At 43.5% G+C, this 72,089-nt stretch overlaps 1 protein-coding gene across 1 annotated transcript; it reads left to right on the top strand.

The window, feature by feature from the left end:
* Positions 1–29,388: 29,388 nt before the first annotated feature.
* On the top strand, positions 29,389–54,054 carry LOC138287215 (hyaluronidase-4-like). Its single transcript, XM_069227574.1, has 3 exons — positions 29,389–30,371; positions 52,139–52,228; positions 53,653–54,054. Exons 1-3 carry the CDS (start codon positions 29,409–29,411, stop codon positions 54,052–54,054), a joined length of 1,455 nt encoding a protein of 484 aa, XP_069083675.1. The 5' UTR covers positions 29,389–29,408.
* Positions 54,055–72,089: the final 18,035 nt, after the last annotated feature.

Below are 72,089 nucleotides of genomic sequence, written 5' to 3'. Positions count from 1 at the left end.
GAGTCTGGGTGCTGCAGGGAAATGTAGGCAAGAGGTGCCGAAGTGCAGTCCCATCATCTACCACCATAATTTATTGAAATATAAACATATCACTGGTGCCGCCACATGAATTGCATGGGCTGTGATGCATAAAAGTTAGGATCTGCAAACACCGTCTTGCAGGCTACAAGAGGCCAATTCATCAACCGTTGTCCATACACTCAAGATAGCCAGGCATCACTCCGGGACTGTGGTATGGGGATGTCCTCTCAGCTCATCTTCTCACATGTCAGCTGACACAAACCCGCTCTCTTTGAGCACACACAGACACACTACCACAGGGTTCCAGCCAATAAAGCACAACAACTCTTGTTCGCTGAAAAACCTTGCCCATGTACAGTGCCTGCAGCACCTAGTAGTCAAACTGTGCTTTAACAGCCATAGACATAGTACAGCTATACTAACGATTGCGATTATGATATAAACTTGACAGAATGCACGTGTAGTCAGTGGATCTCTTAGTGCTGAAGTTGAATGTTTTGAGTGGCAGCAAAAAGAAAGTTTTGGCAGCTGTTGATCAAACACTAGGGGGCATATTTATACTCTGTTTGCGCCGGAATTGCGTCGTTTTTTTTTACGCAAATCCGACGCAAAGCTAACTCCATATTTATACTTTGGCGTTAGACCTGTCTAGCGCCAAAGATCTTGGAGTTTGTGTCATTTTTTAGCGTGGACACCTACCTCGCGTTAATGATATGCAAGGTAGGCGTTTCCGTCTAAAAAATGACTCCAAGGCATGTGCGCCTTATTTAAACTCCCGTGCAAAATTGCGCACGGGAGTGGGCGGGTCAAAAAAAATGACATCCAGCCGCTTTTGCGTCATTTCTTAACGCCTGGTCAGGGCAGGCGTTAAGGGACCTGTGGGCTCGGAAGGAGCCCAGAGGTGCCCTCCCATGCCCCCAGGGACACCCCCTGCCACCCTTGCCCACCCCAGGAGGACGCCCAAGTTTGGAGGGACCCATCCCAGGGAACTTAAGGTAAGTTCAGGTAAGTATTTTTTTAAAAATTTTATTGTGGCATAGGGGGGCCTGATTTGTGCCCCCCTACATGCCACTATGCCCAATGACCATGCCCAGGGGACAGAAGTCCCCTGGGCATGGCCATTGGGCAAGGGGGCATGACTCCTGTCTTTGCTAAGACAGGAGTCATGTCAATGGAGGGTGGGAGTAAAAAAAAATGGCGCAACTCGGGTTGAGGCAGATTTTTTGCCTCAGACCGACTTGCCCCATTTTTTGTCGCCCAAGCTCCATTTTCCCCTACGCCGGCGCTGCCTGGTGTGGGTCATTTTTTTTGACGCACACCAGTCAGCTCTGCCAGCTAACGTCATTCCATAAATAAGGCGCCCGCATGGCGCTTTGGAATGGTGTTAGCCGGCGTTAACATTTTTGACGCACAACTGCGTTGGCACAGTTGTGCGTCAAAAAATATAAATATGGCCCTAGTAGTTTTGAGTGTTCTTCTGAAGCACAAATGGCCTTCCATTGACCTTTAAGCAGCAGATAGTTGATTGCAAAGAGAGATAGCCTGAGCGGCCATGGCACAACCATCAAGGTGGACTCTGTGGATCGGGATACAACCTGAGGTTTTTAAAAGAGAAATAAAAAGACTGAACCAGACCCTCTCAGCTCTAGGTGAATGGTGTGGTTCTGCACTACTTGAAGTTGGAATACTAAAGTGGTTTTAATACCCTGATACAGGTTATTTCCGTAGTTCAGTCATGATCCAATGAAAGCAATTATAACAACTTTCTTTCTCTCAAAGGAAGAATCGGGCTAAGTTTCTCATGTAGCACACAGAAGAAGAACCCCCCAATGATACTTGAAGGACCATTTGGTAAAAACATCTTGTCGCCTAGTCTTTTTACTGAGCAGACGAGCTGGGGCATGGACCAGAATCAGCCGGCAAAAGAGTGGACTGCTTGGATGTGTTGAGACAGTCACTTTCCTGAAAGGAGCAACAGGTGAGAGTAGCCCCAGGAAACGAATGGCCTTCTGGAACTTTGATTGGATCAGCTAAGTTGATATTGTCTCTTAGAGTATATCATTTTTAAATAAATATGGCAATTAGTTCATCGCAAAACTGAGAACATGAGTTATCATTAACAGATTTTTTGTGGCTGGCCCTGAAAATATTCATTTTTTTCCTTCTAAGCTGTAGACATTTTGGCAGAGCAGAATGAGTGCTTTGTTTCCGTAATGGTATGTTTGTAATTAGGCAGTGTTTTTGTTATGTCTCGCCTAGTAAACAGCGTATGCGCTGTCTGTTGCAAAGGAATTGTTACCTTGCAGTGGGTTTGGAGTCCGCCCATTGCTTACCTTTGATTGGCTTTATAGTCCCTCTCATTTGCTAGCTTTTTATTCATTAGAGTGTGTGGGCTTTACTTTCTCTTCTGGTGTTTGTCTCTCCCCTTGAGCATGGACTCATTACTGATTCTGTATGCTGCTCCTTTTTTGCGCCCAGTGGTTTTCTTTTAGTTTACGCACTCCACAACAATGCTTGTGTTTCCCCGGTGTCTCTCTAGTGTCCTTCTCCTCTCTGTGCTTCTTTCACTTGCCTGTGTGGTACTCCCCCACTGCCTTCCAAGATGCGCTCAACTTCATGCACTCTCCTCACCCATGTTGCTTTCTCGCCCATGTACATCTCTCCAGCTCCACATTTCTGTCTCATTTGCCCATTTGATTTTTTCACCTGCCACCCCAGTGCTCTACGTTGCATACACACTGGTCGCCTTGCTCCCCTGCACCCTCTTCGATGCTTCCACCCTCTCACACGCTTTGTGTCACTTTTGGCCCCCTTGTTGCTTCAGCTCCCACCGACCCCTTTGTATGGCTGCACCCCCATGCCTGTGTTGCCCCTGTGTTGCCTCTGTATCCCCCGCCCATATTGTTTCCTCCACCTGTTTTCCAAAAAAAACATGCTGTAATATTTTTTTTTCTCCTTTTAGTATTCTTGCTACAATACTTTTCTGGGACAATATTTATACTTCGAGATTATGGTCTGGGTTCTCCAGGAGGCCCAATAGGGTTTAAAGTCTCTTGGACAAACCCTCCAACCGCTGAGGGAAGTGAGCCAATCACAGAGCCTTAAATCTGTGACATACAGCAGAGCAGACACCCCACAACCTTTCCTCCATCCACTCTGTTGGATCGGCAGGATACACGTGCCTTCACCCGGGCAGACAACAAGGGTGCCATGTTGAGAAAGTAGGTGTCCTGTAACCAGGGAATTCAAATCAAACTTCACGGTGCATTTCATTGCTTCTTTTCAAAGCAAAAGGCTATTTTCAGCGTTATTTTCAACTGTTGCGCTCCTCTGTCAATCATTGTCTTAATTTACACTTGACTGCAGCCTAACAGCACTACAAGCGCACACTAGACGGTTCTAAGTGAGATATAATCAGTTATAGCAACCCTTCTATGAGCACTGCGTGCCACAGTTCCCAAGTGCGCCTTTCAGCGGGAACAGCATCTCCTTTAATGTTTCCGTGTGTTATTTTGTGTCCCATGTTCCGATGTCCCAATGGGTAGATTATGCAGCCGTTTACACTTCACTGCAGCCTAACGACTTTGCAGGTGCGCGTGACAGTTTCCAGTGATGCGATAACATCAATAATGGGTGCTCATACAAATTACACCGGTTCCCGGGATTTTACTTACTTCGTCTTCAAGCAGCCTCCAGAACATAAATAACCTCACTTTTTCAATTTTCCGAATGTCGCGTTATTATTCCTGTTCTATTAAAGTTTCCTATTACCTATTAAGGGTATTTAAAATGTCTGTATACTGTGTACATATTTGCAAGCCCCCGGGGGAGGAGGTAGTTATTTCACTTCATATGAGGTCGTCCTCAGAAGTTGATGTGCAGCTCCATATATGCTATCATTGTCATGTGTGCCAGCCCACCTGATTTACAATAGGCTCACGATTTTCTTGCCAAAAAATATTTAGCTTCCTTGCTTCTAAATTTTCCTTCAATTCAAAAAAAGTTATTTAAATAATTGTTCTTTATTATTGTTATTGTATGAACATAAATCTAATCAAACGCATAGCACACTTACAGAGTCACATTCCAATGGCATTGTTGTGAAAAGTTGAAGTGTACACAAGTCAAACATTCTAAACACTTAATGAAGTCGTAGGTGGGTATATTTCTAACTACGTAGAAACTAAAGCAATTAGTAAAAAACGAAAAAAAACACCCCTCTCTCAGACCAACACGTGTATTCTCTCGTAGTGTTCCTCTTGGTAAGTGATAACTTATATGGCTAGCTCCAGAAGTGATCTGTCGGTGACTTAGCTGTCATCGCTGCTTTTTACCCATATGATTAGATCTGGTTTATCCATACATGGTGGGGTATGTCAGTATAACATTTCTGTAGCCCTTGTATTGTGGTCATCTGTTTAAGCGAAATCACTAAGGGTTAATGGACTGACTGCATCTCACAGCTACTTCCCTTAGGGGCCGTTCGTCAGTTTTAGCAAATGGAACTTCTAGTTCATGGCAACATTTATTTTAGTTATCACTAAACCAAACTTGCAGATCTGTCTGCTGCTTTTCTTTCTGTGCATCAGACCCAATAAGCACAGCCTAAGAGTAAGTTCTAAACAATTCCCCATAGAGTCCCTGACATGGCCAGTACAAACCCCCATTATTTCGTAATGTGACACCCTATGGGTGAAGTCAACAGTTTCTGCTCGACATCTGGGGAAGTTATCAAGAACTCCAGGGTATAATTTAGCTAGTCTGGATGGGGAGAGAAATGTCAGGTGTGTGAACTTAAATCTAGTATTTCTAGAAACTGTCACGATTCACCCTGAGCTTACCGTCGGTGTTGGAGAGAGGTGGTGAGCGGCCCCAGTTCCTGCAAGTCCTGCTCTGGCCAAGGTAGGGGCGACCCCTTCCGGTAGCCACGGTGCTGATTGACAATAGTAATCCACTACAGTCCATGCCCTCCAGAAGGAGTCCCAGAGGAAAAACCCCAAAAGGGTAAAAAACCTCCAACAGGAACTCCCTGAAACAGATGGAGGACACAAGGAATTAGAACTTAAGATCCTGGAATTCTGGAGACTGAAGACAGATCAAGAACGACTGGCGTCACAAAAGGAAACCAGCCGGAGCGTGACTACCACCGTAGGAGTGTTGCAACGCAATGAGAAGAAAGATAGATTCCCCTTATATACCCCTACACAGGAAGTGAGAAACAGGAAGTAGTGATACCACCATCTTGGTTTGGGAAAAGGCCATAACTGAAAATAGAAAACATGCTCCTGAGTAAAGGGAAACAATGCATGCAGGGAAGAGAGGAAGTGCACAGCATGCTGGGAAGGACAAAGGCATGCTTTATAAACTAGTCATGTGTAGGCAGGCAGATCTTGTGCGTGTGACAGGTAAGGGGATTTATGGAGGGAGGCCCCGGGCATCCTAAAGTGTGACTGATCTTGTGCGCTGAGCGCGGCGAAGACCGCGACCCGATTCTGGGTCTCCGGCCCTGCCGCGCTTGAAAAGCAGCTCACGGCCGGAGAAAAGGGCTGCAGTGGGTGCCGCGACCCTTGACCCGAGCCGCGGCTTCCCCTGTGGCCCGCCCGCGGGCCGCCGCATTCTCCCCAGGTTGCGCCGCAGCGGGTCGTGCTCGCGGCCGCGGCGCAACAGTAGGTCCCCCCCCCCGAGGCCCCAGGCTTGTGAGGAAAAAGACAGAAGAAACAACGGACCAAAAGAGGGGTATGAACCGAAAGTGCATCTTCCTAGGAGCACTCACTCATAGGGTAGCCCTTCCAATGAATAAGGTATTGGAGACGACCATGGAAAACCCGAGAGTCACAGATCTCCTGGACCTCGTATTTGGGCACATTATCAATCAACAGAGGAGGAGGACAGGTGAATTGTCTGTGAAAAGGGTCAAGAATGTAAGGTTTGAGTTGTGAGACATGGAACACAGGATGTATTTTCCAAGTCTGAGGCAGGCGAAGACGCACAGACACAGGGTTGATCTTCTGGAGAATCAGGAATGGACCATAATAACAAGGTTTACATTTATTCTTGGTAAGTCGGAGAGGCAAGAATTTAGAGGAAAGCCAGACCTTATCGTGGACCTGATAACGCAGGGCCTCATAACGCCTCTTATCAGCCATCCTTTTCATGCGTGTCTTCGTGGCTACAAGATTTGAATGGATGACACGTTGGATACCCCGTAGTTGCCGGACATATGAGGAAATGGCAGGAAGATTGGAAGTATCTTTCAGAGGAGTAGGAAAGGCCCTTGGATGGAGACCATAAGAACCATAGAAAGAGGAGACTTTCGAGGCACTGTGTACTGAGTTATTGTAGGAGAATTCTGCAAGTGGTAAATACGTAGACCAATTACTCTGCGTAGCATTGCAGAAGCTGCGTAAATATTGTTCGAGGCCTTGATTCAGCCGTTCTGTCTGTCCATTAGTTTGAGGATGGAACCCTGATGGTAAGGCCACCTCTATTCCTAGGGTCTTACAGAATTGTTTCCAAAACCGGGAGATATATTGAGTACCCCGATCTGAGATAATGACCTGTGGTAGTCCATGGAGCCGAAAGATCTCCTGAATGAAGATTTGGCTTAGTTCCTTAGCCGTAGGTAGCTTTCTTAATGCCGTGAAATGTGCCATCTTTGTGAAGGAATCAATAGTTACCATTATCACTCGATTTCCAACTGAAGAGGGCAAAGAGCACATAAAATCAGTGGAGATAGTGTGCCATGGACCTGGAGGAACAGATAATGGACGAAGTAATCCTACTGGTTTAGTACGGGGTGTCTTGGCTTGTGCACATATGGGACAGGACGACACATAGTCCTCCGTATCAGCCTTGATAGTGGGCCACCAGAAAGAGCAAAGCAGGAGCTCTTGGGTAGCTTTCATTTCGCAATGACCTGCAATGGGGGAGTCGTGGCACATACGCAGGGCTTCTGTCTGGACTATCTTAGTAGGTAGGAACAGGGCTTTGTTGTGGTAATAGTATCCTTGATCCATATGAAGCTGCGGGCGTAAATTGTTCATCTCTGTAGTTTCCAGGTTGGAATATTCAGATTTGACCTTGTCTAGGAATGTCTGTACTAAGCCAATGATCTTGTTGTTTTCAAATAGGTTTTGTACTGGAGAATCGCTACACTCAGGGTAACGCCGGGACAAGGCATCGGGCAAGATATTCTGAGAACCCGGGATGTATGTAATGTAAAAATCATATTGACTAAAAAAGAAAGCCCATCGAGCTTGCCGGCTATTTTGGCACTGAAAGTTTCTCAAGCATTGTATATTTGGGTGATCTGTCCGTGCCTCAAAGGGTTCTTTCGAGCCCATCAGGAAGTGTCTCCATTCCGTGCATGCTGTCTTCATTCCGAGTAATTCTCGTTCTAACACCGAATAGTTCCGTTCGGAATCGGATAATATGTGTGAAAGATAGAATACAGGATGCTCTAACCCATCATCATCTTGTTTCTGTAGCAAGGCAGCCCCTATGGCTCTTTCTGAGGTGTCTGCGACAACGATGAACTGTTTGGTGGTGTCTGGGTGACGTAGAATGGGAGCTTGAATGAAGGCCTTTTTTAATTCTTGAAAAGCCAACTCAGCGTCTTGTGTCCAACAAAAACCTTTCCTTAGATTGTCTTTCTTAAGGGTTTGTGTAATATAACTGGTTCTCTGGGCAAAGTCCGCTATAAATTGTCGATAGAAATTGGCCAATCCCAAAAAACACTGAGTTTCTTTGATGGAAGAGGGGGACGGCCAATCCAGAATAGCTTGAATCTTATCTGAATCCATGGCAACACTTACTTGGTTAATGCAATATCCCAGGTATTTCACCTCAGTTTGGTCAAATTCGCATTTTTCTGGCTTGCAGAATAGATGATGTTGTCTGAGTCTATCTAAGACTTGGAGTACATGTTTAGTGTGTTGTTCTGGGTGGACAGAGAATATTAAAATGTCGTCCAGATAAACAACCACCGTTTGATGTAGAAGATCAGAGAAAATAGCGTCCATGAATCTTTGAAAGATGGAGGGGGCATTGGTTAGTCCAAAAGGCATTACTCGGTATTCATAATGACCGAAAGGTGTTCTGAAGGCGATCTTCCATTCATCCCCTTCCTTTATCCTTAAAAGATGGTATGCTCCTCTAAGATCTAACTTGGTGAATCTCTTTGCCCCTCTGACGGCTTCTAAGATGTCCTTAATAAGAGGTAGAGGGTATCGATCCTTAGTAGTAATCTTATTTAATCCTCTAAAGTCTATACAGGGACGCAAGTCTTTCGTCTTCTTTGGTACGAAGAAGAGAGGAGCCGCTGCAGGTGAGGAGGAAGGGGCAATCAAACCACTCTGTACGTTCTCCTCTAGGTATTCCTGGAGGATCTTTTACTCAGGTTCTGTTGGAGAGTACATTCGCCCAAAAGGAACCACGGCATCTGGTTCCAAAGGAATGGCGCAATCGTATTCTCTATGGGGTGGCAGTTCAGGTCTTTCTGGTTTCTGGAATACTTCGGCATATTCTAGATAATGTCTGGGTACTCCTTGTAGAACGTTATTAGAACATCCCACCTTAGGGGGTGCTAGTAAGAGACTCTTTGGGGACCAATAATTTCCTGCTAAGTAACAGTGGTGTTGGCAGAAGTGAGAGGTTAGAGAAATGGTTGTTGTTTCCCAGTTAATGTAAGGGTTATGCCGAGTTAGCCATGGAATCCCCAGGATCATAACGTGATGTGGCGAGCAGATCAAATCAAAAGAAATGTTTTCTTGATGTTTCCCGAATTGTAGACATAGGGTAGGAGTGGTATACTGTACAGGTCCCGAGGCCAAGAGTGAACCATCCACCGTGTGGACTTGTTCTGGCACTTCCTTAGGTATTTGCAAAATCTTTCTTTCCCTGCCCCATGTTTCGTGCAGGTAGATACCACTGGCTCCACAGTCCAGCAAGACCAGTGCCCTTTCTTCACGGCCATCTGTTAAGTGGAGGATAACAGGTAAGAAGAAAAGAGCAGTTCCTTCCTCCCTTGAGGAACAAATGGAAGGTATTTCGAAATATCCCGTCCTCACCCTTCTCACTGAGGACGGGAATTGGCGTTTCCCAAGGGCTTGGATGGACGGATGGGACACGTGCAAATTAGATGACCAGCAGCACCACAATAAAGGCAAAGTCCTTTCCTTCGTCTGTTTTCCCGCTCACTAGATGATAATGGCCCTCGTGCCATGTCGATTTGCATAGGCTCTTCATCGGTAGCACCCTTAAATTCAGAACGAGTCTCCTCGGAACGATGAGGAAGGGTGCGGGACGTCATCGAGTTTGATGGTATACGACTCTTCTTTTTCTCCATCCTTTGCTCATTTAACCGATAATCTATTGTCAGGGTCTGATCCATTAAACCCTTAAGTTTCTCTACTCTGGCAGAGTGTACTAGTTCGTCCTTAATGTCCTCTCTGAGACCCCTGCGAAACAGGGTCACCAAAGTACGCTCCACCCAGGAAGTCTCAGCTGCCAACTGTCTGAAACGAGTGATGTATTGTAAGACGTCCTGATTTCCTTGTTGAATATCGCAGAGAGCTTCCTCTGCTGAAGACTCCAGTCCAGGACGCTCAAACATCTGCTTAAAGGCAGTGACAAAGCTGGAATAATTAGACAGGCTAGGGTCGTTGCTTGTCACCAAAGGGGTTGCCCATGCCAAGGCTGGTCCAGATAGGGCGCTGATCAAATACCCAACCTTGGTCTTGTCTTGCATGAACTGTGAAGGACAGAATGCGAAGTAGACCGTCAAGGCATCCAGGAACTCTCGTAATTTGTTAGGATCCCCAGAGAAGCGAGGCGTAGTTGCGGAGACCGTAGGAACATCGGTGGTTCTAGAGGCAAAGGCTTGTCGGAAGACTGTGTTTTCGTACGTAGCTGTTGGAGTTCTTGAGCCTGTTGTTGTATAGTCAGGAGCAGGGTTTGGCTTGTTGGTTCTGTACTCATCACAGGATTCTCCATGGTTCCGGACGGCGACTGGAGTTTTGGGCGTTGCAATCTGTCACGATTTACCCTGAGCTTACCGTCGAGGTTGGAGAGAGGTGGTGAGCGGCCCCGGTTCCTGCAAGTCCTGCTCTGGCCGAGGTAGGGGCGACCCCTTCCAGTAGCCACAGTGCTGTTTGACAATAGTAAGCCACTACAGTCTGTGCCCTCCAGAAGGAGTCCCAGAGGAAAAACCCCAAAAGGGTAAAAAAACCTCCAACAGGAACTCCCTAAAACAGATGGAGGACACAAGGAATTAGAACTTAAGATCCTGGAATTCTGGAGACTGAAGACAGATCAAGAACGACTGGCGTCACAAAAGGAAACCAGCCGGAGCGTGACTTCCACCGTAGGAGTGTTGCAACGCAATGGAAAGAAAGATAGATTGCCCTTATATACCCCTAGACAGGAAGTGAGAAACAGGAAGTAGTGATACCACCATCTTGGTTTGGGAAAAGGCCATAACTGAAAATAGAAAACATGCTCCTGAGTAAAGTGAAACAATGCATGCAGGGAAGAGAAGAAGTGCACAGCATGCTGGGAAGGAGAAAGGCATGCTTTATAAACTAGTCATGTGTAGGCAGGCAGATCTCGTGCGTGTGACAGGTAAGGGGATTTATGAAGGGAGGCCCCGGGCATCCTAAAGTGTGACTGATCTTGTGCGCTGAGCGCGGCGAGGACCGCGACCCGATTCTGGGTCTCCGGCCCTGCCGCGCTTGAAAAGCAGCTCGCGGCCGGAGAAAAGGGCCGCGGCGGGTGCCGCGACCCTTGACCCGAGCCGCAAGCTTCCCCCGCGGCCCGCCCGCAGGCCGCCGCGTTCTCCCCAGGTTGCACCGCAGCGGCTCGTGCGCGCGGCGGCAGCGCAATAGAAATCTTTTGGGTGTGCTCCATGGCCTGGGGACAATCACTTTTGCAAAGGGTGTAACAATTAGGGTGTCTCATTTCGTCTTAGTCGGTGTAAGACCGCATGAAATGTGGGTGATAGTGAACAGTAAAGTGTTGGGACATCTTGTATATGCATACCATGTGTCTAAAGTATTTTTAGGTTCTTGGATTGATGGGGCTCTTAAGAATCTTCCACCTAGGTGAGTGCCGCTTCTCTTTTCAGCAAGTTATAGGCCAGGATCTGTCTTGTATTGATATACTAATTCTTCCTAAGTGAGTAAGTGAGTCGAGTGTGTGAAACAAGCCGTTTGCATATAGGTCTCCGACCTTGGTATTTGAGCATCTGTCCATAGTCTCTTAGCTGAGCCAGTAAGCAAAGTCCGGTCGAGGAGTAATAAGGGCTTTTCCAGAGGATATTGAGCTGTTTTAGCTTGATTACTAAGAAACTGGTGTCAAAAAGGTAGAACCATCTGTATGGATCTACATACTTCAGCCATGTCAACTCATGTCACCCTCACAGAGCGTGATCTCAATGCACTAACGATCCTGAGTGTCTCCCATCCATTTGGAATTTTGTTTCAGGTGGGCTGCTAGGTAATATGCCTCATAACTAGGAGCTCACACATTTCCTCTAAAGGTACCCACATCTTGTTTAAAACAATTGTTTCCTTATGTTGCACCATATGAGACTTAAGAGTATAAAATCTAGTTCTATCTAAAAATGTCCTTTTTATTATGATCGGTAAGGTGACAAAGTAGTGCAGCAACCAGGTGAAGATAACTATTTTGAAAATACCCTATGCACTGGGGACAAAAGTAGTCTGCAACAGAAGGTCTAATCCCAGTTACTGCCTTTCTGAGATTGTCACCAAGGAGCCTGCCATTATCATGGTAAATATATATCCCCCATACTGAAATGTTTCTGTTCCCTATCTGAGAGGGGTGTTCATCAGCCTCAGATAATCTCTAACTTCCACAGGTCTCAGGGAGAACAGACATGAATTTTACAGGTTCCTCCGGTGACAATATATTACCCTGAAGTATGATAAGATCATCATGATATTGGACATAGTAGCATTTGGGTTGCATAGATATAAAAGAGTATTATCTTCATTCACCTAGACCTTGTGTGTCCCTCAACAATTTGATTCCCCATTCCTCTCCCAGAGCACCCAATTTACTTGCCAAAGTTTGCGCTGCAATAAAAAACAACAACGGGGAAAGGGGACAACCTTGCTAGGCCCCCTTCCTATAGGCCATTGTTCAGAAGCAATGCAGCCTGTGTGGACTCAGGCCACTGGGTTGTTGTACAGGAGGCGGATCCATTTGGTGATACGGCTACTGAATTCCATCCTAACATTTTAAATATGGGCAAATAAGCATATCAAAAGCTTTTTATTTATGAAGTAAGGTGAGTGCCCAAAAGTAGCTTATTTGCCTCAAGAACCACTGCTTCAGTGTGTTTATTACAGGTGTCATAGAGTGCTGAGTATAAATGCGGATGTGGGTACCCTTAGTCATGACATGGAAGAGACACCTATGGTTACTGGGGGTGTTTTGGCCAAGTATGAACCCGCACGTCTCTGGGTGTATTTGGTACCTAATCAGAGGAAGAAGTCTATTGCCACTTATTTTGGTCTTCAGTGCGGCCAATGGTCTGTATGATCAGACATCCAGTGGGTTGCTTCCAGTATTTTTTGTGGAGGAGGAAAAAGTTCCAATGTCATCCAACTGTCTGTGCATATCAAAAAGTTTGTGGTCAACACTGTTATATATGTACTGTTAAATTCTGGATGTAGCGCATCAGACCTTGACCACTACCTACTAGCAAGCTGATCTTTTACAACTTTTATGTCTGTCAGAGTCAGCGTCCAGTTTTTTAATTTGTTCCTGCTTCAACTGCAACAGAGGCTTATCAGTCATGTATGGTGTGTGTTCATTAGCGGTGCCATAGAGCACTGAGTATAAATGTCTGTAGTATTATATAAAGACATTGGTAATGTCTCCCTGGTGGTTCACTGAGTCTCTGGCCTGCGAGTGACTAGCTCAGGTATCTGTCTGTTTCTGTCTTCAGCAGCCAGGCAAAAAGGTGGCCCACCTTATCGCTGTCGGTGTACTGCCAAGCAATGTATTGTCCGTAGTCTACTACCTGCAGTCAGTCTACCAAGGAGTTGCCTTGTTGATCGCTGCCTACCCTCTCCTCAAGAAGTCAGAAAGTGTCTTCTATTTCCTTACTTTGCCTAATAAGTGTTATCCCAAAAGTGGTTTTAACTGCAATACCATTAATCACTAATTTGAAAGCATCCCATTTGGATGATGGGGCTTCTGCTGCACCTTCCTTTTCTCTAAAGTAGTGTTATATGTGTTGCCCAATGGTCGCCTCATATGCGGCATCTGTGAAGACATCTGTCAATAACCTCCTTGTCGGTGATACTGGTGGCGTATAGCCCTTATTCATGGGCATTAGCAAGGGGGTATAGCCTCATTCATTATGAAAGGAAATTCTGTATTGTGGCTTTTAATAAAATTCCTGAACTACCTAGAAACATAGCCAGGCTCATGTGTATGTCATGGACCCGACAGCAGGACAAAAACTCCTGATCACATCAGCCTCCATATATATCTCTGAGTTGCCACTGCTGTATCTATAGTGCAGATTTAAGTGCAGTGACCCTACATTGTGTGTCCATAAGTGTAGCGATTGATCTGTCTTTCTCAAAGTCTATTACCAAGTTGTAATTACTGTGAAATATACGTGGAGGGTCACAGAGCCTCAGGAGGGTCATAGTTAATGAGTTAAAGAACTGAATTTGGTTCACTTTAAGGGTATAAATATTACCAAAATTCAGTGTTTCCCCTTTCAGATTCCCTTCTAATATAGTGCATTGTCCTTCCTTATTGGTGGGTAAGTTCCTAATATTGTAGTGGGCGCCTGGAGATATCCAGATTAATGTATTTATGGAATATGCTGAATGTTCAGTGCCCATGGTTTGCCCATGCCACTTTTTAAGATGCTTGTCGATTTCTGTGTCTGTGAGATGCATTTCCTGCAGGCAGGCAAAGTTCCTTCACTTCAACTGCATCCTATGGAGTGTCTGAGCCCTCTCACATACAATGTTAGGTATCAATATTTGTTAGGCGTTTAGTGTTGAAGTTGTGAATAATGTAGCCAGCTTTATTAATGCACTGTGTATTAGACTAGGGTTTCACCAGGGGTTGTGTGGATGTTGCATGGCTGGGTCCATGGCATGAGGTAGTGATATTTCTGTTTAGTCTGATTAACAAACACCCCCATCTCTTGATCAAGGTAAACAAACCCCTTTGTCACTGCAACAGTCAACTTTAAAAGCAACTATAAAAGTCTCCATTATAATCTTTTGCTTTTCACAGATTCATTGAGGGGTGGTGTTTGCGGGTGGGCCAAATGGCACGCAGATGCATACATTTAATGCAAAAATGTTGGGCCCCTTCCATTCTATTTTACCTGTTCTAGTCCTTTCAGACTTACTGTGATATCTTGTTGACACAGAGGTCATATTTGCATGCGTGTGCCAGATCATGCTATCTCATCAGCAATCATTAGAGTGATCTTGGGAACCTGCAGCAGCGCTGCCTTTTCACTGTCTGTTGGAGTCAGCTGGGAACCCCTGAGGCCCATTATGCCCCATGCCTTAGAAATGTGATTTTAATTTTTTTTGGTCACTACCATCTTTGTGTGTACCAGATCCTTGGCCTACTGCATTAATGTCATTGTCTTCTAGGCACAGTCAAGTGTCCTCTGGGTTTGTAAAGACATGAGTGCTGTTTTCTTTTGCAACTCTGAGTTTCACTAGGAACATCAATGAATAGCTGAGACCCCATTGCCACAGTTTTTGTTTATTCTCCTGGAAGGAGCTCTTCTGATGCTGCACAGCTGCAGTATGGTCTGGGGAGATATGTACTTGATTCCCGTTATTTGCCTAGGGCTCGTGACAGTAAGCTACGTATTGGATCAGGTCACAATTCCTGAAATTCAGCAACCATGTAGCATTGGTCTGAGAGCATTGGCGCTCACCCAGATACCCCGTAAGGCCATTCCACTGTGAAGAGTTTAGACAAATTCCTGTCATAAATGTTGATTATCAGCCATTCCGCCAAGAATAATTCTGAAAATTGTCCCTCTGCTATATTCCCACAGTCCTACGAACTGGATATTATTACGCCTTTAGTGGCCCTCTAGATCATCTGCTCTGATTTGGAGATTCCTCACACTGTGTTTAACCCAAGTTGTGTATCACTTGGGCTTGGAATTCCATCACAGTGGGCCTCATTATCACTAGCTTGAATTTATTCTCATTTACTCTCAGAGTATGGTCACCTCAAAGATGGTCCACAACTTGGTTTCGATTATTCTGTGCATCTCTTTTATCACCTGCTCCTGGAGTGCTACACCAGTGTATTCTTTGGGTTTGTCATTGTTGCTACAGTCTCCTTTTTGGGTGGATATTTACTCACCTTCCAGTGACCCGAAGGGGAGAGCCACACCTTGCCTACTTGTTTATAAATGGAAACTTGTAGGAAATTGGGTTACTGGTTGAGGGGGATGAAACCCAACTCCAGCAGCAACCACAATTTTTGTCAGGATGAAACACAAGAAAACCCCAAATTAACCTGTTCTTAACCCTCTGGTAGCTTAGCAGAAAACAGTCAGGCTTAACTCAGAGGCAAAGTGGAAAGTATTTATGTAGCACTTCAAAGAGTAATAAAGTGAAAATACAACACAAGAAAAATCCCATACTAATTTAGACAAATGGAGTAAATTTTAATAAACTATTTAAGACTAAAACAATAAAAATCCAGTCAGTAGAACCAGAGATATCCGGTTTTAAATATTTAAGTTTAAACACTGCTTAGGAGCACAAGCACCAACTGTGGTTATCTGGTTGCACGGGACCGGGACATGGTCACACATTCTGGCTAACAGGGATGGATTGCAGGCTGAATACAGGGACCAAGTTAGGTCTCCTGAACAAAGTACCTTAAATCCTAGTTGGAGAGCATTGTGAGATCCCACATTGAAAATGTGTGGTGCAGCGGCGGTTCTGAGGTCTGCATAGGTGCGCAGAGATGTGTAATGCTGCATCGATTCTACACAAGAGATCACAACTAAGCTGGCAGGGCAGCTTCAGGCCCACTTCCAAGGGTCTAGGACTGGGGTAGCACCACTTGGGGAGCAAGGCTCACAGCAGACATAATCCAAGTGCTTGAAGCCTCTTCTGTCCCTGGGACTCTGATCAGGAGGCCAGCCAACTAGCCCTTGGAGTCGATCTGGTGGTCCTAGGTTGCAGATGCCAATTCAGTCCTTCTTACTCAGGAAGCAGGGCAGTAGGGTGGCAGAGCAGCACAGCAGTCCTTCCGAGTATTTTATAGGTCTAGAGGTGTACGTAAGAGTTGGGTCTGTGGGTCCAATATTTATACTTGGTGGCAGCTTTAGAGAAGGAGAAGGTTTCCATCCCTTTCCTGGTGTGGTCTCTCAGTCACTCACTGCTTCTCAGTGCAAGGGAACCAACAAGCAGCTCTTACCATGAGCCACTGCTCACTTTTGAATTGTCCCACACCAGAGTCGAGAGGCCCACAGTCGGATTCTGGCACAGATGCAGAGGTTATCTGTTGAGTGCTGTTCACACTCCAGCTGGGTAATGCTTTAGTTCACCATCTCATCTTCCCACCCAGGATCTCTTTGATTCCACAGTCCAATAGCCTGCGACAACAATAAGGTGATGGTTGGAATGCTGGAATTATTCTCAAATCAAATCAGTACTGACCTTGCTGCTCATGGGAACAGTCATGGGAACAGTCCTCCCAGAATGCCAAACAAGACCCCCCCAAAAGAGACCACAAGCAACCCAAATTGGTTTCGACTTACTTAGGTCTCATCAGTGAGGTACAACTTGAGTACTATGGCACAGTGAGCACAGAACCCATGTCTGGACATACACGTCGCACTTGGGAAGAAAACAGCAGCAACAACAAGGTCCTGGATGGAATAGATGAATTAATTTCAGCCACTAGCAATCACTCTGCCTGCATTCCAGTCTGTCGTTTTTTCACTGACCATGCCACTCTAGACAAAGGACCTCTTTATTCAAATCAGTATCAACCCTTCTCCTCACGGGAACAGTCTGTCCTGAACTACCAAGATGTCCTTCCAGAAGGAGATCACAAGTTACCCCTGACTGGTTTCAACCTACTTACAACTCATCAGTGAGGCACAGCTGGAGTCCTATGCCACAGTGAGTATGGTAGTCATGTCTCGGAATACCCTTTTGCACTTATGGTGTAAACTGAAACTACAAGAAGGTGTTCTCCTGGCACCACCTTGGGTTTGCTTTTCTGATCAGCAGGCCCAGGAAGTATCTGTCAATATCTGCCAAACTCATCCGTTCAGTTTTCCTTTGCCGGTGTGGGAGAAGAGCAATGGTGAGCTTCAGAAAAATGCTGTTTCCTCAGTACTTGTCTAGACTTTAGAAGGAATAGGACCTTGTTGCCTGGAGAGACAGATTAGTGAGCCTTATGTCAAGGTGCCCCATTCCAATACAAGTTGATCAGGAAATTAAAATATCCTGATTTTTTCTCTAAATCTTAGTTGGCATATTTGAATAATACAGATAATTTCCCCGAAAGTGTTATAATTATATGAAATCTTCACAAAACATTGAAATCCCCCTATAACATGGGAGATGATGATTGATTAATTATTATACATTTTATAGAACGTGAAAATACCTGTAGGTGTCCTAGTGCTTATACCTGTAAGACACCATGCAAAGAAATTATTAGAAAAGATAGGTTGTCAGAAATGTACAGAATCTAAGCAGAATTGTTTTCGAATTAATCAACAGAGGAAAGCTATTTCAGGCCTGACCAGTAATCACAAAGACGTCCTCCAAGGCGAGATGTGTGATACCTGGGAATAGAGACCATGTACGAAGTCGAAGAACAAAGTAATCCAGGAGGGTGAGGTGATACCTGGAGAACATTTGAGACATATAGTTCTTGCGAGTAGCTCTGTGAAATAAGCAAAGCAACTTAAAAATACATCTCTTGTAAACAGCCAAAGCAGGTTTTTTAAATGTGTTGCAATACTGGGGTTTTTACGAATCTCCAAAACAAGTCTCGCGCCTTATTCTGGATGAGTTGTAACTTAAGCGTCAAATATAATGGAAGGCCCACAAACAGAGTGTTACAATAGTCCAATATGCTTATAATTAGATTGAATAAAAAATTGGCTTCAGTCTCTGGGGATGAGCAGCAATATTTTTCTTAAAATGTTGAAAAAGCAGGTTGCTGTAAGTTTAAGAATGTGGCAACCAACAGACAAATATAAGCCAAAAATAACGCTGAGATTGCAAACATTAGAGAAGTAGAGGTGAAATGTCCCCAGAGATTGATGCCACCAGGATGGAGACCAGCAAGAAAGGTTGCCAAATACCAAGATCAAAGTTGTTTTAGACTTGTGTCTTAGTGAATTGTCATCGATCGAGTTCACAATCACTACAAAACAACATTTAAAATGATCTTGGAGAGATTAAGACCACCTTCTAGATGTCGAACTATCTGCATGTCATCAGTGTAGGCATAGCATTAAAAGCCAAAAGAGGAGATCTAGTCGGCTGAGGGGCCTACATACAGGTTGAAAAAGTGGGGCTAACAGTAGACCCTTCCGGCACTCCATAACTTAGCGCTTTAAAAGGTAAGTGGAAGGGTGCAAGTGGAACAGCCTGTGACCTGGAGCTCAGGAAGGAACTGAACTAGGAACAAACATTGCCCTGAAGCCCTGCCAGGTGGAGCCAGTTGAAAAGGATATTGTGAGAGACTGTATCAAAAGCCGCAGACAAACCAAAGAGCGTGAGGGCCACAGAGCCCCCAGAATCCAGGACCATTCTAATGTTGATGCTGGTGGCAATCAGCAAGATATCAGCACTCCTGGCCGGCCTGAAGGAGTTGAGTAAGGAATTATTTCAATATTCTTTTTAAAATTCAATATTATTTTCAACATGATAGGACAGCAGAAAATTAACCCAGCTGAACTCAGCACTGCAGTATCTTGCTGATTCTGGGGGAGAAGGGAGATACAACTGTAATTTGCAAACCTCCAGGAATCAATGTAAGTTCTTCAAATGTGAAACGACTAATGCAGTTTTGTAAAAAGTCAGGATCTAGCTCAACATTAAGGACTTATTGCAGATAGATGTGATTATATGCAGCTTTTAGGGGTTCCTTCAGAAAGTAACTTATTTTTCCTGTTGATCATTATTTCTCTCAAGAAAAAAACCTCCAGCTAATTGTCCACCCTGAGACGTTAGAGAATGCAAAACAGCAAGAGCAAACTTGCCTTTTTCAGGCAGACGTTTTAAATGTTGAAAACATTTTTTGATACTGCTTCATGCCTCTGGAATAAAGGTTGTTGTGCAACCAGCCTTTCTACGGGATCTTCTGCTGTGTGCATGTGCTCGGACAACATGGGCCCTTTGTGAAACATCAGACCTTTGCACGAAGCTGAAATTCAAGCAATATTTTCTTCGTTATTTTCAATATTTTACCAAAATGGTCCCAAAGTAGTTTATGTGAGCAGGAGAAGCTTCAAGTCCTTCTGCAACCCCCTCTGTCTACTCCTTTCATCAATAAACTATGTCCTCCGTCACTACAGTAGCACTGGATGAAAAGTGTCTTTCTCATATGCCTCTTCGCTTGGAGGATGCAGAACGTGCAACGTAAGTTCAGGTTAGTAGAACTCAAGGACAAACGTGCATTTAAGGCATAACATTTTTAGGAACTGAAAATAGCTTCTTTGGTCTAGTGAGATACCTAGGTTGCAGAAAAATGAAGAGAATTAATAATCATTTCAGGGGGAGGGGGTTTTGCAAGATTTGCCACTTTGGTGTTGGGGTCATAAGGAAATATTACCACGTGACCAACAACAATATGGCTGATTCACAAAAGTATTTATAAGTATGTAAAGCAATGCTACAGAAGCACTAGTGCTCTTATCTACCTCTGTGAATTGACCCCAAAACAGCAAACCCTCTACTACTAAATGCCCAAAGTGGTAAATGTAGATTTATGTAGCGCAGCTTATCACTTGTACGGGTCTCAAGGCACTGTCCATGGGCACGGGGAGATTAAGTGATTTGTCTATAATCATAGGACGTTTCATTGACGCGCAAACCTGTATCTCCGAATTCCGAGGCAATCGCTCTGACCGCTGAGCTACAACCTCTCCCTGCAAAGCGGTCCCCTTCTTTTCTGTTTGTTATAATTGTATATGAATATTCCCATTTTAATCACATTTCAGATGTTTGGGGCAAATTCAAAATGGCGTATATCAGTACCATAAGAGTACTACTTGAAGTCCTCCAGAATGCCTTTACGATTAGGCCTAATGTTCCCTGAGAAGAGGCTAACCAGGGTCAAATGGGTCATACTACTGCAAAAAACAAAACACCGGAGGCGTTACATTACAGTGACAAAGCAAACAGTGAAAGGATCTGTGAATAAAAAATCATATTAGTGTAACTGTAACCACCAAGGAGTCAAAGAGAGAGGGGATCAAAGTAGCTGTAAGCAGTTGGTACAAAAAGTGCAGTTTTCAGGATTGTTGTACTTTTATGCAGAAGCAAACACAAGTGAACAAAAGCCGTAACCACCTAGTGTGAAACAGAAATCAGAAGTCTCTGGTTAGCATGGCCTTCAGCTGTGATGTCTTGGTACATGCTTAGTTCTCACAACAGGGTTGTTGGAGTGATGCAGCCTCAAGCAGAACAAAGCAGCCAGGGTATTCGGGGATAGCAATGTCACCAGCAGTGCGTCCTCTGCAGTGGCCTGTTCCAAAGTCTACTTGACCCTTCTCACGCTCTTACCAGGTAGACAATGTCACACTGATTGCACTTATTCTCTGGGGAACATAGAGAGATCAGGGCAAACTCTAATCACCATATTTAGCAATCTATGATTGGTCTGGATCCGGCTCAGATGATTAGTCTTGGTGACCGGACTGAGGCCTTGCGGTTCCAAATAGAGCCCTAGGTTGGTGGTGCTCTGCTTGGGAGCTAGTACAATGGGGCTCGCCCATTGACTCTGTGACTACCCTGACCCTTTCAGGCCCAGTATCCTTGCCACCTCTTCCTTGATCTGGTCTAGGACCAATCAACTCAAATTCCCCTTCACAAGAAGAAGTAACTTCATGCATAAAGGCCAGTGTTAGACCTGCTGTTTGCAGGAGCAGGCTTGAAAAATGTCTCACTGTGATTGACAAAGGTTCCTATGGAAATACTTTGAGGTATACTTTAAACTTTGACTGAAACTATAAATAGTCACCACATAATGAGCAACATCATCTTAGTATCAAACATTACTTAAAGCGCTTATAGCCTAAAATGGGCATTTGATTATGTAAGTTATTTTATATGTCTACTTAATCCATAAGTATTGCTCGAAATACAGAAAAAGAAAATACTACAGAGCACATGAAAGGTGACAGATGAGATGGATTAGAGTGATAAATGGAAATTATTAGGGGGACAATGGCTGTATAATACATTTACATCAAGGACAGTTGTATAATGACACATAATTCCGTAGCACAAGACACACACACATATATATATATATATATATATATATATATATATATATATATAAATATATATATATATATAAACACTGCTCATATCCAGAGATCAAAGATGTTACGGACACCTCCTCAATGCAAAGTGTAGTTTATTCACCCAATTAGTCCAACCAACGCGTTTTAGCCATAGCCTTAATCACAGTAGTTCACCATGAAATTGACATGGTATATACAAATAAGTGACACCAACATAGAAAACGGACTGCAGTGAGGAAATACTAGTAATACTCAAAACAGTTGCCATCTTAACAGTGCAGTATCTTCTAATAGCCTGTTCACCACTAGAATGACTGACAGTTGAAACATTGTACAAAATCAATTATTGTTAGCTCAGTAGGCTGGTAACGATGATAGCACCAATAAAAAAGTAGGCGACATTAAAGGGTTCTTTTGCTGCAGGCACCTGAAAGCATGCACCAACAAAGCTAATTGCAAAAGCCTCAGTGTACCGACCACCAGTAGGACACATCTTATTACAGGGAACTACATCTGTAACACTACATGCAGTGCTTATTGCCTGATCTGTCCATGCAATAAACGGTATATTGGCAGTACCATTCATAAACGTACTATCAGATACAATGACCCTCAGTATCCAGATACTTTTTTGAATTGCACTTTGGCAATGAAAATGTATTGAAATTTGTTGTCATTGATGACATCACCCTGGATATAAGCGGGGGTGACAGAGAAAACAGATTGCAGGTATTAGATTCACGTTATGTTGTAGACTTTTGAAACATTAGTGCCAGGAGGCCTTAATTTGAGTGAGAAAATGGCAGTACATCTATATTAGTCTGCAACTGTTTTTTGTTTACTGCCTTTCTTTTTTTTCTTCTGTGACTTCTAACTTTGTATCTGTACAGTGAAGTATATGTCTATCTTTATGCATTTGACTTGTATATATAAGATTTTAATCATTGGTTGTTTTGTTTTTGTTACATAGGGAGTTGCTGCACATTTAGGGTTTGGAGCACAGCTATGTCCTGCACTCTGTCACCGTTTGTAGTATGGCTGCTAGCCCACATGGGCAGGACCTCGAAGTAATGCCACGAATCACGCCTGTCATATTTTTGACTAATCACACACAGCTGCTTGACCCACACCTGCGGATGCCATATGTAGTACAGACAATTGCCCAGTTGGGCGAGATCAACTGGATTGCCTCTATGGTCAAATTGCATAGTTGAGACTAGCCCCTACTGTGACTGTGTTATTTACTTGGGACACATATTGGAGTGAGCACTTCTGTTTTTCAATTTAAATGTACAGTTAATGAGCAGGTACAGATAGACACTCACTATTTATTTTATCTACTATAGAATTGTGCATTTTATTTTCACCCAGCGAGATGCTCATCTTACTTTACACATTTGTAGTAGGGTCACTTAGGTGTCTAAATGCCGGCATGCGCTGCCTACACACCAGAGGTTTAGGGCAGCTTTGGGACAGTGCACATGGACGGCCGCCCACAGCAGCCACAATGCACTGGCATGAGGAATGTCACAGCAACACACTACCATGCTATTAGTGCTTTGCAAGTAAGTCACTCGGGGCATATCGAAGAGTATGTACTGACACGTACCTGGCCGGGTACTTGTAATATAGGCTACTCACGGGTTTATTTGATAAGATCTATTTGAACAGTCTGTGATGATTTCTTCGGTGAAGCAGCATGTGCAATAAACAGTGCTAGTAATTTCTGGGGTGCGGTTGGTTGTTACCAGCCTACAGTGTTAACAATAATTGATTTTGTACAATGTTGCAACTGTCAGCCATTCTAGTGGTGAGCGTGCTATTAGAAGATACTATACTGTTAATATGGTGACTGTTTTGAGTATTGCTAGTATTCCCTCAGTGCAGTCCATTTTCAATGTTGGCATCACTTATTTGTATATACAAATTCAATTTAATGGGTGAACTACCGTGATCAAGGCTGGCCGAAACACGTTGGTTTAACTAATTGGGTGAATAAACTACACTTTGCATTGAGGCGGTGTCCATCACATCTTTGTTCGCTGGATGTGAGCAGTGTTATATGTGGGTTTCCGGGACCAGATACGGACCGCCGCATTAGGTGCCCTAAAACTCCACAGCTTGTTGGACATCATATATATATTGTGAGTGTTTGTGTATATATATATGTGTGTATATATATATATATATATATATAAATATATATACACTCACACAATCCATAAAAAGACATAATCCATGTGTAGGTTACACTGTTTGACAAATCCAGGTTCTGAGGTATATAGCGCAACCCCATTGCTAACGTTGAAAATGTCTCAGCACTCCATTTTCTTTGCTGAGCAGGAGGCAGATCTGGGGAGAGATTTACTCCCTGAAGTGAGCCATGTTGATGTCCCGCTATAGTAAGTCAGAGAATAGCCCACCATCATCCTTGTCTTTGTCTCCGGCTCTGTGAATTGCTGCCATTTCCACATGATGTTGGCATGGCTTCAGTCTGTTGATATGATGCACCCACTGTGATTCACAATCGGCTCCCTGGAAAGCAAATTATTGAATTTACTAACTTTTTGAGAACAGTGAAGGGTTCAATTCATTTGTACTCAAGAGTCTTAGAACGTATAGCTTTCTTTATCAGGACATGAGATTCTTTTGGTAGTCAGTCAGTGTCACGTTCTTGCCATACGATTCCTACAGCAGTGCTTTGCTTGTCAGAAGGGTACTTTTTACTTTGTGCATCTTACACCAAAGTCAAGCACACATGCGTTGTTAATCACAGATTTCCTTCCCAAACCTCCTTCACCAAAGTAGGCAGACCCCGCAATAGATGACTGTACAAATGTTCATAGGGGCTAAAGTCCACTCCCCTGGATGGCACTTTCTAATATGGAAAAAGTAAGCATGTCAGGTGGATGTTCATTTCCTCCTTAGGAGTAGCTCCAATGCACCCACCATGTTTTGAGACTTTTGTTAAATCTCATAATATGTTTATTGATGTGGGGATGGGTGAGGTGGAACATTTATAGATTGCATCGGCATCATCTCACATAGCTTCATGTAGTTTGATATAAAGTTTGTGTCATGGTCAGAAACCTCTTCTATATGGGAAACTACCTGTGAATAGATGCCAACCAAGCCTTGGCTACGACAGGAGCTTTGTGGGACAAATGCATTCATAAGTTCTAATGCACCTGGGTGACTACCAGCCTCTTTCTGGTGGTCGCAGGTTCTATATCTGAGGGCTATAGAGTAGCCATACTCATACACAAGTGAGAAGCAACCAGTGACCAGCCCTTGGACTGCTTTTCCAGTATAAGGCACTCTGAATGAACCTTTGGAAGCTTACTTAGTTGGGTCATCAACATTAAACAACCTTTGAAACTTTTTCAGTCTCGGATTGTCTACTCCCTGTTCTGCTGCTGATTGCATTGCCTTCTGCACTGGAGAAATAGACAGCTCATACTATGGCACAGAGGCTTCTTCTATACCCAGACCTTCCTCAAATGTGTCTGTGTCTCTGAATGGTAGTATTCTCTGAGAGATTTCGATTTCCCTCAAGCTTGTGTGTGGCCTGTGCTCTAGTTAGCATGGCCTTTGTCGGACCACAACTTCTAAGTCATTCCCAGCAGGAAATCCATACAGAAGCCAACTAGGACTTGCTTTGTCTCGCCACCTATCTTCAGTTCAGCATTGGTCACCTGGAAGTCTGCGTCATCTTGGTGACCAAGAACCTGAAACATTCTCCACTTATGGACCCCTGCAACAAAATACTCCAGTAAAAATCTTGAATGGGTCTACTGCATGTTCAGCAACCATAGTTCGACTGGAACCGCTGTCTAACAAACCACTCACCTTGGTGTCTTGTACTTAAGTAGGTTAAAGGTAATCTTTTATGAGGCATTTGAGGTCTGATAGCTTGCTTCCCCTCCTAGACATCCACAGACACTAACACAACTTCTAAGGGGCAACTGGAGCTTCTCTCATACAAACTGAAAAGTAGATTAGATACTTCTTGTGTTAGGGCTAACCTTATTATACTTGATGAGTACTTTTGCCCCATCATTGAAAGAGATATGCCTGGATTTAGTCAAAGCAGCCTCTCCATTTTCATCCCCATCCTTGTGAACCCTCTTGAAAAAGCTAGTCCCTTTTGGCATTTTACCTTCTGGAGTAAACTGGGATTTACTGTAGCCATTTTCTGAAGTTTGGGATTGTTGCAAAATAATCTCATCACTTGACTGCCTTGCTGTTTCTGTCTTGCCTCATTCATGACCCACTAGTCAATGCTATGGGAGTCAGCAAAATATGTTTCAACTGTACTGGGTTAATACCCAACTCTTGCTATTAAAGCAGCATATTAAACAGCCCCTTGTGTTGCACCTTCTTCCTAGTCGCCAACCATCCCAGAAGTATATGAATGCCATGTATTCGTTTCTAGGCATTCACAATCAGTACTTTCTCTGCACTTTTAAATATTTTGTTATAAGGTGCAGGGGACAGTCCAAATCTTCAAATGATTGCAGTCTATTGTCTTTAACTTTTCTCTTGGACGTCCCTTGACTTTTGTGTTGCTGCATGCATCCCCTGTCAACCTTTACTAAAGCTTAACTGAAGTTTGTTTCAGACCTCTACCCCTGTCATAAATGGGCAGAAGCTTAAATAAGGATCAAAAAGGAATGTCCCTCAATGGCCTGATCTGTAACAAGATCTATCAGGCCCTGGCAGTAATAACCTTGAGTAATAACCCCAGGCTTCAATAAAAATAAATAGCCCCAGCTTTGGGAACGTTAATACACTCATCAGGTACTAATGACTATTAATGGGCCTTCACTATGAATATTAATGGATTGTCTAAGGAATTAATAAGCAGAAATGGCTATAACTACCCTTCACATATCCATTCATTAATGATCACTAATATTAACAGGCTTTAAAGACCATCTATGGCTCCTCGCAGTGCCTATCCATAAGCCAAGTCAGTAAGAAATCTCATTGTTCCCAGATAGTGATAAGCATAAATGAACCCAGGAGAAAGAGAGATTTAAAGTCCTCATGCAATAATGAGCATTATTGTTCTAATGTGCTAGTCAGCATTCGCAGTGAATATCCATGAGCCCGGTTATTATGGAAATTGAGTGTCCCCAGGCATTATTAAGCACTAATCAATTTTAATGGGCCCTCCTGGCAATGAGTATTAGTGTTCCCAAGCCCTAATGCCCTTTAATGTCCACAGGCTTTAATAAGGGTTAGTGGACTTAGAAATAAAGAGTATCATTATGCTTAGGCATTGAGAAGCATTTATATTAGCCCCAGGCAATAATGAATGTCAAGATCCGAAGACAAGAATGGTATTTGTAGTTTTTAAATGAAGAGAAAATATGTTTTGGTTTTTTTTAATCTCTGTCGGTGTTTGTAAGTAATGGGTAAAAACAATTCAATCTCTGTTGGAAGTACTAAACTACTCCAAGTTTTTAATTGTGGCTTAGTTCGGCACCTCTTAAAATGTTTGTTTTTTTAAAGCTCAAAACAACAGTATTTTTTAGTTCCTCCCAGGGTTTGCCACTACCCTGATAGGCCAACAAAAGTTGTTTTGTCCTTTATTTTAAAACTATTAATACTCCTTGTGGAGCAGACACCATGCAGAACAGTATATCCAATTTCCCTTTCTGATTTAAGCATCAAGATGTAAAGCTCACATTTTTCTATATTTCCTAACTTTGCCAAAATGCCATGAGTGTTAGTGGTGCTTCTCACTGCCCATCTTGCTAAAGGAGGTTTTGCTTGTGCTGTGCTTGTGAAATATACTGTATTTAATATAATTGTTAAGAGGAGCTTACATCCTTCCGGTATTCCTTGTTTTTCATTGGTTGCTGTGCTTGCCACTTACTTTTTCTCCATTTCTATTGGCTGTAGCATATTTCCTGTACTTACCAATGAGTGTGTTTGCTCTTATCAATTTTCCATTGACCAAGTACTGTTTCCGTCCAGTTTTGTGGAACTATTTTTTATGTGTGTAGATGCTGTAGGAAAAATCTCAGTCGGAATGTTTTTCCATAAAATTTGTATTGAAGTGAAACTTTGCAACAGCGAAATCTTCAGAACTTCTTGAAGTTGTGGCGTTTTGCTGTTCATGTTGAACTTGGCGTTCGAAATTCTAATTTTACACAACCCTGATTTTGAGATCAGTGGCAGAAGTCCAATGCGAGGAGACGAGCAGCTACAGCCATCTTTACAGAGTTCAGCACCGCCTTTCACAATTGGGACTTGTTACTGTGTCCCTTTCTCAAAGTTCCAAGTCACCCCCAATCCGGGCTTCCCCACCGCAGGGCCTCCATCTTTGCCCACGTCTCCTCACCTCCATTTCACACGCGACCTCAACATTGGTCCATTATCAGCAGGGCCTCTAAACCGAAGCTTTGCTCACTCACTCACCCGCTTTGCGTCTGGGGCACTCATCTCCTCCGGCTCTCTCTAAGCTCTGCTCTCCATCACTCAATGTCTCCCCATATCCCTTGCCATTATCTTTATCATGCTCATTTACCCTTCTCTATTTTATCATTTCTCCCTGTCCCTACCTCTCTCTGTCTCACTGAGCTCCACGCGGTCCTTCGTGCTTCCTCGACCTCTCCGTCCCCTCTCCAGCTCACTGCTCTGTCTTCTGTTTCACGCTGTAACGCTACTCCTCTCTATGGTTCATTCCCACCATTCCACTCACTCGGTGGATATCTCACCTTCCTCGCTCCCTCCTCTGCCTCTTCCCACCTCCCTTCGTAGATCTCTCTTCCACTTCCACCTAACCCTCTTCTCTTAGTCTCCCTCTCTCCCTCACTCTGCACATCTCCAGCCTCTTGTAGCCTCTCTCTCTCCCCTCTCTAACTTACGTGCCCAGTGCCCCATCCATTGCACAAACCCACATATGCACTCCTACATCTCCTCGCGTCCTCTCCCCTTTTTCTGTCCTCTATCACCTTCCCTCCTCCTTATCTCCCTTTGTGGATGCCCTCCCACTCCTTCACCTGTTATCTGTCTTCCTACTCCAATGTAGTTTTTCCTTCCCCTCCTCCCTCTGTTTTACCCTCTCTCCATCTCTGTACCTCCTCCCTCTCCTCCTCCTTTGTCTGCTTTTCCTTTCGTCCTCTACCTCCTTTCTCCCCCACTTCTCTTTTCTTTTCCCTCCAACTCTCTTCCTCCTCCATCCTACCACTCCACACCCTGGTGACGTTCGTGAACATTGGGGGAATGCAGCCAATTGAAATGCTCCTTTGCCTTGTTCACATTTAACTGGTGTTTTCAGACATTAACGAATATTTACAGAACCTCTGCGTGCACAATAGCAGCGTTTCTCTTTGCTTACTCGTTTAAAATGGCTAAATGGAAAAACACCAACAGAACGAAATGCAGGAAATGAATCCAAAATCACACGACTGACCTGTTTTGTGTACTTTCATAAAGTGTTTTTAATTTGGTGTTGCTTGTTTTGGTGCCTAACGTTACACGAATTTCTATGAAGAAAGCCGAAATTGGTAAAGTAGGACAGTATTAACAATGCAAAAATGATCTTTCCCACGGAGTAGTTTGTCAACCAAACCAATAGAGAAGTGAGGATTGCATGTAAAAAAGACAATGTATACAAAAGGCCTTCTCCAATGGCAGAAACAGATTTTAGATTAGTCACTAGGGATGATGTCACGGTATCTCATGACAATCAATAGCTGCTTGGTAAAAGTTAACAGCCAGGATGGAAAAAGTAGGTTAGCTTAGAATAAAATGGAACCAAAATGTAATTCAAGTTGCATTAATTTTTTTTTACAGGGTCACCTCCCTTTCTTTAATAGTTGCAGACACTATGGATGTGGAACTCAAAAACCAGCTACTAGTGTTCCTGTTATACACAGCCTCTGTGAGTCAGCTTTCGACATGGTCAGTGATTTTCCTGGTTTTGAATGTCTCCTTGGCCCTGAAACCAGCACAACCACCAATTATCCACAGGAGGCCATTCATAGTTGCTTGGAATGCACCCACAGACTTCTGTTCTACCAAGTATAACATAGTGATCAATTTGAGCATGTTCCACCTGACAGGAAGCCCCTTGGCTAGTGCGCGAGGGCAAAATGTGACCATATTCTATTTCAACAGATTGGGTTATTATCCGTCGTATACATCAGAGGACATTCCAGTTAATGGTGGCCTACCTCAGAACGCAAGCCTAAAATCACACCTGGAGAAAGCCAATGCAGACATTCATTATTATATTCCTTCAGATGATTTCAGGGGACTTGCTGTTATAGATTGGGAGCATTGGAGACCTCAGTGGGAAAGAAACTGGAAGATCAAAAATGTCTATAGAGAGATGTCCAGGAAACTTGTTTCTGAAATGCTTGGGAATGTATCAGCGAAGGAAATTGACAGAGTTGCAAAAACTGTTTTCGAGCAAAGAGCAAAAGCTTTTATGCAGGAGACCCTACATTTAGGAACTAAAACTCGGCCCAATGGTCTGTGGGGATTTTACTTGTATCCAGATTGCCACAATTACAATTTTCATGAACAGAACTATTCAGGTTCCTGTCCAAAACAAGAAATGCTGAGAAACAATGATCTTTCCTGGCTTTGGGAGAGCAGCACAGCCTTGTATCCTTCAATTGTCCTTCTTAAATCTCACCAAAGCAGTGGAAACGTACGACCATTCTCCCAGTTTCGAGTAAAGGAATCTATGCGAATAGCTTCGATGACTTCTCATGAATATTCTCTGCCTGTATTTATCTACACTAGGCTAGGCTACAGAGAAGAACCCTTGACATTTCTTTCAGAGGTAGGTTTTATTCTTTCCTATGAATGTTTTAAAAAAACTACCTCTGAATCAATTGAGTTTCACAAGAACATTGAGAATTGCCTTCCAGTGTCTTTATTTCTCTTGTTCGAGATCAATATTTGCTGATACTGAATGTTTTATTGAGAATAAGTGGGAATAATGCAAGAACCTATAAAGCATTTTTTTTGTGGATGGGCTGTTGATTTTACCAATGGAGAATGAATGACCTCCAAAATTACACTGTATAGCGTAAGATCAAATATGTTTCCACCAACAAGATGTCACTAAGCTTTTGCCTCTTTCAGCCTGAGCAGTATGCTTGGACCTCCTTGCAGGCTGCTATGGCCAGTTTCCTAGGAAATGGTTGGTGGACAGCCCATCAGATCGCTGAGTAGGTTATTATATTGCAAGATCCTAAACCACTGAAGCTTCCTAAACAGTCTACAAACTGGTAGTGACTTGGGGCTAGATGTACCAAAACTTGGGTTTGTGACTCGCAAATTGCGAGCCTGAGCGACTCGCAATTTGCGAGTCGCAAACCCATATGCAGGATGGTGTCCTAGACACCATCTGCGAATTGCAAGGGGGTCGCAAAGACCCAACTCATTAATATTAATGAGGTGGGTCGAAATTTGCGACGCCCTTGCGATTCGCTGCACTCACAGGTTTGGTGGCCTGCTGGAGACAGCAGACCACCATGTCTGTGACTGCTTTTTAATAAAGCATTTTTTTGTATTGCAGCCCGTTTTCCTTAAAGCAAAACGAGTTGCAATATACTCGAGAAAATGAAACTTTTTTGTTTCATTTTTTCAGAGCCATTCACAAAGGAGAAGGGGTCCCATGGGGACCCCTTCCCTTTTGCGAATGGGTTAGCACCCATTTATAATGGGTGCTAACTGCAAATTGCTTTGGGACCGCGGTCCCAAAGCAATTCTGCATCGCGATGCGAATCGCAAATAGGAAGGGGAACACCCCTTCCTATTTACGAGTCGCATTCCCATTGTGCGAGTCGGTAACCAGGTTACTGACCCACAAAATGGGAGTGAGCATCGCGATGCCCGTTTTGCATGGCGCAAACAGCGAAATTCGCTGTTTGCACCATGCAAAACGCTTTGTACATCTAGCCATTGGAAACCAGACTCAATCACATACTGTGGCATTTCTCGTTCACTCTCTTCACTGCTTAATTTGTAAATGAATGAGTGTTGAGTCGAAGGTTTTGCTCAGATGTCTGCAGCCAGCACTGTTGAATATCAGGGGTGCAGAATACAAAGGCTGCATAGTCTTTATTCCACCTCAAGCCTGTTTCATCCACCACCTGACACTTACTGTATTGCCCCATTATCTCACTTTTCAGGTTCTTTTTCATTCCTGGTTTCCTTCTTTGTCACTATTTTTCCAAATTCCAGCAGGCAAAGCAAACAAGCCTGAAGATTGACTTGTTGTAGAAGGGTTCAGGTGGTTCCCCACTCAAGAACATTTTGAAAAAAATGGGTTAAAATAATTCATTTTCAAGGAACATTTCCACATACATTTGGTAAAAAGCCATAGTCTTTAAAAGAATATTCATGAAATATTCCAGTACTTGTATTGTGTTCCAATGAAGCCGAGCGCTTCTCCAGAGTAGGATTTTTTTCTCTGCCTTGGGATCCTCTCTATATTTTAAGAGTTGCCTCCATTGTGTCATTAATAGGTTTCTGTGAAGGGAGCCCTTTATGCCAAGGATTACATATACTACCAGGGTGCTCCATATGTTCAAAAATGCTTCTAGTATTTGATGGCCAGTATTCTCTGATGGGTGCCCCCCCCCATATACCATGGACTCCCATCCCAGGCCAAGGGTAACATCCAATATACCAGCATTTTGCAATGTGTGCCCACATATTCCAAGAATTACCTACAATATGCCAGTGATTACATTTTGCCACAGCTGCCCTCCAGTACAAGGATTATTTCCAATAGGTCAGTACCAGTAGGTGGCCATATGCACCTTCATAAACCAAGAATTACCAGGAGTATACTATGGCCAGTGGCAGACTAGCAAGCATAACACATACTCAGGAGCTTGCTCACTCATAATTTAACCCCTTCTCACTCACTCATTCTAATTCTAATTCACATGCACACTCTCTCACTTTCCCTCACTCTCTCATTCTGACTCATACTCTCAATTATTCACACAAATATACTGACACACACTCACTTCTTTCACAGTCTCTCACACTCCCATACATGACAGGAATTCTCACTGGGGTACAGACCTACAAAGACACTTATGCCCACACTACTCTCACTCTTTTACACCTTCACTCTCTTACCTTCACTCTCTCACTCTCCCTCCCTCACTTATTTTAATTCTATCATACTCACTCACACGACCTCATTCACTTACTCATCCTTACTCATTCTCATTTTCATTTCTTGTAAACAAGCTTCTCGGCTACTCAGAGGGGCATCGCCTGCCCAGGTGAGGTTGAAGGTTTCATTAACGAAGCAGACATTAAAATAGGTTTGCAGCATTCGCCAAGAGCTGCCATAAACTACAGATGACTCCCGAGGGCACGCTGGCCAATCTAGTCTGGGCTGAAAACAACCTAAAGTGAGGGAATGGTGAATATAAAAACTATCTAGAAAAAAGCATAGAGATGCTTATGCTGGGTGACCTATGGAGCAGTAAATAAATCCATAAAATTGCAAAGCTGGGTAAAGGATGAAGAACAGGTGGCAAAGCGGTCCCACAGATGGTTGGTGTTGAAATCTTATGCTGTTCTAAGAGAGTCACCCCTCCTGGAAGCCACCTATCATCAGAAGACAATACAGAGTCTATTGACACTTAGATTGGGTGATATTCCCACATTGGATTTATGTCCGAAATGGCGGGAGGAGGACAAAAGTGGGGTAAGAAATGCTGTCTATGTCACCAGGCAAATGAAACTTTACAGCACATTATATGCATCTGCCCCACCCTGACCACTCACAGAAGAGGTTTGCTGAAAAAAGAGTTCAATAACCTAGGGATTAGGTCATACAGGTCAGCACTGATGGAGTCATTGGACCTAAGGAACACAATATTAGACCGACACAGTTCATGGATTTTTAGGAAGTCGCTCACCAAGGTCAATGGGGGGGTAGATGAATGGCAAAGAGGGTGCCCCAATAGGGTAATGTGTATGTATATACAGTACACCTGACGGGCTGCTAGGGTCCAAGTCTGCTCAGCGGCTCCTATCGCGCCAGGTTGAGGATCGGCTGGCACCTCTTTTTCCAGCCTTTTCTTCCGACTAAATATCAGCACTTCTGGGTAATGTTGCACATAGTTTGTCAGTGTTGTTACACCAATGTGAGCATTCCTATACCTTATGCTATCCACCCAGATATCACACTCTGTTTTTGGCCCAAATATTAGCACCTTGTATATGGATTAGTGCACTGTATAGGTTGTTTGCTAGTTTATGTAGCAAGGCTGGTTTCTTATCAGTTGGGAAGATGGTCTATCTTGGGCTTACTAAATCTAGCATTAATGGGGGCTACCTAACTGAGATTTATTGCCAAACAATTTGAACTATATGTGCCATTTGCATGTGCTAAAAGATTGGATCTGACCTGCACATGTTTATAATTTCATCATAGTTTTGCACTTCCATTGCTTGCGCAAATCTGTACAGTATTTAGAACTGTGTTGGAACCCTTGCCACCTCTGTGTGAATTCTATCATTGTGTAGGCCGGGTGCCAGAACTAATGGGCTGGTCAATTGAGATTTAATGTTGCACAATTTCCACTTTATGGCCATTTGTGCATGTTGCACAATTTGCACTATATGCACGTATGGAATTGATAGCATATGTCCACAATTTTATTTCTGTTTCACTTAGTTATGCACTGGTCAAGTATCATTATCTTCCATGCAAATCTGCCTATTATTCAGGCTACAGGTCAGGTTCACATTTCAAGTTTGGTTGGCACCATTGGCACTCCTGATACTGTATAGGTTATGTGCCAGTCTCATTGAATTATGGTAGTATTTCATAGTCGTGCCAATCACCAATTGTAGGCCCATTAAACTTGGGTTGATGGGTGTCGTCTAAATGAGAATAGTATCAGTGCATGTGTACTTTGGAACCAACCTGTTTATGTCTGACAATGTTATTGTGTACTGTGATTTTATTCATTTATGTGTGCGTTTTATTGATGTTTATGGCTTTATTTACAAATAAAAAATATTACTACTGGTTAATTCTCACTTTCACTCTCTCATTTACTCTCAGACACATCAACATGCCCACTCACTCATACTCACAAACCCACACTCACACATACATCTAGTTTCACTCAATCACACTGATTTCCGTTCATTCTCACTGATTCTAACTCACCTTCACTCACTCTCATTCATGAGCAATCATGTTTACAAAAAAACACACAGATTCACTCTCACCCTCATTAATTCTCACTCCTGCTCTTTCTCACAGATTCTCACTGGCTCTGACACTCTCTTATGTGCACTTACTAATTCTCACTCACTCACTCACACTCACAGACACTCAAACATGCATTCTCACCCTTTCATGTTCCCTGTCTCTCCCTCACTCATTCTACCTCACAATACCTTACTCAATTGGACTCTGACACCCGGTCACTCACTCCTTCTCACTCTAACACCTCTCATTTTCAGTCATACTCACTGTCATTCACTCTCACACTCACTCTGAGTTAAACACACCAGTGTAATGATATCTGTATTTAATCACTGCTCCATCTTGACCATTGACTCCACTTTGCTCTTAGCCTAGCTGCACACCATCATATTAGTGGCCATGAGCTCCATTTTGATTACAGACTCCATTTTGTCGGTAAGTTAGCTTCAAACACCATGCAAGTATTTTGCCATGCACATGTTATGCACATGCTATGCAATGTGTTTTTCACTCATGTTTTCACTCTGCATTTTCTTTCTCATCAAGGGCTAGGACGTAATATGGAGGATTCAGAGAGATAAGGATGTACTAGGAGGATGTTTATGGTACAGCAGGGAACGGCTTAGTTTTCGGAGAGCACTTGGGATCTTGGCCAGTTCCAACGTGTTTCTTTCAGAACTGATCTGATGTAGCCAGCACTTTAAACAACAATTCACACAACGGGAGGGGTTTACTAGAATTCTCCTCTCTGGCTTGTTTAAGGTATATAAGAGACTGAAACCAGATTTTCCGTGAGCTTATTGAACTCTGGCAGGACCAGGACGCTGGTGTCTGCTATTTTCCCAGGAGGGTAGTTTTCTCTCTCTTCACAGTTGACTGGGTTCACGACCTGTGGTTGCTGGCAAAGAGATGAAGCGAATTCAAGTTTGCCCCATGGTGATGAATTTTTAACTTTATTTTCTGCTTTGCATTGTGCATGAATATATAAATATATATCTATATAATTGCTGTTTATAGATTGAAGTAGATTATCCTTATCGTATGTTTTCAGGATTATTGTGATTTCATTTCTGTGATTATTTTTGAACGTGCACTTTTGTTGTACACTTTCAACCTCCTTCTACTAGGGATCTTGCAGAGGGTTTTAATAAATGCAATTCTCAGACTAAGAGTGTTGTGTTTCATAAATTTCTTTCAATGTTTGTATATTTCCTCTTAGTCTGTAGTGAAGCAGAAAAACCACTCACTCACAAACATATTCACATGTAATCATAATCTCACTCTCTCCCCAACTCTCATTCCCTTTCAGTCTTGCACAAGTGCACTCACTCTCGCTGATCCTCACTGCGTCTCTCTTACATACACACACACAGGCACACATGCTCTCACATTCACTCACAAAAGCACAAAACAAGTTTTGAATATGTTTTTGCATCTTACCTAGATTCCTCTGCTGGCCATTCCTCCTTTGCAGCAGGAGAGTAGTTCCAGTGCTGGACATAGAACCCAGCAAGGGAAACGAGGGCTAGACACCAGCAGAGGCACGAGAAAGACATGCCTCGAGCCCTCGCTGAAGATTTTGCTTGGATGCCTACACCCAGCACTAATTTTAGTAGATACATCCTGCTGCTTGAAGTATGTGCAGTATGTGCTAAACAAAAAAGACTGTGCCTGTGTGCAAGGTCTGTAGTTAAATTATCGCCCTCGCACATGTGCAGTCCAGATATCCACCCACTGAGTGCTGTGTCCTTAAGAGTACTCTGAACTTGGATTTTGACTCAACCCCTTCAGCCTCCTCCTCCTACTCCCCCTATCATCTGGAGCCTAGAGAGGATGCGAGGGGTGATCTGCCCACTGGCTGTGTTTATGAAAACAGGAAAGCTGTGATTTCATGAACACTGCCAAATACATATAGAGCAGTGTGTGTAGCGGCAAGAGGTAGTATGTGATGGCTCGCAGCATCTTCACATCCCTGTTGAAAGTCGCCTCTGAGTATAAGCCCATGACCATGAGCCCAAAAGCATAGAAACAGGATGGAAAATGTCATGCTCCTAGAGCTGTATCATGGGCTGATATTGGTTACTGTTTTCAGAGGAAACACTTTGGGTTTGTGGATTTCAATTGGTGGGTGGCAAAGGTTATATAGAATAGCAGCAAACTGGTCTTTTTGTTCTTTTAATGGGTAAGTGTAAGGGAATTTCTTTGTAATACAGATATTTAGAATGTGGAAGAAAAAAACAAATCAGTACTTGAGTCAAATAAAGAAGCTACATATTCAGATTTGTTTTTAGAATATTCTCTCGTGTCTTTCCATTTGTTCAATTACATGTTCCATAAATGTGAAATCTGGATTTTTTCAAGAGTGAACTAAACAAGATATTTGTCTGGCAAGTTATCTGCAGATGCATAAAAAGGTGCCAACTTCATTAAAAAATCAATTACTTTTTGACTCCCCATTTAACTTTGCCTGCCCTTGTCAGTTCTCTATGAAACTTTACAAATCTGCCCAAAAACTTGGCATGTCGATCACAAACCGGATCCTTTTTTAAAAATACACTTTGTGCACATTTCTAAATGGCGCCAAAGTTGGTAGAAAAATACAAAACAGCTTTTCAGTGTAAACTCAGTGTAACACAATTGTCTTATTAACCTTCTTGCTTTCTCAATTTTACTTTAAAATGCTCCATTTGCCCATTCTTTTTTCAAAAAAAAATTCAGGGGGGGAGGAAATCCCCACCCCATACCTCTCTATGACAGTCAGGTTCACCCGCTACACTCGCTCGCAACTGGTCACTCATCCGAACTTTAACGCCCCACCACTTTCAAAAGTCACCAGCCATCACTGATCATTTTCTTGTGCTAGCATAAGTGAAGCCTGTTGAAGCTTGTAATTTGTGACTGTGCTAAGAAATGCTGATTCATTTCCTAATATTAACCTTTTTTTAGGTTATGTTCTCATGAGAAGATTACCTAGTTGGTAATAGATTCTATTGTTTAAGGAAAGAGAGGATGTAGTGTAGTGTCCTTGATAGAACAGCAGTGTGAAACATGGACTGGTTTTGTATACAATTGTTTCAAACATGCGTGGAGTCACACCAATGGAAGATGTTCCCATGTCAGACCTAGGAAGAAATTGGACTGTTTCAACTTGGAGTCATATGATTAATTTGCATTGGACGATGCTTATTCAACGTGACATGAACAGATATCTTTGACAAATAAGAATGGTTTGTATATTCTACAGTATCGATGGACATTTGAACTTTGCAGCAGTCATGGGCAGTCCCTGACAGACCTTTTCAGACCCCACATGCTGTCCTGATGCTTGTAGATCCTTATGCTTTGCTGAAGAAGATTCCCTAAATGCTGTACCCTTGGAGAGGTATTCCCGGCGATGTAGTGATTCCCGATGTTGTAGACTTGATGTAGAGAGATGTAGTTGCAAAATTGGCAGTGCTTTTCAGTGAAAACATTTTGAGGTGGTAGGAGAAAACACATTGTTGTGTCAGATACCAGAGTAAATCGTTATTTACCACAGTAGTAAGCAGAAGTCAAATCAAACTGTTTGCTCTCGCTTGATTATTTTTTTAACTTCTTCAACTGTCCACAATACTTGGCTGGGCCCTCAAAAGAAAATTTTGATTTAAGCTTGATCTAAGCTTTGAGAAAACATGCCCATAAAAATGACCTACAGTGACAGAATGTAGTATCTGTTACTTTAAGCAGAGGCCAACATGTTCTTTTTTCAATGTGGACACAGGAGCATGTGAACATCAGACTACAAAGAAAGCTTTCAGCAATTGCCCATATTAGCATCAGGTAGGCAATGTTTGTGGCAGGATATGTGTGGTACCTGTGCAAAGCTGACAGCACACCATAATATAAAAGAGAACTCTCATATATGATCTGTACCAATGGATAGTATGTGGGCAAAGCCAGTTGCTTACTGGAAAGCATTGTTAAGCAAGATGGGGATTTTTCTTCAAAACATGTGGTAAAAATAAACTCTTGCACCAAGTCCAGTCTTTGTTATCCCACTGAATTGAATTACTGGAACTGTCATGGGTACAGCACCTTTGAGGCTTTGAGAAACTTGTCTTGCTCATTCCCAATGGGCGAGCTGTATATTGACACACGAGGAAAGTCTGTGCTGGGCATGGCTTGTCAGCCGAAGATGGCGGACGCTTAATCCCTTTGCTCCACTTCAGCCCGGTTTATATCCTGGTCCATCTGTCATCCAGGGTCATCTTTGGGCCCCAGAGCATGTTGGTGCTGACTTCTGTGACCCCAGAAATTGCAACCTGTGTTGAGGGGTGCTTTTGCAGCCACCAAAGACCCCTGAAAAATGAAGACACAGCTGTCTGGCCTGCAAAGATGGCCCACTGTCGCATAGGTTCTCACTATCCTAATGAGGTTAATGGATATGGGTGGCAGAATAGCACGGATTGTTGGGTACTAAGTACAATTCCACACCATGTGACGCCTGTCGGCCTAATCCAGGTTTTCCAGCTAACCAGCAACGCCTCACCTCCACCCAAGAGCAGGGATGATTGTGGCAGCCGGGTGCATGACAAGAAAGACTCCTCAGGGGAATCGTAGTCGATCAGATCTCATCCCTTTCTCTCAGTCGCATTAGTCTCACACAGGCAAAGACGAACAGAGGCAGAATCGGGTTCAATACGGGTTTACTGAAGTAACTGTATCTTAGATAGAATGGCATTTATTGCAGTAACTAGGATGATAAAGCACAATGAAAGCAAGATTATGACAAGGAGAGTGAAAGACAAAAACAGTACCACCATACTGTCATTAGGAGTGATATGTAGTTCTCCTACCTAAGCTATGTTAGAGCACAGCATAATAAACTTAATCCGCCCTTCAGGTTTCCCCCCTGGGAAGACATCATCCCTCATACCTGAGTAAGAAAGCCTGTAGTCTAGAGAGACACCGTCCCCATGTAGGCCAGGGACTCGGCAGTCTAAGCAAGCAGCTGTAGCGAGGCCATCAGCAATCAGCATGCAGTCATGGTCATCTGGCTGGAATCTCCCTCTAACGTGTATGGGACAAAGAGTTTTTTTATAATGAAACAGTTGACATTCTAAGAAAGGTGTGTGTTTGACAAACGGAGATGTGCCCCCCCTTGTGACGGTCAACTGTTGTAACCCTGTCAGCAGAGGTGAGGAGGCCAGGAGAGGGGGCCCTGTCTGGGGGGCACAAGTGGATTGAGCCACGAAACTTGGAGCACACATCGGTGCTCGGCATCGGCTTGGCCAGCGGTGGTGGAAGGCCTGGAACAGTTGGCTTACCTATGCTTTGCTCCTGCTGCTTAGTGGCCGCATAGCCCCTGCGGTAGCTATGCTGGTGTGATCCTGGAGCCCTGCCTGGTGCTATTCAGTGGCGACTTGTGACATTTGAAAGTGGTGGGGCGTTGAAGTTCTTTCCAATTTCCTCGGCGTGAGTAAAGCAGACATGTGGTCCCAAGGTCTGAGCTGCATAATGTAAAAGCAGATATCCTCTGACCCATTCCAGCTTCCCCATTTGACAAAACTGTGTGATCCTAGGCAAATATTTTATTTTACCAAGACTAACTTTTCTTCATTACCACATATGAGTGCACCTTAAAACACGCAAGTTCAGGATATGCTATCTACAGAGACATCTTATGTTTGATTTCACAGAATATAATGCTGCTTAAGGAATCATAAGAAACTAGTTCATATATATGGTGTAGAAAAACTCAGTAATAGCATTGTCATTAGGGTGAAGCCACAGGAAGGTATCTAAATTCATATTTAAAAAATATAATTTTGAACGACAGGAGCACACATATTGCTTGTGGTGACATTCACTGGAGAGGGGACAGGGAGCCCTTTCCTATTGAATGTGTGGCGCAGCACGAACAGAAGCTACCAGCAGACATAACCCCAACAAACTCTCCAGCCAGCAACCTCCCTGACTCAGATGTGTCAAAAGTAGCATAAACATGCGCACAGCTGTTCCTTTCTGTGCGCTTACCTCTCTCGCAGTTGCAGCTTAGTCTGGGAGACCAAGGATGCCAACCGCGGAGGCCAGGGTCACGCTGGCAGCATTGTGAACGCCGCGCTTCCCGGGCCCTCCACTGCTCCTAGCCTCGCTCGCTGCCCGTAGCCCGACTCATCCCTTCTCCACACCCCAGCTTCCGGCTTTCCTTGCCCTTCTCCCCAGGGCATGCCTAACATACACTATTGTTCGAAAGTATAAAAACAATCCCGTCAATGTAAACGTCAATGTGAATTCATTTTCATAAACAGTGAGCGATCAGAGACTACAGCTAAATGGATTTCCAGGTCAATAAAAATTAAATAAGATTAGCAATTGCTCAGGAAGCCTTACAGGTTCTGAAGAAGAAAGAGTTTCGTAAAAGTATCCCAGCTGGAATAAAAACATTGGTTTTGCATTTTGGCCTGTGCTCGGATGCTATGTTGCTCAGCTGTATATTACGGAAGAATTGACAATCGGGGCTGATTGAATTTGTGGCTTCCCCGTCTTGGATTCCGAGTAAATATTGGACAATTGTTTAACGCACGGCCAGTTGAGCTCTTTATTTTGTCCAGTCTGAGTAAGGTGGTTCATTTCGTCTAACTGCCTGCCTCACGTTAATGAAATAAAATTATCCAAAAGTATGAACAGGCCCGCTGGCCCCCTCCCTGCTCATGGGGTGGGGGTTCTTGGAAAGGGAACACTGCATCTGTCCGATGGACAGGACGCATTTTGCTCTCTGTGATCTGAAGGCGCGCTGAGAAACACAAAGCCAGAAAAGAATGGGTCCCATTCTTTCGGCGCGCGGTCCTGTGTCTGTCAGTGTCATAGACCTTAAGGCCCCGAGTACCAGCGGTCGCCTGCTTTACCTGGAGCCGGGTAGACCTTACTACACTCGCTGAAGCTGAAGCCGTATCGGTGCAGGCGCTGCCGGCCACCGAGGAGCACCGGGCGGCTGTGCAGGCTTTTGTGGACCGGCCAGACCGTGCCTTGCTGTGGCTGGCACCAAACCCTCGGGAGGGCAGATGCCCGCATATCATGTCCCACATGGCGACAAGGTAGGGGCTGCATGGAGTTCCATGCAGTGAGGGGAAGAACAAGATGCCCACTGAGAAGTACCACATTGGGGTCATTTGGGGCACAAGAGGGCAAAGCTGATGTGAGAGTCACAATGAGAATGGGAGTGGAGCAACATGGTTGGACATGAGTGAAAATGGATGTCCTGTAGGACAGGAGGCAGGAGAACTCCTGATGCTGGTCAGCCTGCACCCCAGAGTGATTCTTGATTACCTCCACCACCTCTGCAAGGAGCCTTGAGTACCTCTGTTGGCCAGCAACAAGCTGCCTATGGCCTCCTGGAAACCAGCAAGGGTGCAGTACTGTGGGGTTAGAAGTGGTGTCACACAAGAGGGCTAAGGAGTAATGGGGCGAACCTTACCCTGAGGTGCTCTTTTTCCTGGTGGGCACTTTTAGAAGAAGGAGATCATGACAGGGGTGGCATAGTAGGCCCCAATGTTGTTGAGGCCTAGCAAATGGGTGAGGGGATGGCTTGAGGCTTCGATAACAGAGGGAATTATACTTGGTGGCACTTTTGTTTATTGTTCCTGTTCAGGAAAATAACTATTATTAGACTACTCCTAGAAAGTGGTGTCTTCACCTGGGACTGTGGGCACACTATACCTCATGGTGCCCCCTCTCTCCACCTCATTGGTGGTGCTTTCTTCTGGTGCCCATTGAGCAACTGCGGCTCTATACTTTTTCAGTTGTTGTCCGTATCTTCTTGGCTGCTTGCTGAAATGAAATAGTGAGAGAACAAAAGGCCGTGCACATGTCCACAATTTCATGTATATACCAGGACACAAATCATTATCAGTAGTCACTGTAACAAAGATCCACACTACTGCGTACCCCACACCAATATTTTATATAAGATTGATATTTCCAAATTCCACTTTTAGCAGTGGGTGACTAAGGGCAATAAGGTGCAGCAGTAGCACCTGGCACTTCCCGCTTCAGCCATTGTCAAAGCTTTTTTATAAAGAAACATCACCTCCTTAGCACATACGATACCTTCACGTACTCAAGCAATGTCACCCTCACATTCGCTAACCTTGCAAACAGGAGTATAGGCATGATTCTGAGGGCAACAGTTAATGTTGGATACCCTGATTACATGCATGTCTAAACATGTCATGCCAGTTACTTCTAAGTGTACATTTTGCAAGCCTTAACACTGAACTGTTCCTGAGTGTTACAATGTTAGACCGTCTAAGATGTGTTGTTCACATCATGCATAATCTGGGACTGACAAAAAGTGAAGTAGATGTGGTCGCAGGTCCCATGTTGATTTAGCAAATTAAGAAATATGGCCATGGTGACATGGACAGTGGTGAATAAGCAATACATGAACTATCAAGACTATGCTCTTTGTGCCAACATGTAATCGAACTGCACACAATGCATGCATTTCTTAAATATTGCAAATCCAGGTAATAGTTACGTTGATTAAGTGCTCTTAATTACACTTTATTCATCACACTGTGAAATATAGAGAAGATAGACAGGAAACATCTACATCACAATGCCATAACACTCCAATAACCAGCCACCTCTCCTAGCATTAGTTAATTTTATGCTTGCCTTTGACCCTGTACGTTGGTCCACTGCCTTTTTGACTAGGTGCACACTATACAAAATATCACATACATTCATGCATACAAGACAAAGTAAACAGCAGACACGACACAACAACACTTGCAATCTATAGAAGAAGGTGCACTTTCTATATGCATTGACATACTGTTATGCTGCAGCTCATAAGCCTTCACCTGAGCATAGATTTCCAGCCAAGCAATTCCCAGAACTCCCCTATGTACTGGATGGAGCCGACAAATTGTGTATGTGGCTGAGAGAACACCTTTTCACTTCCTGTGGTTGTGAGTGTGCCTGTGTGTATCAGTAGTGATTTAAACAAATATATATTTCTACTTCTGTGGATGTGCAGCTGCAGTGCTTAATTAGTAAAAGAATAAGTGCCTGTGCCCAAAGATTTACTCTGAAGCTGACAACCAGCAATATTAAATGTCAGCTTGCTGAGTACCAAGGCTGTGTAGTATTAATTCCAACTCATGCCTCTTTAATACACCACCAGACTCTCCCTGCTCCTTTAGCTCACTCATGCAGGTTCCTGCTTTCTCCCATTGTCACAATTTTTCAGTTTTTCTCTTCATATTTCTTTCCCTCTTGTGTTTCTTTCTAGCTCTGGATCAAAGTCTGATAAGGAAAATAAGTGCTGGCCCCCAAAGATGAGTGCCAGTGGCCCCACCTGCAACGACCTTCTCAAATTAAGTACTTTGTAGATATAAAGTTGTTCTGGTTTGGGTTACACTTTTAGATATTTATTATTATTTTTAATATAGTTGTCCTTTTTTGTTGGTAGTGTTGTTCCCTGTCTCCGTTGATTTGTATGGCATTTCCTTGCACTACCTGTGAGTGGAAAGATGCACTGTGAGACTCACTCAAAGGCGTATGCCAAGGCTTGGCTGGAGTACCATGGAACCAGTTTTGGCTGTAATATTACTGTAGTTGATATATGCTGATGAATAGCAAACCTCTTTATAGGGTTTTTTGCATTTGCCTGTTCCTTCCTTTCATACTTCTTAATGTCCATTTTCCTCCCATATTTTAGTAGATAGTTCCAATTTTCCAGCCAGTCCACCTCACCAGTCTCACATGTACACTAAAAATATTGTTCCAAGCATGCAGGGCTCTTCATACTCACGATAAGGAGCCATGCATATACGATACAGGTGAGATGTATGTTTCTGTCGATAACCACGAGAACTGCATTTGTGAGTACATGAAGTATTAATACAGGAGTAGTACTTTACATATTCAAAATGAATTGGTGAATAGGCCCAACCCGCAGGTGTTGCAAACTCTATCTATAACCATCACTGGGGCACGGCTGCTGAGTAACGCCGGTTCCAGGTTGCCATATGCATATGGCATTAGACATGATAAGATCATAATATTTACATGCAGTGGTGGGCCGTGGCCAGCCCATTCGCATTTGAGGTGGGTTCTATGCATGATCACTGGACACTCTTCCCTGTCCCTTGCTCATCAGACAATCAAGGCAGCTCACAGGGCTCTTCAGGTGCTATTGTGGTTGGCTCGTGTGGTTAGAGATTCCTGGCTGCCTTCGTGCCCAAGCTGAATTCCTATATTCTTCCCTTTGTGGTACCTTTCAGCATGCTAGATGCAAATAGAGGTTTCAGTCAGGGACCCCATTTCCTCCTTTTATTTGGTTGAGCAAATAATGAAGTTTACAACAATATTTTCTGACTGACTCTGCTGTCGTATGAAGCATTCAACCAAGCTTGAACAATGTGGTGGAAAAGGTGAGACTAAGCAATAACTGTCTTTAAAGAACATGAAAAGAAGATGTCTTACACCGAATCCGAGCCATCTACCATCAAGGATTCTAGGACATGAAAGGCTGCTTTGACTGAAGAGTACAGAGCTGTATCTTGCAGAAGAAGGACCTACAGTAAAAAACAAAACAAAAAAACAGCAGCAGCTTTGGTTCATGATGTTTTCACTGATTTTCAGCAACTCCATGCCGTCTTTTTCGTCTATGTATGCGCTTTTATTTTGCAGCCATTACCTCGAAATATTCGAACTGCTTTCTAGGCACACGGTGCAGAAATTAAGACCTTATGTTTGTCAAAAGTGTCAATTCTTCCATTGCAATTCACTGTTACTCACAGTAGTTTTACTACCAACACCTAGTGTGAAACAGCTCCACATCTAAACTCCACATTAGTGGCCTGTGCTTTAACTTGGAACAAATTGTATGATTTAGATAAAGTTTATAATCAAAGTGTAACTGTAATTATAGGATTATATGCCATTAATTCATGGACGTGGAGTTATTTGAAATCTTTCTTACAGTTCCACGTTTGCCTCTGAGAGATTTGCAAACTGTGGAATCCAAAGAACAGCATCCTTAGTCCAGTATGATGTGTGACTTTTAACAATTGTAGTGTTTCTACCAGAATCAGGCTTTGGAAATACCAGTCAGTATCCTACTAGCATTCCAATTCTTCCACACTACCGCTTCTTTCTGTATTATTTACTTCCCTGTCCTTACTCTGAATTGTATGGCACTCATATGCTTTGTAGCTTGGTTTGTTCAATATAATTGATGTACATAGATACTAACAGAATATACTAACATTTGATTTTTACCTGGGACAGTAAAGCAATTGCTTGCAGTTACTAATCAATATATATTTCGCAGTTGTGGACATTGAATGCAGGTGGTGTACACCATCAGAAACAAGACATATTTTTATATAAGGCTTGTCATAACTGTTAATAGGCAGGTTACTGCTGCCTTCATAATTCATGGCATTTTTTGATGAAATGAGACAAGCCTTTTATCAGATACCATTGGGCTGAAAAGGCCTCTGGCACGTCATTTACATCTGCTCTCATGATATATCAGGGATTATAGGATAGTTGTAAATTATTAAAGAAGAAAAGCGAGGTTGTTTTACCCTGAGTCAGAGGGTTAGACAATTCATGTCCAATCAAAATTGAAATTGAAAACTATGATTAAATGGCAATATGTCGACTTTTGATTCCTCCCTCTTTTAGATAGTACATCTAGAACAAATTACATGTCAAGGGAATTTATTTATAAAAGTGGTTGTGTGTGTCAATAGCATGAATGACATAAAAAGAAGCATTGACTGCGTCTAACGTTTTCTATAAAAAAGGGTGTATTTATGAATACTGTTTTCATTGTTTCTAGTTCTAGTTCAAGGTATGCCAAAATAGATGGGAAAATATTGCTTCAACAAACATAGGACCAACACACATCAATGCAAGCTCTCGCAATCAACGTTCGCAAGAACTTACATCTTCCAGGAGAATTGAAAGCCATGCTCTCTAAATCTAATATAGAGTGATGTTATTTGTACACAAATGTCTCCAACTGACCCAGTAGTATTACAAATAAATTCTATAATGTTGTTGATACAAATATAAATTATTCCACTGGGATACACCACCCAAGGATTTTGCTTTTGCGATGGATACAGCAGATTGATATACAATTTATAATAAACAAAGAACTCTAATATTCTACTTTGCACCAGGAGAAGACGCTTGCTCTGTTTCTCCCAGGTTTGTGTACATATAGTGTGTGGGTTAACTGTGCAGCTCAAATTAATTATTTTACTTTATATCCATATCCAATCACAATTATAATTCATTACACTAATTAACTCGACCTCAGCATGTTTCTTAAAGAGTTCTGTCAAAACCCTCTTAAGGATTTATCTATATAACTCTATATCTATATATATCTATATATAGGGGGGCCTGTGCAAATGCCAACAACATTGGCAATTGCCATGCTGGGGCCCCCATGTTGCCCCTTCCTAGCCTTTCCGCCAACCTTTTCATGGCGGTGTCCCAGCCATGAAAAGGTTGGCAGAAAGGCAGGTCGGAATATGGCATATGCCATTGCCAGCACCGCCTCCGTTTTCCTCAGCCCTCCCGCCCAGCACTGCCGCAGTGCGGCAGGAATTGGCAGTGACGGCAGTCGTGTGGTGGTCGACTGCCACCGTCCAAATCGGGCAGTTGGACCACCAAGAAAACAGGGTTGCACCACAAAAGTTGGTATAGTGGTTTTGGGACTGCCGTACTCGTAATCAGCCCCCTAGTCTCTATAGAAAAAAGCATTTTTTACTTGACTATATCTTTGGTGTTGGTTGATAAATCTTCATGAAACTTTCCAAAAAACTACAGCCCTCACTTCAGCTGCTGTCTGTAAAATTTTGGGATGATCCGTCAAGCAGGAGCTGAGAAAAAGGGGTCTCAAAATGATTTTTCTCTGTGTTAATTTCCATAGGAATTTTGAACAGGAAGAAAGCCCCCGAGTGGGCCAGGTCCCGAAACGTGTTAAAAATAAAGGAGGGGCTGCACAGGACCTGCCTCCTGGGCTTATTTATGCCCTGGGACCCACAACCTCCCTGGGGCTTTATTACAATGATATGGAGAGGGGGGCGCATTCCCCCGTGTCCTGGGAACCACCACCTCCCCGGAGCAAAATGAGTGAATTATATAAGGGTGGGTCCTGCTGATTCTCCCCTGGGCAACAGCGACTGCCACCTCCCTTGGGCTAATAGTTTGTGCCCTCCCTAGGGCAAACATTCAATTATATGCAGGGGGGGCATGCAGAAGCCCCAGGGACAGCCACATACGGCCTTTTATTTAAATTAAGTGGGGGCCACATGGCCCACCCGCAGCCCCAGGGACCAACACCTCCCCACGGCTGAAATAAAAGAATGAAGGGGGTCCGTTGCAGATCCATGCAGCCCTGGGGACCACCAACTCCCTGGGGCAAATACTTCATTGGAGGGGGGTTCGTGGCCCCCCCTTGTGGAGCCATAGATGCCCATGGGGACCACCAACCCCCGGAGCTGACTCCTTCTATGTCCCAAGGTGCCCAGTCCCAGAACACGTTTGCTCTGATTTAGTGGGAGCTATGACAGCTCCCGCCAAGTCAGAGCAAACATCCGGTCCCAGCAAGCGAGAGCTGTGGAACAGCACTCACTTGCTGGAAGAAGATGTTTCCTCTGTTTCCCTGCTCACAGACATGCAAGCAGGGAAAAAAGAGGAAAGCATTGCTATCATAGACAGGGAGCTGCATGTCTAGCAGCTCCCTGTCTGTGACAGTGGTGCCGGCTCCCGCAGGAAGCAGGTAGCCGGCTGGGACCGTCAGGCTCTCCAGTGGTCCCATTGCACAGTGGGTGCCCTAGGAGGGGCCCAGGGAGATAGCCAGGCCCCTTGGGATGGGGTCCCCAGTGCCGAAAAAGGCTGGGAAAGGGGTGCCACACAGCCCCCACCCTCCCAAAGAAATTATATATTATGGCCGGCACCCGAGGATGGGGTCCCTGGGGCCAAATATCCCAGGGGAGAGGGCTGTGCTGTTCCCCTCCCCAAAACTGTCAAAACATTGGTAAGGCTGGGCTCCATGGGATGGGGCCTTAGGGCTGAAATCGGCTGGGGAGGGGGGCCGCGCGGCCCCCTACTCCATTTATTGAAGGCTGGACCCTGGGTCCCCAGGGCCGAGATTGGCCCAGGCAGGGGGCTGTGTGGCTCCCCTCCCTCACTCTGCACATTTACCCAATGAGGTAGCACTTACTAACTAACCAGTAGAGAGTGCTCAAGTTCGGTAGACATTTTGTGAAAAACTGCTCTTGTTGGATAAAGGAGCAGGTGAGCTTTCGTTCTGGCCATGATGATCGTTTCACAGAAATTAAATCTCAACAGGAACCACTTACAAATATAAACTTAGAAGGTGCCCCAGTTGAAGCTCCACTTCTGGAAAGGACCTAACTCCTAGGCATGGTGAAGGCAAAGCAAGTGTGTTAAATTTGCGATTACGTATTGAAAAACGATCTGAAATCCTTCGTGGAGGTGAATGCATCTTTCATCTAGTGGAGCACAATCAGACATTCTCACACCCTTTCTCACACCCACATAGACCCTCTCACACCCGGACATATAGTCTCACAGCCATCTCACACCCAGAGACACCCTCTCACACTAATTCTCACACCTAGAGAGACAGGCCCTGCGGGCAACTCTCATTGCACATGGCCAGAATCCATTGGTGCGACCAACGGGGGGTTAAGTGATTACAGGGAGTTGGCTGCAGGGCCTGGCTACAGGCCAGGCCCTGCAACCAACCCTGCCATGCACAGCCAAAGTCCATTTGTGGTGGTGGTTGGATTGAAATATAGTAATGAAAAATACTTTACGTTTAAAAAAACAAAGGTTAAAGGGATGTTGTAGTTAGGAAATATAATTTTTTTTAACCTTAGATATTTGGTCAGAGGGATGTTATAGATAGGTTCTGAATTTATTTGCACAAAACATATAGAAATTCAGAAGATAGAGTTATTTCAAATAACTATAACTCAGAGCCCAAGGTAACTGTAACTCGCACCCTCGCCATGCACTGCTAATTACCCCAGGTATTACAGCACTCATGACAACTTTTATAATGTCAATAAAAATAGCAATGAAACATTAGAAGATAAATTATCGAAGAAAGAACTGTGCTTGGTGAGAGCGCAAGTTATAGTTACCTTAGGCTGCAAATTATATAATGTCACCGTAACCTTCATTGTTTTTAAGTGAAAAAAGAAATATCTATCTATCTATCTATCTATCTATCTATCTATCTATCTATCTATCTATCTATCTATCTATGTATATACACACACATATATATATATATATATATATATATATATATATATTCATATATAGCTAGATAGACATAGACATATACTTACTGGCGGTTGGCAGAAGGTAGTTATAATTAGGATCTAGTTTCCATTGAAAAAGTATTTTTTTACTTGGCTATGTCTTTTCCACCATTTGATGAATCTTTACAAAATTTTCAAAAAAAAGTGTCAAGTTGGGTTTTGTTGTGCATGGAAAGTTTTGGGGTGATCCATCAAGTGGGATCCGAGAAAAAGGGGAGGGGGTAAAAAAAAGTGTGTTTCCCATGTTAATTCCCATAGACACTTTAGACACACCTGCAGCCCAAACCGCTGGGTGAAATTACACCAAATTTGGCAGATTGGTAGCTTTTAGTCTGCAGATCACCCTTTTTCTTATTTGGTGTAAATCTGTTCATGAGTTTTCAAGATATTAAAGAAAATCCAAGGTTGTATAGAGTTGTTGCAACTTCGCAAATAGTCCTGATCTCATGCTGAGATTTTATTGGCTACCAACACTTCAACCAGGAAGCGCTGGCAGCCATTTTGGGGCTCTGCTTCAGCCAAGTCCCCAAAACAAAAGAAAAGGGGCCAGGGTAGGAATACCCTAATCCTATAGCCGTGGTCCAAGGGTCACCCTGAGACCTTGCCAGGGCTAAAAAGCATTTATTTTTCTAATTCAAGGTGAAATTCATGCTAATTCGCTGATTTCGCAGTGCATGACATGAAACTTGGAACATAGAGATAACCCTGGTACATATCTCCAAATAATGTTGGTGTTAGATAATATTTTGGAGTTTACTAAGGTTTCCAAACACACAAATATTCAATCAGTTAAATCAGTATATTTCTATATTTGCTGTAAAATGTATCACAACTGCACTCACATCAACTGCAATAAGAGAAACATCTTGAAATATTTATGTCTCAGGATAAACCAAGATTTGTCTATGGGCTGTTGTTGCTGAATAGAATTTATCTGTGAACCGTTCTTTAAAAAACAGCTATGTAAAGCAAGACATATTTTCCCACCCACCTCTGTTGTCCAACTTACCACACAGACAGGCCTACTGCCATTGGTCTTCTACTCCCTAATTGAAACAAGCAAACAAACAAACACAATATTTAAATCCCATAACCAACCGGGGCCCATTTGTCACTACAATTAAATGTTCTTTGTTGGCCAAAGAGGCTATTTAAGTACAGCAGGCTCTATTTAGGAAGTATCCAGTAAATTAAGGAAACTGTTTTTAAAAATGTGTGTAAATGCGGTTGTGATCAAAATAGCTTAAGTGGAGAGGACAGCTCTATTAAAGGCAGTGTCCCTAGGGGACAGACCACACCCCGTCTAAATGTTCTTAATTTAAGACAGAGGAGAACAAAATTGTGCATTAATACGGACATTAAATGGACTAATTGAGGAAAGAATGTAAAAATAGGAAACAAACATAAATGATTCACTATTTAAAATGGCATTGATCATTTATTCTCCCTGAAAACAGTATTTCATGAATGACTATGAGTACACCCATAAGAATCGCTTACTAAGTTACGCGAGTTGCTTGTTTAACTTTGCAAAGCAGAAATCTTGAGTTTATAGATTCAGGAATTTAAAGTTGATCATGGAGTAATATGGGTCACACATAAAATTTAACTCAAATACATATTGTAGAAAAATTGAATTTTTAACGCATGTTGAAAGTGTTGAATATCTGAAAATAGTGAATTTGCATAGGCCAGACACAAAGGAGATTGATGAAAGAAAAGTGACATAATTCTAACATGTCTGCATTCCAAGGTGGTTGCTTCTAGGATTAAAGGTGGGGCACATCTGGTGTTTTTGTCTTTGTTATTTATTATTTACATAGATGACTTTTTCTTGATGAGACGCAAAGGGGGGTCTTTGTCCTTCCATGCCCCAGGTCATTTAATTAGTCTGCATTGTAACAATAGAAAATGCTAATAAAGTGGAAAATCAATATTCACTTTGAAGGCTGATTAACAATGATGTTGTTTCCTATGCAGCAAGACCTCGTGAACACTATAGGAGAAAGCGCAGCTTTGGGAGCTTCAGGCATTGTCATTTGGGGTGACATGAACCTGGCTTCATCAAAGGTGAGTTATTTACCAGGTATAACCAGTTGCTGTCTGCATTATTGACTGAACGAGAACTGGAACTCTATTTTGCAGGTAACGTCTACATATGTAAACATACTATTTATTGCAATTTCCGCGAAGCAGCCAGTAAGGTTCAGTGCGTTTGGTTACAGCACGACACGGTCAAAGTCAAGGTTGAGTTGTGTCCACTGCCCCTAAACACTACAGCAAAAATGTTGTTGTTTATGAGAAGCATGATGGAAATCACTGAAGGAGACAGAAAGCATTTTGTTGTATTATTCTTAAGTCTATCTTCCAAGGCATGCAATTTTTCCTCACAATTTATCATGTGCATGGGCCAGCATATTTTTGCAAGTTTTAATATGTACAGATTTTAATTTATTATTTGGTTCCTTTATCCTAAGTATCATCTTTGTTTCGATAGAACATCTTCTTAGTTGGGGTTGTGGCTCTCATAACGGTTTTCTTGTAATATACCTACATCTTAATTTAGAAAGTTTGGTGTTAACGGAAAATACTCTGATTAGTGTAAAAAGTGTGAAACCACAAGCATAATTTCCTTCCTTATGCTCTCTCTGGAGTGGAAAGTTCCAACGGTGGATGCTCCTCCAGAAAGCAAACAAATTATTTTATGCCACCACCCAACTCCACTTCAGTCCTTTGGTCCAATATTTGCAACTTAGAGGTCTATATTTTCTTTTTCACTTTGTGAGCTCTGCCACAGGAAGAGCCATGACACCTAAATCACAGTAATGATGGGGAATTCACACACAAAGACACAATGAGCAGGTACTGCTAACTTTTGTTGACTTATAAAAGAATTTGCAGATATCACAACTAAATTATGCCTCAGTATGAAACCTTTCACGCTCAGCCAATTACTGGGCCGTAGTTTGAGTTCAATGAACGTTAAGCCTTCTACTAGAGGGGCGCATTTACATTGTGTGCTACAGTTCTGAGGTTTCCTTCACTTTAGCCTTTTAGTGAAAATTGTTCATTGGGTTGGGTTGATCTTTTTGGGTGGCTTTTGCAAGGTATTCCATTCTAGCCACAAACCTTCCACCTTTGATTACCCTACTAACTAACAGAACCCTGGACAGGGTGCGAAGAGGCAAAACCAAGAGATGAAATTATCAGTGTCTTTAAGGTGACACTGATGACTAAAACATATGCACGGCCAGGGGTGGTGGCATGTTGGTGTCAGAACTGATTCAGAAAGATGACAGCTGTTCATGACTGTGCTAAATGCTTGTTTTTCGATGTGAACACAGGAGTGTAATCCACCCCCCAATCGTTTAAATCACATTGGGTACTGTTGTGAGACAGCTACAGACCAGCGAATACTAGAACCTCAATTTGAAATGCATTGTACACAAAACAAAGCTGATTTCAAATGTTTCACATCTCTGTAATATTTACAGGACAGCTGCAAGAAGGTGAAGCAGTTTGTTACGTCAGATTTGGGTTTCTATCTCACCAATGTGACAAAAGCTGCAGAAGTGTGCAGCCAACACCTCTGTTGGAACAATGGACGGTGCTTGCGCAAAACCTGGAATTCCCTTGACTACCTCCACCTTAACCCCGAAAGCTACAAAATACATCTTTCTGAAAATCTTGAGATGTCAGTCACTGGAGAAGCATCTGACGAAGACTTGAAACTGATGGTGAACAAATTTGATTGTCACTGCTACCAGGGCTACGGAGGGAGTGACTGCTCAGGCATCAGACCTCCAAGTGAACCACCTTACAGTGCTGCTTCCGCCTTGGTGCCCAGATCACTGTGGACAACAGCATGTATTCTAATTCTTGTATCACTGACCTGAACCAACAGCACTGTGGAGAAAGGGAGTCATAAAAGGGACAAAGAGTCAAAGGCCATTATGTATCTACACATTTCCCCATAGACACAGAATGGGTAAAACCCTTTGATATATCTGGCCCAAAACATTTATGACAAGTGAACGTTTCATTTTGATATTCAGTTAGATACATCTGATGTACAAAGGGCATGTACTCTACCATAATATACTGTTAAATGACCATGCTTGAACAATGGGCCCAAGTAGAAGTGAAGGGTAATTAACAGCTGCTATGGATGAACATTATCTGTGCAATATATGGGTTAATGTACCCTCAACTGTATATTATGAGAATGTTGCACGTCACGCAGGAGTTCGAAAGACAGAGTGCCTTTAGAAGGATGTGGAACTATATATTGATTTTCTATAGTCTTAGACCCAGCTCAGGGGTGATGTCATGCCATACATTTGGTGAAACCCTGTCGTCCTTGAGTTCTCTTTTGCCACTTGATTGCAGTGCATGCCCCCGCAGTCCCTGACTTCTCCTCTGTCTGGACTTCCTCCCGGTTGCTTGCCCCTGCTGGCCCTATTTTGCCCTCTGCTGTAGGCCCACAATGTGTGGCCTCTCCTGTCTCTGACCCTTCCTTTCAGACAAAGGTGCCCTCTTTCCACTCGTAAAGACGAGAGAAGGGGCATCATCACAGAGGCCACTACTTCCTTATAATAAGTTACTAAGAGCAAGAAGGGATGTGATTATCCTACTGCAAGTGCGTTCTGATGTCAGAGCCCGCCTGTAATAGGAAAATAATTTATGCCTCAAATATAGGGAGATTATGTACTCCCACAGAATGTAACATTTTAGTACCAGTGTCTGAAATCTGAACGCACACAAGGGAAAACACACCCCTGCCATGTCTGTTTCATGGCCCTACCACTGAGCCAAGAATGATGATAACTACAATTAGTGCTGAGAGGCTGAGCTAATGCAACTTTCCTAAGTGCTAATGGCTGTTTCTACAGAAGAGCGTGATGTGGGATATAAATGTTATGCTTGTGGTCACACTCTCTGCTGACGCTGCTAAGTACCTCATAAATAAGTGTTATAATCGCTCACTCACCCATTCAGTCGTTGTCGCTCACTCGCTTGTTGACTGTCATTCTTATTCACTCAGTCCCCCACTTCTTTCACCCCATTCTCCGTGGAGTCTATATTTACCTGGCCCTCAAGTCCAATGAAGAATGAACAGTCCATGTCCACTGGTGGGCATGGGGGTCTCACTTTCGTAGTCGATGGTACTTACCCTACATGAAAGGGAATGGAGACAGGCACTAGTCGACAACACGAGCGGGCAGGGTGACGCTCGCTGGTGATCTGTCTTCTGGGGATCAAAAACAGCCACTCTCCCACTCAGGCATCTTCATCTGCAGCTGTCCCGGTCTCCCTCCAAAGAGGGCTTCTGGGCACCCGGTTTCTCACAGATGTCTTTATTGGACACATAAGGAAAAAATGCTGCTATTCCTTCCTCTTTTACACCTTTGATTTTCTCGCTTGTCCTTAAGTTATTTTTGTCACATCAAATTCTGACACGGACACTAGGATAGGATGGAGGGGTTAAGGGTGTGATCGGCATGCAGCCAATACATTACATTATATTTATATTACACAGGCATGGAATGTACAGGACATACGGAAAAGCATATCTCTAATAACTAGGTAGCAACACACGGCTGACATGTGTATCACAGACGTTTTCTATTTCTTTCCGGGCTGTGGGTCCTGCACTAAAGCTTGGAGGTGATGACCACTAGGAGCCCAGGCAATGAGTGAAGCAGGCTAGAAACACAAAATATATCAAACATCTGGTATTATTTTTCAATTATTTACATGTTATCTTACATGTGCTCATAAACAGGTCCGCTGATATTTTGTTTAACTTATAAGCTAGAGAAGATCAGAGATTGGACCCTTGAGATCAATGTAAACTCTTATTTAAAGAGAGATTACAACTCAATAACAAATGTATTCATTTCATTAAGGGTCTAAAATATCTGCATGTGCCAGACCCAATTTCTGGCAAGGCATATAATAGCCATAGGGTGTGTTACAATCAAGTTACAAGCAACAACAGGCAATCAGAACGTGAAATTTAAAATTATTATATATAGGGAATAAAGCTTGTGGGGACAATTCATTTTGGGGTACTCTTTTAGGTACGCTGTAAATTAAGTATAATTCACATGCCTTTGTTCATTGGCCCCAAATGATCTAAAATTAGAAATATCACTGAGTATTCCTATACAGTTAGTACAAAGAAAACAGATCCTGCCTTCATTGCATTCTTACTATTAGGCAGTTAGACATTTTGAGACTGATTCACAGAGGCATGTAAGAGTAAGTAAAAGAGTACTACTGCAGTACTACTCCCCATAATCCTAAATGGTTTTGTGAGTTTAGCCCTTTATATTTGCTTCAGCATTTTGCCCACACAAATGAGCCCCTTGAAAGTCAGTGTGATGAAGAAAACAACCAAAATCCACAGCCTTGCCACTAAAACTTTGGCTCTCCACTGAAGTCACCATTTTTTTCCAAATAGGGAAAGAACGTTTTTAATACACGATGTTGTTGGTTACCTACCATCATGTATCAACTGGCAAAGCTGTGGGACATAAAAAATGTCTAGCAATTACTGGCTGTGTGTATAGGCTCTGCAGCTTTACAATAATTGTAATAATCACTGAGAATTTGGCACTAACAGATGTTGAAAGATTTTGCCAGTAAGGATGCATCAATTATGGTCTGTACCAATGGTATCAGCACTTGTATTCTGGTTTGACTGGCCAATTTCCAAGCTTGGCCGGAATGGCTCAAAGCAAGAGTAATGCTGCTGCTGCCATTTCCTCTTTATGTACCAACAGTATAATAATATGGCCAATGTTTGGTTTGGCGCCACTGAACTGTGTTCTTGCCATTGTATAACTCTTTGGCTTAAACTTTCATATTTAGCTCTTAAGTCTTGTGCTAAATATTGCACTACAAGAATATTATAGCCAAAGTAATGACAACTATATATATATATATATATATATATATATATATATATATATATATATATATAGCTGCAAACATACACATCTGGATACTACTGCTCTGCTCCAATGGTGGGAGCCTTGTTTTTCTTCAAGATATTACCTTGTGGTGGCTGTCATTGGATAGGTATAGTTAGAACTAATTTTCCATTAAACAAAAACATTTTTTGGTTTGCTTATCACTTTGGTGCCGTTTGACGAAACTTCATGAAACTTTCCGAAAAAAGACTCATCTACCTCAGCTCCTTCCTGGAAAATTTCTGGGTGGTCCGTCAAGCGGGAGCCGAGAAAAATGGGGGGTCCTAAAACAAGTATACCCCCATTCATTTTTCCATGCCGATCATAGTTATGTACGTTCTTTGCATATATTTTACAAGTGAGAATAATTCAAGATGGCTTCCATGAATAGAGTCTCATATGTTTGAGTCTTTTGTTTATGTTGTTAGCACAATTGCACTTCTATGTCATGTTTAAATACAGTTGTTTACAATGTGGCCGGCAACTGTGAGCATAGCTTTCGCCAAAACATGTGGGGGTTCATCGCATCCCAGGACGTGTATTGCGTCCCATGTTCACCATTACATTTTTGCACCAGCAAATACCGTAAGTGTCTTGTTTTTGTAACAATGTTGTTGCTGTGCTATGGCTCCCTTCTCTCCCTAAAAAATGTAATATTTAGGCTGGGCACGAGGGATGGGGTCCCTGGGGCCAAGATCGGCCTGGGGAGGGAGGGACATGTGGGATTTGGGTGGTATAGGGGTTAGTCGCACGGACTGGCCAGCATGGTCAAAGGCTGTGCGCAGAGCAGGGTTGGGTGGGTATAGGGGTTGGCAGCAGATTAATTTCTAATGTGAACCTAACTATAACGTCCCTGTAACCTTTGGTTCTTTAAGTGAATATGTATATATAAGGCAGGTAAATGAGAACCATTTGTACCTACAAACTAAAACCACCTGAGGAAGACGAAATGTTGAAACGCGTAGTGGTGTTTGAAGTGCTGCTCTGTGAATAAGTGGAATCTGCTAATCCTTACCTCTGGGAGTGCAGCAATTCTTGTTGTCTTATTTTTCGAGGGTCCTGGTCTCAACCCTATGCTGGCACCGGCAGTCAGAGCGCAGCTCTTTTCCGACCAATAATTTTGCAATATATATATGTGTGTATACACTGCCCAAAAGCATTTCTCTACAAGAGGACCACACTACATTACATAAGGTCAGATTCATTTTATTCTAAGCACAGGAGATAAAGGGGGTTATTACAACTTTGGAGGAGGTGTTAATCTGTCCCAAAAGTGACGGTAAAGTGACGGATATACCACCAGCCGTATTACGAGTCCATTATATCCTATGGAACTCGTAATACGGCTGGTGGTATATCCGTCACATTTGGGACGGATTAACACCTCCTCCAAAGTTGTAATAACCCCCAAAGTGATTTGCCCAGCGCATATGCCTGGATGTATAGTGAACACATTCTCTATTGAAATTGCTTTGTGAAGTAATAAAAAGTGCATAATAAAATACTGTATAGTTCACCCAGGTCTTGCTTGATAATACTCGCAAGGGTTTGTTTTAAAGCTGGACTTAGGGACATAGTTTAGCACCCTTGCACCAGTGTTGCTGGAACAAGATTCAGCGAGAGGCTGCTGACATCAATGTTACATTACAGAAGTCATAGGTTATGAGAAACATCCTCGCTTCACACAAAGAGTAGCAACTGTATTCATCAGGAGAGCGGTAGGGGTGTAGAATGTAGCTGGTGGTGTACTTTGGAGAACATTGTTGCAAGTAAATTACTAAAGCATTTTTCCTTAGTGCACTGTCATTACAGGTAGCCCATTTCCATTGAATCGGCCACTAAATTTTCACAGACAAAACAGTTTTATTGATAAAACAATACAACACACAAATATTAATGTGTGGAAATCTGGTTTCAGTGCAAATGTATCATTTGCGCATTCCCAAGTAAAAGAGTCTTGATTTGTTTTGATCCTATTAAAATCTTTGTTTTCATTACACTTTAGGATTTGAAAAACATGGACTTCAGTTTTGTTTTCTTAACTGCTACTATCCACTGAAATATGTGCACTGTTCATTTACAGGTATTTAATTTGTTGTGTGTTAGAAAACAAATGACATCTTACAGCCGTTCCTTTCACGTTATTTGTACCCAGCAAGACTGTAACATAGTTCACTTTAAAAACTGCTCTCACTCCAGTCAAAGAAAGAAAAGTGAACACAAATCCCTGTGCTAAAAGATTAAGCAGCAGTTTGTCAGACAATATAGCCTGACATTTGACTTCTGTCTTTGAAGCACAGCAAATGTAACAAAATAAATCCAAAATGTAAAGGCATATCTATTTAGTGCTCTCTCGGGACCCACCAGAAATTAGCTGACGCCCCACTGGGAAACGAAGCTATGGACTATAAAGTGCATGCTATCGCTTACATAACATTTACCTGGTAACAAAGTTTTTATTGAAATTGTAAATGTGTTGGCATAAACATTCCAAAATTGAGGTGCAAGCCAAAACTTTTGGCTTGCAGGGGCATGACAGGGACCCAAATCTTTGTGAGCTTTAGTCAGAGCATAAATAACTGGATTATGCAAGTTTTTCATATTTAGGATGTAAAATTCTTTCTGATCGATGTCCTCATCAATTTTAACCCATTGAATGAGTGCGAGAATGTTCTCCAATAAGTGTCATAAAGATTTATTTGAAAATGTTCAAATATGTAAATATTTTGTGAAAATTATTTTTGAATTGCAATGATTTTACTGACGTATACAGTCATAACTGATGATCTTATTAATTTTGCGCTTGAAACTAATTTTCTAAATCACTTGGAAGTGCAATTAATACCGTAAATAAGTTATGCCACATTTTTGTGTGTGACATCATTGCTTTAAAAATGAATGCTGTCCTGGTGTTTTTGCTTATTTACCTCCTGCTCGTCCCCCCCCCCAGTCAGTGTCCCGCTGTAAGTCACTTCTCCCATCATTTCCACAGAACACCAAGTGAATGGCATCAAATGTGTGAGAATAGACCACTGTGTTAGGACATGTATAATTGTAAATGAAGCTTCCATAATGGCCCAAAATATTATTTTTAAGGGGTTCTATTGTAAGTTCTGCTGTAAGTGTACTAATTCTATGAGATATTGTTGGAGAACTATTTCATTTTGTGTTGTAGATCTCTGGAGTGGAATTGCTGAGAAAGAAGGTGGAACATTTTGTTTGCCTTAAGAATTGTGTTGGAGAAGATTTAAAGCATTACATATATTGTTGTTTCCTATTTGTCAGTGCAACCTTAACCAGGATCATACCATGCTGAATTTGCAAATATTACTAGCTTATGTGACGTGTATAAAAGGTCTTATGTCTTGCAAATCTGTTTGCTTTTTGGGCTTTTTCTATTGGGTGTCTTCCTTTTGGGCTTTTTGGTTTGTTGGGCTCTGAGACTTTTGTTCCTGATGTACGTCTTCCTGAGACTTTGTCTATTTTTTCATAGATTTTCTATTGGAATGCTGTCAGGACTCATGAGTTTGACTCTTGGGGTTTTGAAAAGATTTGCTTTGCTAGAGCTGTGTACTAATGTCATCATTTTGTATTTCTGTATCCTGGCCTTCATGGTGAATTACACATTTACTCTGTAACATATTTATTAAAACATCTGTAATAAACCGATTTTCGCTTTAGTACTGTTCTAGAACTCAATTATTAATGCTTTCATATTTATTTTGTTTTACCTTTGCTAAATTATGAGATGTTATGATTAGGAAGGTAGTATCTTACTGCAGATCTACTGGAGATTTACAGCTGAAAGTGAATAGGTAAAATACGGGGTATTAAAGTTTGGGGTTCAGATGATTTTTGGGGTTTGGCTCAAACACATGAATGAGTCACATGGCAGATTCATACAATGTAGTCTCTAGCATTACTCATGTCTCTTCAATATATATTTGATAAAATATATTACATTACATGGATATTGCATGCAACGAAGAGTTCCATAATCATATACAGGAATGACACTGAAGGCTGAGTCCCTTTGCGAGGTCATGATACTCTGAGATGACTTGCAATATTCCTTTAATGTACAGTCTAGAGTATTTTATTCCGGAAATACATGGTGACACTATCGCTGTTCCTCAAACAGCTTCAAATCTGTACTGTGCAATATAAAACACAAAAAAGGAGTTAGTAGCTTTTGTCAAATGATATTTAAAATCAGTTTCAAGTAAATCAGATTAAATAATCCTTTGTTGAAAGATGGAGGGATTCTGTCTTTCGTATAATGACCTATAGTGTGGAAAATATAAACATATTACCATAAATATCTCCTTTCAATTGAATGCTTCTCATTTTAGAAAAATATATCAGAAGAAAGAAAAGTCAGTTCCCCTTTCCTTGCTAAATTGCAGCTACAATTATTCTCTGTACCCTGCCTTGCACCCTTGCTGCTGGCTCTGGCAGCAGGCACTGTGACATCAGAACTCAACTGTACTAACTTCTTACAGTTGAGCAGCTACGTAATATCTTCATTAAAGGCAACTAGAAGAGTCACAAGTTTCCTGTAATAAGGAAATTAGAGATGGGCTTTTATACAGGATTAGCATGTTCCATATAGTCAGACTTATGTTGAATGACTATCCCTCCCCTTGGTTTTCTGGTTTTATAGCGGTGATGGATTTCACTTCAGATAATTCAGCGCCTTATATTCCTCTTTTGAGAAATGTGCTGTAGTGATTGCTTGTTGGATCTTGTCTGCATGAGTGATGTCTGTGTTGAGAATGTGGGTGAAATACTGGGTGTTTGTTATACATTGGTTAGATGGGAGAATGCAAACTCAGGATGGTCTGAGCAAGAGTCACCATGCTCCTGGTGAGGCCATTACCTGTCACTTGTAACTTTATATGGAACTGAAGTTAATAAACTTATTTATAAGCTTTTACTGTTCAGATCACATCATCTTAACAGATATTGTACAGTTTCTAAAGGATCAAATTTTAAAGTGGTAACAATTTGATGTGATGTTGAGTGTGGAGGTAGGTTAAGGCTTGAGGGGGACATACTACTGTAAAGTCTGTGATGCCTAGACAAATGGTTATTCTTAAAAAAGTAGTCCAATCTAATTTTTCTGAAGAGCATCATAAAATCCCAGGTTAATGCAAAATCTCCAGCAACTCCTGAAAAGGATAATCGATAAATCAATGAACAAGGCAGACTCCTTGCGTTCCAGAACTTTGCTGTATTGTTACCTAATATGTGGGAGGGGGGAAGAAAAATAATAATAATTTGTTATGTATTTCATTCTACGTTAGAACATTGGAATGCTGGGGGCTCCATTGAAAACAATGGAGTGCTGCGGGCTTTTACTGGCCGGTAAAAGCCCGCAGCGCCAACATTCCAATGTTCGCTTTGTTCACAGCAACAGCTGTGAACAAAGCCTCACGGAGCCCGAGGGGATTTTAATCCCCTCGGGCTCCGTGAACATTTTATTTTTTAATAGAACATTCTGCCCTGAGTGGCAGAATGTTCTAATAGCCTTAGAATCCGCTGTAGCGGGCTCTACCGGCTATTAAAGTCCCTCTCCCTTGTTAAATGCCCTCGCCTTCGGTTCGGGCATTTAACGCGGGGAGCGGGCCTTTAATAGCCGGTAGAGCCTGCTACGTCGGGTTCAAAGGCTATATTCTACATCCTTTCCATAATGCTTTACCAGAGTTCTTAGTTCCAATCTGGAAAAATGACTTCCGCTTCTGTGCAAGAGGACAGGATAGAGGCTGCCACGGCAGATCTCAAGGGGAGGGGCAGGTTGGGGGGAGGCATGGAGACACAGGGGAATTGTTTTAAAAACGTACCTCTTCCCTGTCACCGCCACCTCCTGCTGCCTCGCACCTCTTTTTCTAGTGTCCCAGCATTCACTCGGACACCAGCACAGGATCCCCTGCAATCCTGGCATTGCTGTCATGCTAAAGCTATCATGAAAGCAGAGTCAGGATTGGTATGAGTGGCTTGGACTGCCCCCAGACACAGCCGGGTTGGAGAAACCTAAGTGGGCATGTGTGTTTAGCCAGCTTAAGACGGCCGGCCAACCACATATGCGCACTTAGGGGCACTATCTCCTCCTCCCCCTCCCACCTCCCGTGGTCCAGCCCGCCCCTCCCTTCACATGCAGCTGGCTGAGCCAGCAGCTGAAAGATAAAACATTAAAGAAATAATGTTTTATTTTTCAGCTCCTGCATTAGCCGGGGGGGCAATGCTCCTTTACCATTGCGAAGGAGCTGCCCCTGGGACAGGAGTCGAATCAGAAAAGCAATACACAAATTGAAGTATGAAAGTATGAATAATGCTTGCAGATTGGATTGGTTTTCTGGTATGGGTGTCTGGTGACATGCCACGGAGTGTACATTCGTAAGGTTAGAGTGTCTGAACATGTGCTGATAAGAATACAGTTCCGGAGTCCCAAGTACAGCTTTAAGAGATTACAGAAAAATAGGTGTCAACAGCATCCACGTGGTAACATGCTGCTGACATTTATATCTCCAACTTTCTTTCCTTTCTTTTCCTTTATCCTGGTTTTTGATGTATTTAGCTATTGAATGGAAGATGGAAGGTGATGAAAAAACACTTGCTTTCAGAGACACTGAGTTAAACTTTAACTCCAAAATGTTAGTCAGCTGCTTAAGAGATTCAACTGCCCCAGTGTGCATGGGCAGTTTGTAATTAGAGAAATGACTGTGTGTCTCTATAAGCATTGCACTACACATGAAGACCGAGCCAGTTGTTTGACTCTTGAAGTCCTCACACAAGTACGCAACACGGGTAATAAGGGGTATCTGAAGCATTACTGAGGTGCACAAAGGGCGAACAATGATGCTGGTATGCAAGCACATAAGCAATCATATGCTGCCATGTTCAGTGAACAAATCACTTTTTCACCTCATGTGACCACCAGAGACATTTTATGGCATGTGCAAAGTGGGCTCTGGCCAAGGCCCTCTTCTTTCAAAGAGACCCCTCATTAACCCCTTCGCTGCCAGGCCTTTTCCCTTCCTGTGCCGAGCCATTTTTTGGCTATTTGGGGCAGTTCGCACTTAGGCCCTCATAACTTTTTGTTCACATAAGCTACCCACGCCAAACTTGCGTCCTTTTTTTCCAACATCCTAGGGATTCTAGAGGTACCCAGACTTTGTGGGTTCCCCTGAAGGAGACCAAGAAATTCGCCAAAATACAGTGAAAAGTTTTATTTTATTTTTTTTAAATGGAAAAAAAGGGTTGCAGAAGGCGGCTCGTGGTTTTTTCCCTGAAAATGGCATCAACAAAGGGTTTGCGGTGGCAAGATCACCATCTTCCCAGCTTTCAGGAACAGGCAGACTTGAATTAGAAAACCCAATTTTTCAATACAATTGTGACATTTTACTGGGACATACCCCATTTTTACTATTTTGCTCTCAGCCTCCTTCCAGTTAGTGACCGAAATGGGTGAGAAACCAATGGTGGATCTCAGACAGCTAAACATTTGTGAAAAGTAGACACAAATCTGAATTCAGCAAGGGGTCATTTGTGTAGATCCTACAAGTGTTTCCTACAGAAAATAACAGCTGAAATAAAAACATATTTAAATTGAGGTGAAAAAAACAGCCATTTGTCTCCACGTTTTACTCTGTAACTTTTTCCTGCGATGTCAGATTTTTTAAAGCAATATACTGTTACTTCAGCTGGACTCTTCTGGTTGCGGGGATATCTAGGGCTTGTAGGTTCATCAAGAACCCTCGGCACCCAGAGCCAATAAATGAGCTGCACCTTGCAATGGGTTTTTATTCTATACCGGGTATACAGCAATTCATTTGCTGAAATATAAAAAGTGAAAAATAGGTATCAAGAAAACCTTTGTATTTCCAAAATGGCCACAAGATTAGGTGTTGAGAAGCAGTGGTTATTTGCACATCTCTGAATTCCGGGGTGCCCATACAAGCATGTGAATCACAGGGCATTTCTCAAATAGACGTCTTTTTTACACACTGTCTTACATTTGGAAGGAAAAAATGTAGAGAAAGACAAGGGGCAATAACACTTGTTTTGCTATTCTGTCTTCCGCCACGTCTCCCGATAAAAATGGTACCTCACTTGCGTGGATAGGCCTAGCATCCGCGACAGGAAATGCCCCAAAACACAACGTGGACACATCACATTTTCACAAAGAAAACAGAGCTGTTTTTTGCAAAGTGCCTAGCTTTGGATTTTGGCCTCTAGCTCAGCCGGCACCTAGGGAAACCTAGCAAACCTGCGCAGTTTTAAAAACTAGACACCTAGGGGAATCCAAGATGTGGTGACTTATGGGGCTCTGACCAGGTTCTATTACCCAGAATTCTTTGCAAATCTCAAATTTGGCCAAAAAAACACTTTTTCCTCTCATTCCGGTGACAGAGAGTTCTGGAATCTGAGAGGAGCCACAAATGTCCTTCCACCCAGTGTTCCCCCAAGTCTCCCGATAACAATGGTACCTCACTTGTGGGGGTAGGCCTAGCGCCCGCGAAAGGAAATGCCCCAAAACACAACGTGGACACATCACATTTGTTCACAGAAAACAGAGGTGTTTTTTTACAAACTGCCTACCTGTGGATTTTGGCCTCTAACTTAGCCGGCACCTGGTGAAACCTAGCAAACCAGCGCATTTTTGAAAACTAGACACCTAGGGGAATTCAAAATGGGGTGACTTATGGGGCTCTGACCAGGTTCTGTTACCCAGAATCCTTTGCAAACCTCAAAATTTGGCCAAAAAAACATTTTTTCCTCCCATTCCGGTGACAGAAAGTTCTGGAATCTTAGAGGAGCCACAAATTGTCCTTGCACCCAGCGTTCCCCCAAGTCTCCCGATAAAAATGGTACCTCACTTGTGGGGGTAGGCCTAGCGCCCGCGAAAGGAAATGCCCCAAAACACAACGTGGACACATCACATTTTTCCACAGAAAACAGAGGTGTTTTTTTACAAACTGCCTACCTGTGGATTTTGGCCTCTAGCTCAGCTGGCACCTGGGGAAACCTAGCAAATCAGCGCATTGTTTTAAAACTAGACACCTAGAGGAATCCAAAATGGGGTGAATTATGGGGCTCTGACCAGGTTTTGTTACCCAGAATCCTTTGCAAACCTCAAAATGTGGCCAAAAAAACACTTTTTCCTCTCATTTCGGTGACAGAAAGTTCTGGAATCTGAGAGGAGCCACAAATGTCCTTCCACCCAGCGTTCCCCCAAGTCTCCCGATAAAAATGGTACCTCACTTTTGTGGGTGGGCATACTGCCCGTGAAAGGAAATGCCCCAAAACGCTATCGAGACACATCAAAATTATCAAATACAAAACTACCTGTTTTTGCTGGGGCACCTGCGTTTTTGCTCTTGGGCTCAGCAGCCTTCTAGGGAAACCTACCAAACCCAGACATTTCCGAAAACTAGACACCCGAGGGAGTCCAGTGAGGTGTGACTTGCGTGGATCCCCCAATGTTTTCTTACCCAGAATCCTCAGCAAACCTCAAATTTAGCTAAAAAATCACATTTTTCCCACATTTCTGTGTGGGATCACCGCACTGGGACACATTTCATACCACCCTATGTTCCCCTCAGTCTCCCGGTAAAAATGATACCTCGTTTGTGTAGGTGGGCCAAGTGCTTGTGAAAGGGAAGAGCCACAAACATGTTGATATTGAGGGGGAACCAAAGGGGGTCCAAAAGGGCAGTTTGCAAAAAAACATTTTTAGGCTGACAAGTGCAGAAGAATTTTTATCGGTATAGATGAGACAATGCTGGGTGGTAGGAATTTTGTGGATTCCTGCAGATTCCGGAAAGTTCCATCACAAAAACGTGGGAAAAATGTGTGATTTCCAGCAAAGTTGGAGGTTTGCAGGGGATTGTGGGTACAAAAATGGTGCGGGTGCATGTGAAACAAACCACCCTGGAATCACCCAGATGTTTAGTTTTCAGATGTGTCTTGGTCTTGTGGATTTTTCTACACGGGAGCGTCCCAAAGTCCATAAACTGCAGCCCTCACCATTCCAAGTGGGACAATTTTGAGAGTAAGCCAAGCTCTCATGGCCCAAATGTAAAACTAAAACCCAAAATAATCAAATGTCTTCTTGCTTGCTGTGGGATAAGATGTTTTAGAGAGCAGGGGAGAGCTGAAAGACTGTTACCCCCTTCAGTTGAGGTGGGGGCGTAACCAGGCCCATACTGGTTGGTAGCCACCACCCCAATATTTTTTGTTTCTAAAAAATTCCCTGGCATCTAGTAGAGTTTCTGCTCCCCGAGGTGTGGATCAGGGGTAATTGCCCCATCTGCCCACTGGTGGGCAGAACAACTTTGGCCCCATTTATTTGGGGTGGGGGTATGGCCATACCCCAACCTCTTATTTTTGAAAAAAAAACTTCCCTGGCCTCTGGTGGGCTTTCTGCCCCCCCTTGGGGGCCGATGGGCCTTCCACAAATAGGCCCAGCTGCCCCCAATGGGAGGCAGATATGGCCAACAGTAATGTGCCCCCATGGGGAGCGCCCCTTACCCAAGGGGCTGCCCCCCTAAAGAAAGCACACGCATACACACACACCAATCCCTGGTGCCTAAGTGGTTTCTGCCCCCATGGGGGCAGATTGGCCTAACAAAAATCGGCCGATCTGCCCCCAAGGGGGGCAGAAATGGTCTAAATACAATTTGCCCCCCAGGGGAGTGACCCTTGACTAAGGGGTCGCTCCCCACCTCTAAAAAACAAAACAAAAAAAAAACATTTTTTTTATTCCTGGCGCCTAGAGGCTTCTGCCTCCCCTCCCCCGCCATGGGGCTGATCGGCCTAATAGCAATAGGCCGATCTGCCCTCAGGGGGTTGCAGAAAAGGCCTAAAATAAATATCCCCCCGGGTGCCTAAGGGGGGGTCGCTCCCCACCTCTAAAAAACAAAACAAAAATCCCCCCAAAAATGATCCCTGGCGCCTAGAGGCTAATAACAATAGGCCGATCTGCCCTGGGGGGGCAGAAATGGCCTAAACTATATTTGCCACCCTGCCCCCCTGTAGGAAAGTACCATCTTACCTGGCATGTTACCCCCATATTTCACTGTATATATGTTGTTTTAGTCTATGTGTCACTGGGACCCTGCCAGGCAGGGCCCCAGTGCTCATAAGTATGTGCCCTGTATGTGTTCCCTGTGTGATGACTAACTGTCTCACTGAAGCTCTGCTAACCAGAACCTCAGTGGTTATGCTCTCTCTGCTTTCCATATTTGTCACTAACAGGCTAGTGACCAATTTCACCAATTTACATTGGCATACTGGTACACCCATATAATTCCCTAGTATATGGTACTGAGGTACTCAGGGTATTGGGGTTCCAGGAGATCCCTATGGGCTGCAGCATTTCTTTTGCCACCCATAGGGAGATCTGACAATTCTTACACAGGCCTGCCACTGCAGCCTGAGTGAAATAACGTCCACGTTATTTCACAGCCATTTACCACTGCACTTAAGTAACTTATAAGTCACCTATATGTCTAATCTTCACCTGGTGAAGGTTGGGTGCAAAGTTACTTAGTGTGTGGGCACCCTGGCACTAGCCAAGGTGCCCCCACATCGTTCAGGGCAAATTCCCCGGACTTTGTGAGTGCGGGGACACCATTACACGTGTGCACTATACATAGGTCACTACCTATGTATAGCGTCACAATGGTAACTCCGAACATGGCCATGTAACATGTCTAAGATAATGGAATTGTCACCCCAATGCCATTCTGGCATTGGGGAGACAATTCCATGATCCCCCGGGTCTCTAGCACAGAACCCGGGTACTGCCAAACTGCCTTTCCGGGGTCTCCACTGCAGCTGCTGCCAACCCCTCACAGGTTTCTGCCCTCCTGGGGTCCAGGCAGCCCTGGCCCAGGAAGGTAGAACAAAGGACTTCCTCTGAGAGAGGGTGTAACACCCTCTCCCTTTGGAACTAGGTGTGAAGGCTGGGGAGGAGTAGCCTCCCCAGCCTCTGGAAATGCTTTGATGGGCACAGATGGTGCCCATCTCTGCATAAGCCAGTCCACACCGGTTCAGGGATCCCCCAGCCCTGCTCTGGCGCAAAACTGGACAAAGGAAAGGGGAGTGACCACTCCCCTGACCTGCACCTCCCAGGGGTGGTGCCCAGAGCTCCTCCAGTGTGTCCCAGACCTCTGCCATCTTGGAAACAGAGGTGTTTGTGGCACACTGGACTGCTCTGAGTGGCCAGTGCCAGCAGGTGACGTCAGAGGCTCCTTCTGATAGGCTCTTACCTCTCTTGGTAGCCAATCCTCCTTCCTAAGTAGCCAAACCTCCTTTTCTGGCTATTTAGGGTCTCTGCTTTGGGGATCTCACCAGATAACGAATGCAAGAGCTCACCAGAGTTCCTCTGCATCTCCCTCTTCACCTTCTGCCAAAGGATCGACCGCTGACTGCTCAGGACGCCTGCAAAACTGCAACAAAGTAGCAAGACGACTACTAGCAACCTTGTATCGCTTCATCCTGCCGGCTCTCTCGACTGTTTCCAGGTGGTGCATGCTCTGGGGGTAGCCTGCCTCCTTCTTGCACCAGGAGCTCTGAAGAAATCTCCTGTGGGTCGACGGAATCTTCCCCCTGCAACCGCAGGCAACAGAAGACTGCATCACCGGTCCTCTGGGTCCCCTCTCAGCATGACGAGCGTGGTCCCTGGAACTCAGCAACTCTGTCCAAGTGACTCCCACAGTCCAGTGACTCTTCAGTCCAAGTTTGGTGGAGGTAAGTCCTTGCCTCCCCACGCTAGACTGCATTGCTGGGTACCGCGTGATTTGCAGCTGCTCCGGCTCCTGTGCACTCTTCCAGGATTTCCTTCGTGCACAGCCAAGCCTGGGTCCCCGACACTCTAACCTGCAGTGCACAACCTTCTGAGTTGTCCTCCGGCATCGTGGGACTCCCTTTTGTGACTTCGGGTGGACTCCGGTTCACTTTTCTTCTAAGTGCCTGTTCAGGTACTTCTGTGGGTGCTGCCTGCTTCTGTGAGGGCTCCCAGACTTGCTGGGTGTCCCCTCTGTCTCCTCATCCAAGTGGCGACATCCTGGTCCCTCCTGGGCCACAGCAGCATCCAAAAACCCTAACCGCGACCCTTGCAGCTAGCAAGGCCTGTTTGCGGTCTTTCTGCGTGGGAACACCTCTGCAAGCTTCTTCACGACGTGGAACATCCATCTTCCAAAGGGGAAGTTCCTAGTCCCCTTTTTTCTTGCAAAACACCAAGCTTCTTCCACCCGGTGGCAGCTTCCTTGCACCCTCAGCTGGCATTTCCTGGTCTCCTGCCCACTCTCGACACTGTCGTGACTCTTGGACTTGGTCCCCTTGTCTTACAGGTACTCAGGTCCGGAAATCCACTGTTGTTGCATTGCTGGTGTTGGTTTTCCTTGCAGAATCCCCCTATCACGACTTATGTGCTCTCTGGGGGTTGTAGGTGCACTTTACACCTACCTTACAGGGTCTTGGGGTGGGCTATTTTTCTAACCCTCACTGTTTTCTTACAGTCCCAGTGACCCTCTACAAGCTCACATAGGTTTGGGGTCCATTTGTGGTTCGCATTCCACTTTTGGAGTATATGGTTTGTGTTGCCCCATACCTATGTGCTCCTATTGCAATCTATTGTAACTTTACACTGCTTGCATTACTTTTCTTGCTATAACCTGCATAATTTTGGTTTGTGTACATATATCTTGTGTATATTTCTCATCCTCATACTGAGGGTACTCACTGAGATACTTTTGGCATATTGTCATAAAAATAAAGTACCTTTATTTTTAGTATATCTGTGTATTGTGTTTTCTTATGATATTGTGCATATGACACCAGTGGTATAGTAGGAGCTTTACATGTCTCCTAGTTCAGCCTAAGCTGCTTTGCCATAGCTACCTTCTATCAGCCTAAGCTGCTAGAAACACCTCTTCTACACTAGTAAGGGATAACTGGACCTGGCACAAGGTGTAAGTACTTCTGGTACCCATTACAAGCCAGGCCAGCCTCCTACACCCTAGCTCCCCATCTCTAAAAAACAAACAAACAAAAACACACCAAAAATAGTCCTGGCGCCTACAGGTTTCTGCCCCCCTGGGGGCAGTTCGCCTCATAACAATAGGTCGATCTGCCCCGGGGGGGGCAGAAATGGCCTAAAATAAATTTGCCCCCTCGGGGAACGACCCTTGCCTAAGGGGTCGCTCCCCTTGCGTGACATTGGCGCAAAAAAAAAAAAGATCCCCGGTGCCTAGTGGTTTCTGCCCCCCTTGTGGTAGATTGACCTAAAATCGGCCGATCTGCACCAGAGGGGGACAGAAATGGTCTAAATACAATTTGCCCCCCAGGGGAGCGACCCTTGCCTAATGGGTCGCTCCCCAGCTCTAAAAAAACAAACAAACAAAAAAAAAACACAAATTTTTTTTTAGCCCTGGCGCCTAGAGGTTTCTGCCCCCCTGGGGGCAGATCGGCCTAATAACAATAGGCCGATCTTCCCCCAGGGGGGGCAGAAATGGCCTAAAATAAATTTGCCCCCCTGCCCTCCTGCCCCCCCACCTCCCCTGGGAAGCGACCCTTGCCTACGGGGTCACTCACCTTGCATGACATTGGCGCAAAAAAAAAATCCCCGGTGCCTAGTGGTTTCTGTCCCCCTTGGGGGCAGATTGACCTAAAATCAGCCGATCTGCCCCCAAAGGGGGCAGAATTGGCCTAAATACAATTTGCCCCTCCAGGGGAGCGACCCTTGCCTAAGGGGTCGCTCCCCATCTGTAAAACAACAACAACAACAAAATCCCCGGTGCCTAGTGGTTTCTGCCCCCCTTGGGGGCAGATCGGCCTAATTAAAATAGGCTGATCTGCCCTAAAATAAATTTGCCCCCCAGGGGAGCGACCCTTGCCTAAGGGGTCGCTCCCCTTGCGTGAAATTCACGGAAAAAAAAGAACTCCCT

The sequence above is a fragment of the Pleurodeles waltl genome, chromosome 4_1, assembly GCF_031143425.1.
Source record: "Pleurodeles waltl isolate 20211129_DDA chromosome 4_1, aPleWal1.hap1.20221129, whole genome shotgun sequence".
NCBI lineage: Eukaryota > Metazoa > Chordata > Amphibia > Caudata > Salamandridae > Pleurodeles > Pleurodeles waltl.
This window is presented reverse-complemented; position numbering and strand designations above follow the sequence as displayed.

What these genes read in the sequence shown, in the direction of transcription:
- LOC138287215 (XM_069227574.1), top strand. Translation starts at nt 29,409, where the DNA reads ATGGATGTGGAACTCAAAAACCAGCTACTAGTGTTCCTGTTATACACA. An exon ending in CCTTGACATTTCTTTCAGAG is followed by an intron (nt 30,372 to 52,138) that starts GTAGGTTTTATT and finishes TTTCCTATGCAG; the next exon opens with CAAGACCTCGTGAACACTAT. An exon ending in TGAACCTGGCTTCATCAAAG is followed by an intron (nt 52,229 to 53,652) that starts GTGAGTTATTTA and finishes TAATATTTACAG; the next exon opens with GACAGCTGCAAGAAGGTGAA.